This window comes from Acomys minous (genome assembly GCF_964271855.1).
Source record: "Acomys minous genome assembly, chromosome: 1".
NCBI lineage: Eukaryota > Metazoa > Chordata > Mammalia > Rodentia > Muridae > Acomys > Acomys minous.
Window position 1 is genome coordinate 109,233,783 of NC_140483.1, and position 55,069 is coordinate 109,288,851.

The following is a 55,069-nucleotide window of genomic DNA, read 5'->3' on the forward strand; positions in this document are numbered from 1 at the left end:
CCTCCTGGAGGTCTTCCCCTCAAAGAATCACCCAGGTGGAAACTGGTCCAGTGCACACCCAAAGCAGAGTAAAGAGGTTAGAAATGCCCCCAGGTGAGGGGGCTGCTCTCTCATCATCTAGAAGCCTGCCTGCTTTTCTGGTCCCCTGCCCCCTCTCACCACACATGGCCACAGGGGATTTTTTTTTTTTTAATGTCAGGGAGGCCAGGGCACTGACCTGTGTTGTGCACACTGTTTGTACTGTTGCCCTGGACACTGGGATGACAACTGAGCCCCTGTCTTTTGCAATTAGCTTTACCTGCTGAGTAATGGGCTGGCAGAGGCCCCTGTTGGCATCCTTCCTGGGCCTCTGGAACCACAGGCAACATTTTCTTTCTTAAAAAAAAAACTGTGGCATTTGCTGGGAACATGAAGGACTTTCTGTCCTTCTAGACGTGTGTAGGAAAGATGAAAGCCCATCCCACTGTCTTGGATGGAGGATCATATGAGCTGAAGCTCTCCAAGAGCAGCGCTCCTGCAAACTGTATACATCAGCCTTAACTAAGCAGTATTTGTCTTCGCCTGCAACAGCCCACAGAACCCCGAGTGGAGGCACAGGCCGACATGTGGCTTCAACGTGAGGATTCAGGTCCATCCCGACATGCATCCTCAGGCTGTGAGTGTCGGGGCCTATTCACGCAGTTCATGGGCTAGGAATACAGGTTTTCACACTCCTCCTTGGGCTGGGGGAGCAGGAGTAAGTAGGCAGAATAGGCAGCACCCTTCCTCGTCTCCTAAGCCCCAGCTCTAGCCACTTCCTGAGGAAGAGCACGTCGCAGATGGGGAAGTGGAGTTCCATGATAGCATCCAGCTCCCAGCAGCTGCAGAACAGTCTGCCGGCAAGAGCCTGGCGAGGCCCTAGGGAACCAAAATGACCAGCAGCTTTGGCTTCCTCTGGTGTCCTTTACAAAGTGTCAAGAGGGCAGGCCTTTGGGGGTGAAAAGCGCCCTTTCACTCCTGACATATAAAAGGGGTTCTCTCTTCATGAGAGCCCCATCACCACCATACTATACCTGATATTCTGTAAGCAAGTGGGAATTTTCATGGTGTATGAGTGTCCGAGATCGTGGGCCTGTGGGGCTTGTGTGTGAGACTACATAGCCTGCTTTCCTGGTGAGGTCACTGTTTCTTGAGTGATTGTCTTGCTTTCCTTGGCCCGAGCGAACAGCAGGAATGCAATGCAGAAGTGCTTGCTTGTGAATACCAAGTCCCCGCCTGGTTATAACCAGCCAGGCAACCTACCAGCCAGGCAACCTTCCCACCAGACCTCACCCCTCAGTAGTACTTGGGGGTCCTGGACTCTGTCTTGAAGCCCACCGAGGCTGAGTGACCAGCGGTTGGCCTCCATCCTCTGGAGCACACAGGCGGGGCCTGTGATCTCCTGGGTCAATGTACTTTGTAGGTTTCAGGCGAGAGCTAATTTTGCTGGTAGGGAGTGCAGGCAAGAGGCCAAGGGCAGCAGTTGGCAGCAAGGCGAAGCTTTTGAATTCAAAAGAGTAGTCACCACCCACGGCTTGCTTGTGAGCCAGAGGTCACTGGCCTGTACTGACCTGGCACGCTGTGTGGCCACCTCGGGCTGCAGGATCAGCCCGAGTGCTATGGTAGGGTGGGTTCCGCAGGCCTGGAGCCCCTCCCTTAGCCCACCCACCATCTTCTAAGAAGCTTGGCCCCTGAGCTCAGGAAACGAATCTATTTTCAGTCCTCACGCCTTCCTTGCTGCCTGAATCACTGCTCTCCACCCAGCTCTGCTTCTTCTGAATGGGTGGATTATCACAACACCATATGTTAATGCAATTCACCATTTGCAAAGCCCGGTAAGGCCTGGGCTCTGCTGAGTTTTCACCAGCCTGTGAGGTAGATTGGTAGGTAGTGTAATTCACATACATAGACTATCTCAAAATATGCAAAACCGAGGCCTAAAGAGCCTCAAGCAGCAAGGGAACTCTCCACCTCAGTCCAACAAATGTGAGGTGGGGGGTCTCAGCTCCAGGTTTCTTACCCTGAGTCTGGCATTGTCAAGGGTCCATAGTTATTGGGGCAAATGCCAACAGTTTCCTGCCTTCTTTATAGAGGACATTTGCTTCTGAAGAGTGTTATGTCTTGAGTGCAAAGAATTTAAAATATTACTTTCTAGTCCCTAATTGAGTCTTGTCTCCATCCCTCCAATCACTTACTCTAGGGTTTACATAACCCATAACAATGTAAAGGGCAACCCTTTCTTGCCTCTGTCCATCTGCTTAGGTGGTCTATACTTCAGCCTACAAGACAGGCGCCTTCTAGTGTGTTGTCTCTAAGAGGGCAGCCCAGCACTTAAGAACTGGCAGAGCCTGGGCAAATTACTGGGGAGGACGAATACTGGTTATAACACACTATGTGGGTGCTGAGCCTTCAACCCCTCTAACACGTAGGCCGTTGTCCATGACTACTATCCCGAGAGAATTTGGTGAGAACCCCAAGGGAAGGGTTCAGTGACTGGGGACAACATAGAGGGAGGCTCAGGGGAGCCCTGGGCATTTTCAGCTAGTGTGGAAGTGCTCCAATAGTCTCACTTGAGTAGCCATACAAATACTAATCAGCTGCATATCGGCACAGGTAATTTGGTGTAATCATTTCTGCGACATGGAGGAAGGTAGGGCATTTTCTTTTCAGCCAATAAAGAAATATTCTACAGACACCCAAGTCCTCACTGTCAGGATTTCTGCCAGTTGGAATTGCAGGGCACGGTGTACTCAAGACAGGAGGCTTTGGGTAAGGGGGATGAAAGTCCTAGGTGGCCAGAGGGCACAGGGGTCTCAGGCCCTACAGGGGTCTCAGGCCCTACTAGAGGTCAAGGTGTAGGGTATAGGGAAAGCAGGAAGGGGAACAGAAAAGTGGTGTGCGCACACGTGTGTGTGTATGTGTGCTTGTGTGCACGTGTGTGTTCATGGAAAGTTGGTGAGCCGAGGAGACAACACTGAGAAACTGAGAACAAGCTTGCCCTCAATGATTAGATTTGGTCTGAACTAGTCCTGGGTGGTACCAGGACCCAAGCTGCATAGTCTGTGTTGCCTCTTGTCTTTACCTAAAGGGTGGCATCTGGGGAACATGTTTGTTTTTGGAGCATTGTCTGCAGAATCTAGTATGTTACAAATAACTGTGCCTTATTTAGTGAGAGCTGCTGCTGATTTCCTTACCCCCTGTGCCATCCCCCGCCCCTGCCAACCCTCTGCCAATCCTTCCACTTCTTGGCTGGGTGGAATGCTTAGCTTAATGGAGTGTGATGTAGGACATAGGATGACGCTGAGGTGGGCCTCTCCTAATAGCAAGCGCTGGAGATCAGGTGGTTGAATAAAACACCTAATTTGTTTCTCTGCGGGTAGACCAGCACTCCAGAGACACCTGCCCTACTGAAAAATGTAGGCGCCTACAGGTTGACGCGCAAGGCCTCAGCCACCTGGAGATGGGGGAATTTGCCTTACAGCAAATGTGCTCTCTGCTCTAGAGCTTGGCAGCAGTGACCCTTGCCTATAACCCCAGCTGTCTGGGAGTCCAGTGAAAGAGGACTGCAAGTTTGAGGTCAGTCAGGCAGCTCAGGGATTCAAAATCAACTTGTAAAATGGGATAGAGAGGGTTGGGGCCGTGGTCCAGCAATTCTTGCCTAGCACTGGATTAGAACTCTGGATTAAATCCCAGTACTGAAGAAAACCGGGATGGATGAGGCATGGTATGTGGTATCCCAGAAAGGGCACTTGCCTTGGGTCGGAGAAGTCTGAGATGTGGGGAGAGCCTTGGACAGAGAGCGGTAAGAACCCCTTAGCTTGGATCTTCTACAGACCCCCAACAAGAGCCAGGAATGCAGCTGGTATAGGCTTAGCCACCCTGTCCATAGTGGCGCCAAGTGTCAGGTTCTGTCTGCTGCCATGTCTCCACTTTCCTGCTCCTTCCTCATAGAGGGTATTGGGAGATATGAATTAGGACCCAGGTCCCATGTGACAAAACAAAAATCAAATGGCCAGGTGTGTGGGCTGGTCTTCAGAACAATCTTTCCCTTGTCCTTTGAGAGAAACCGGGGCACACTAGTTGGGGACTTCTTTTTTGGTGGAGGATGACATTCTGATGAGCGATTAGAAATGGAGTGCAAATTCCAATCCCCCAGAGCCTCCCGTTGCCTGTGTTCTTCCTTGTTTATCCCTCTGTTGCTGCCAATTTTGTGTCAGAGACGACCTGCCACATGCTTCCTTTTTAAAACTGGGCTTGGCTGTCTTGCTTTTCCTACCCACTGCCCATCTGTTGGCTCCAGGCAACCTTGGTGCTGGGTGGGGTGGGGTATCTCCAGAGCGAGAACCGAAATATGTGACTGGCCTCTGTCCCAACAGAGGCAATTTTATTCCCCTACATGTCCTGGAAACCCTGCCTCTGGTTCAAGCCGACTCCAGTCTTGCCTATTGCCAGACGGCAGGGCAGTCTGCAGTCAGCCTTGGCATCCTTCTGTGAATGGCTGTGCAGTGAGTCACGGAGGCAGTCTCCAGCAAGGGGTGTGAGGTGGTCACAGAAGGGCATTTTCCTAAGGTGGGGAGAAGCCAGCAGGCTGGGGATGGTTAGGGGACCCTGGAGTTTATGGTGGGTACTGAAAGGTCACAGCAGCAGGGAGAAAGGTAAGGTGTGGCATCATAGGCCATTCAGCCAGGCCCTTCAGTTGAGCCCTGGTGCTGACTGGTGGGCAGGGCCTGTAGTATCAGACCCAGACATTGCCTCAGGGTGGAAAGAACATGCTGGTTTCATATTTCCCTCCTATTTCAAGGGGCATGAGGCCCAGATGCATAACTCTTTCCCATTGTGCAAATCTTCTTTCATTGAGTGAGGGAACCCCAGACACATTCTTTAAGTGGTTTATTAATATCACAAATAAAGCACACTTTATTTTGATTTGAATTGGCCAAATGAAATGTTCTACACGAGGCAAACATTTCACCATGAAATATTAATTAAAGATAAACAAATGAGGCCCAGTGTCTACATAATTCTCCAGGTGCCACATACACATTTAAGACATCAATTTTAAGTTAAGTAAATTCAATCATTAGAGACTCTGTGACGTGTTTGTTCCCTAACTTGTTTCTGGATTACAGCTTAATATTGTGTATGACATTGGATGGTTCACTGGAACAAAGCACTTGATGCCTAAGTGTCCAGACTATGTCTGTCCATGAGGGTCAGATACTCAGGATCTGAAGAAGAGATCGAAGAGCAGGAATCAACACAGCAAAAGCCTGGATGTCTGCATGTGACCTACCTTTTCCTCTGAACAGTTCACCTAGAATGCCAGGAAGGGGAGATCAGAGTCCACAGAGCAGGAGGCAGAGGGAAGTCTGAACCCAAACTGTTCAAACTCTTTTCTGTGCCAAGTCACGGTGATCTTGGCACCATTTTAGGATAAATTTTACCATAGTGTTTCTGCTTTCATTAAGAATATTGGATTAAGTTAACCTTTTAAATTAGGAGACAAGTCTTCTGGGGCAGTATTTAAGCCACATGTGAGAGATAGATAAGGTCTGTGTTACGGACCACTCCACAGGCAGATAGACTCATCACTCTCCAAGCTGTGCTCCAGGCACCTCTCCAGGTCATTTGAGATGAAGGGTTTTTTGTTTTTTGTTTTTCCTGCTGGTTTTAGTCCTTCTGTGTTCCCTATTTTGTGTGAAGGAATAGATATAATATGGGCATTGAAGTCGGACAGCTAGAGTTAGGTGACTTCAATCTAATCACAGTTAAACTTTTTGAATTAGTATCAACGTATACAGTGGGCAAACTCACCTAAGTTAGCTGTTAGAATGAATAGAGTGATTCATGCCCAGCGCTCAACAATGTGCCTGGCACAGGGCAGGAAGGCATTTAACAAATGACAGCTACGATTACTGTTATTTCTTATATGATCATTTTAAATGGTAGCAAATACTAGTTTGAGCCACAGGAAATAGATTTTTCAGCTATTTTCAACTAAAAGAATGGCAATTTCTTCTGGTTTCATCTAATCAATCTCTCTCTCTCTCTCTCTCTCTCTCTCTCTCTCTCTCTCTCTCTCTCTCTCTCTGTGTGTGTGTGTGTGTGTGTGTTTTGTTCTTGAGACAGGGTCTTGCTAAGCTGCCCAGGCATGTCTCAAACTCATGATCCTCCTTCCTGAGCCTCTTGAGAAGGTGGGCCTCCTGGTCTCTGCTAACACATCCATTCTATCTTATACATAATGATGTAGTTCATTCCAAGCACTTCTTTGCTCCAACCTCATCAGATTCTTCCCTTTGTTTAAAAATGTCCTTAAGTAGTCAGTTGTCAGAGAGAAGCTCAGATCTGGTGGCAGTCCCACAACGTGCTGGCTAGTCACGTAACGTCCAGAGGCCCCCAGTTTCCCCACCTACAAGTGGAGACAACAGTGCCTTCTTAGCAGTAGCTTTGTAATGGTATAAGAAAAGACAACAATGTGAAAACACTGTCTGGGTTAGAGTCATTGTACAAAGCTGGTCAATCGCACCACCTCACAAAATACAACACATTAAAATTCACGTTGAAGTTTAAGTGTTTTTCTATAGGAAAAAAAAAACACACCTAAAAGAAGAGAACTCATGCAGTCATGCCCATGGTTAGCAAAGCAGAGTGATGATGGATGCTTTAAGTAGATATTAGAACAAAGTTAAGACAAAGTCGTTCGTATTTCATCAAGGCAAAGCAGACATGAAATGGGAAAAATAAGAACCGTTGTGTTCCAAGTACCTCAGACTCAAGCTTTTACAGTTACACCAGGAATCATACATTTTGGGAAAACTCATGAAAAAGACAGAGCAACTGCCTTCTGCTTTCCTTGGAGGGCTTTCAAATGGGCCAGGAAAGTTTGTTTGCTTTTGGTGTAGTTTTGCCTAGAGATAGGGAGATAACCTTTATAATCTCCCAACAAGACTTGAAGACCAATGGCTTCAGCAGGTCTGAGGACTGGCTGTCCTGCCTTCCGGGGGACCTTACTTTCCATGCCCCATGGCAGAGGGTAAGGGAGGGTGTTTCCACCAGCAACCAGCAGAGGGGAGGGTGGCTCAGTCCCAGCCCTCAGCTCTTCTCTCCTGTGAACCTTGGCTGATGCAAGGCGCCCAGGAAAGGTCACCTTTAGTCGGCCTCAAACGCGCTGTTGGTGGCTCCCACGTATTCAGACTTCTTCTTGTGCCGGCTCCACATTTTTCGCAGGATGCCAGAGACACCACAGGAAGCGCTGCCTGTTAATGGCAGGGAGGCTTCCGCTCCCTGTGGAAGAGTTGGGTACTCTTCCGCTGTCTTCTTGAGGTGCCTGGATCTAAATGAAAACCAAAGAGTAGGGTGGAGATAGAGTCGGGAGCCTGGTTGCTGCACTGAGCCAGACTTACGTTGTAACTTTGAGGAGAATCTCCAGCCAGATTCTCCTCCCCTCCTCCATCCTATGACTGTACTCCAGGTAGATGGAGGGTCACTGTAGACAGAGTGTCCCCTGGGGGTGGATCTCTGAGGGAGTGACTACCTGACTACCGTGAGCTCCTGGCTTCTTGTTTTCAGTCTTGCTTGCCTCACCAGTGAGAATAATTGAGATCACAGCCAGATTAAACTCTGTTCTTTATAATGCACTAGCCTGTGGTATTTTGTAAATAACAAAAGAAAATAGATTAAGATGTTGTTTCAGCCTGCTTCCCTTCATATATGCACCAACCAATCTCACCAAGGGTACTCTGTCCCAATCACTGAATTAGAAGTTTCTCAAAAAAAAAAAAAAGTTAGCAGTTTGCATTAAGCAATCTGTGCTGGCAAGGTTTATGTTAAATTGACACCAGTTAGAGTCACCAGAAAGGACGGAACCTTAACTGAGACTGTTTCCATAAGATCTGACTGTAGGGCATTTTCTTAATTAGTGATTGATAGGGGAAGGCCCAGCCTGTTGTGGGTGATGCCAGCCCTGGAGCAAATGCCCTGGGTTTTATAAAAAGTGATCTGAGCAAGCTGTAATGACCACGCCATTAGCCAGCACTCCTCCACAGCCTCTGCATCCGTTCCTGCCTCCAGCTGCTGCCCTCCCTCAGTTCCCGTCCTGACATCCGTTAAGTGGTGGACTACAACATGGAAGTGTAAACTGAACAAACTCTTTCCTCCCCAAGTTGCCTTTGGTCTCGGTGTTTCATCACAGCAACAGAAACCCTAAGACATCCTCCACACATGATCTGTACCTGCCCTTTTCCCCTCCATGTTCAGTCTTAGACAAGGCATCATGTCCTCCAGGCTGGTGGCTTTAAGCTCACTATCGTAGCCAAGATGACCTTGAAATCCTGGTTGTCTTGCCTCTGTCTCCCTGGTGCTAGAGTCATAGATTTGCACTACCATGCAGGGTTGTCCCTCTCTCCCTGTCTCCATCATTTTTCTTTTCCTTCCTCCTTCCTTTCTCTCTCTTCTTTTTCTTTTTGTGCATGTTTTGAAACATGACCTTGGCAGATAGCCTAGGTATGGCTTTGAACTCTTGCGGCTGCTTCCAGTGCTGGGGTTGACAGGCATGGATCATCACATCTGGCTCTATATATGACCTCACCTAATTTCCATAACACCCAATCAAGAGGGCTTCTTTTCATCATCTTGCTTGTGGACAAGGTCTCACTGAGTAGCTCAGGTTGACCTCGAACTCTTGGTTGGTCCTTTTTCTCTACCTCTCTGGTTACAGGTATGCAGCACCATGCACAACTATGGTTTTTTTTTCTTTAAGATTTATTTTATTATTTTAATTGTATGTAGGCATATTTGTATGTGTCTCTGTGTACATATGAGCGGAGATGTCCTCAGAGGCATCAGATCCCCCTTAGAGCTGAACCCCTAATTGGCTATAAATGGCTCTGGTGCTGTTAATCAAACCTGAGACCTCTGTAAGAGCAGTCCCTGATCTTAACCACTGATCCATCTCTGTACCCCCAACCTCTCTGTTTTTAAATAGGTCAGAATAATTTGCTCGAAGTCAGAGTCCATGCAACTGATAGGCTAGAAAGCTGATCCTGAGTCAAAAGCCTTTATTTTTCATCATCACCTTAAACCTCTGCCATGACCTGTAGTATGGAAGGCAGTTAGTGAGGCATAAAAGTCCATATTGAATTATAGGCTCTGACTGTCTTATTGCACTAAAGGCCTATGGGTACTCGGGGAATAACCTTCTTGTTACCCTAGGCTGGCTCATTATCAGATAGTTTTAACAGGGGCTGTGCTAACAGTTTGTTTTAAAACCCGTGCTTGCTTTGTTTGCTTGCTTGTTTGTTTGTTTATTTATTTTTGCAGCATTGGAGGAGCATTTTTTTGTTTTGCAGCATTGAAGATGAAAGCCAGAACCTCACAGAACCTTACACAGGCTAGGCAGGTGCTGGACCTTAAAGCTGTATACAAATCCAGCCTGAAAATTATTTGAAACATTTTTTACCTGTGTGTGAGGGTCCCTGAAAGAACTCATTAGGCATTTCTGCTACCATCTACAGAGGTTCTGGATATGGTTCCTGATTACATTAATCTAATCAAACAAAGCCCCAAGAGGTAGAAACCATGGGAAAAAAACAACAACAACTCCATCTTAATCCTAGCCAAGCAATGGATGTGCTGATAGCCCGGCACAGGATTACAGGCCTTGACACAAGGTAATTTATGGCTGGCATGGGTTTTGGTGGGCATATCAAGTGTGAGAAAAGCTGGCCACCTGTCTCTCTCCAGTGCATGGTGCAAGGGTGCAGAGCCAGGCAGGCAGCACAGCTGGAAAGCACAGTACTTACCTGTGGTGGAAAGTTTTGGTGTCTTTAAAAACTCAGTTACAAAGGCCAGGCAGTGGTGGCACACGCCTTTAATCCTAGCACTTGGGAGGCAGAGTCAGGTGGATCCCTGTGAGTTCGAGGCCAACCTGGTCTACAATGTGAGTCCAGGACAGGACAGTCAAGGCTACACAGGGAAACCCTGTCTTGAAAAACAAAACAAAACAAATCAAAACAAAAAACAACCCCTCCCCCCAAAAAACCTCAGTTGTGTTTTGTAAACATGCTTTTGTTTTAATCCCAGGTGTGGGATGTGGGGCTGATTCATATTGTCCACAGCAGCAAACTATTTGCCTCCTGTAAGTTCTGAAAGGGGCTCTTTGCCAGCTGTAGGTAGTTTAATTCTGGGGACTCTGAGGGAGAATAAATTCCAGAGCCTGGAGAGAGGCTCTAACAAAGAAGGCTGCTGATGCTCCCCATTCCTCTTCTCCGCACACTCCCCCCCCCGTCCCACCCCCCACCCCACCCCTGCTCCTGGTTGCTGTTGCTGCAGTTTGATGAGAAGAAGTCCGAGATAGCCTGAAACAAAGATTGGGCTTTCCCCAAGGAACACTAACCAGCCGGAAGAGGCTAAGAACTTCCCCTCTCCCCTCTAACCTTCTTTCTCTCCTACTAGGTGTTGGAAGGGATTATGGTGGATGAAGGGTAGAAGCAAGAAAGAGATATAAGAAACCATAACAAAATAGATTTTTTAAAAAAAGGTTCAACACTTACCCTCTTCCCAGAATAGTTCCATTTTCTGAGCCCTTGGCTGCCACCTCCACCACAGCTGGAGCTTTCACGGAGATCCTGGCCACTGGAGGAATCTGCATTTTAAGAAAGTGGGGAAAGAACTGAGGATGGTGTCACGTTCCCACTCTGGCACTCACTGGAGCTGTTTGTGACAGGGTTGTCTGAAGGTGTCATCCCGACCTGGTCAACAGCCTTCCAGTTAGCATCAGACATGCTGGAGGCCTTCTGAGGGTAGTGCCAGCCCTGCACGGTATCTGATGTTACAGGCCGGACATTGTCTGAGTTGCTGGGTTCAACAAGGTCTGTGAAACTGTTGTTCCTGGCATGCTACTTTAAGAACCAGTGGCTGCTGCCATAGTTTGAGCAGGACCCTGGACAATATGTGCAGTAAACTTCGAACCCCTACCCAGATCTAACCAGTGGACAGGACATTCTCCACAGTTGAGTGGAGAGTGGGGTCTGACTTTCACACAAACTCTGGTGCCTCATATTTGACCACGTCCCCTGGATGGGGAGGCCTGGTGGCACTCAGAGGAAGGATAGCAGGCTACCAAGAAGAGACTTGATACCCTATGAGCATATACAGGGGGAGGAAGTCCCCCTCAGTCACAGTTATAGGGGAGGGGAGTAAGGGGAAAATGGGAGGATACAAGGGATGGGATAACCATTGAGATGTAATATGAATAAATTAATAAAATACATATTAAAAAAAAAAAACAGTGGCCTAGAGACCTGTGAGAGAACCATTCAGTCTTCCAAGAGTGCCGGTATCATTCCCCCTGCGTCCACTGCATGTGTCTGATTGTCAATCCTGTAGAGTCTGTCTCCAACTGTGCTGCCACACCAGCGCCAGGCTTTCCATTTGCTCTCTTGTGCCTTTCAAAGCATGGTCTACTCAGAGACCTCATTTGTGCCCCGGCCTGCTGCCCTCTCCGTGTCCCGCTTGCACTCTAGAACCGTCAGGAGTGCCTAACCCAACCTATCAGTGTGGAAGTCTCAGGGAAGCTCTACATTGCCCTCCTTGAGGCTGTGCAAGGCTGACTGACTCGCAGCTCTGCCATTTATGACCGTGTGCGTCAGCGGATCCAGGTCTACTTCTGGTGGGGCTTCCCGACTTTTCTGCTGCTGACCCCACAGCTCTGCGTGTCTTTGTCTTTCTCTGGATCAGGGCCTCATTTCTAGCAGCCTTTCAGGGCTACTTTCACCAGGGCTTCCCTGAGGCTGCTGCCTGGATTCATCTTTATCTGTCCCGGTGTCCCCAGAGCACTGTATAGATTTATATGATAAATTGTGCCTTCTCACTTGTGGTTTTCTTTCTGTAGATTTTTTAGTTACTGTCTTGGTCCCTAGAAAGACTGCATGAGAAGTGGGAGAGTCTGGGACTGAGCCCTCATCAGCCCTGTCCTGAACTGAAAAGGCTAGCTGATGGCCTAATCAGGGCCATCAGGGTTGCTCTACCAATGAGCATACGCTATGCTTTGTTCTTCTGCTCCAAAGTGTCAAGTCACCACATTTCCCAAGGTCTGGAAAAATTCCAGGTCAAGGACACCATTGTTTGCCACCTCTCTCCTGGGGTGGAGAAGGTTGAGGGCAGAGTTACTGTGCCACCTTGTGGCCTCTTGCTAGCTCTTCCTCCCCATCCTGCAATGGCTCAGGTAACAGGGAGCCCACAGCTCTGGAAGAGAAGCCTGGTTCCCACCCCTTCCACTGTCTTCCTTAGTCACATCTCATCCATGTGAAGCACCAAATCAAATTTAGCTGGGCAGGCACTGGGTCTCTCTCCTGCCCCGGACAAAGAGCATTGGATGAGGCATAGGGCACAGAACCACCTTTTCCAGGACCATGGAAGCGCTGCTTGTGCCTCTTTGTCTTCAGCACCACCCCACAGCTCCCCAGCTTTCTCTGGTTCCTTCCTATAGCTGCTTATCTGCCTAGGGCACTATCTAAACCTCCCTTGAAGTCTGAAGTGGGACTCCCAGGCCACTAGACACTCTTTTCTCTTTAACCTTGACCTTCCCCTGCGTGTCTTCCCCCCCTCCCCCGGCTCCACAACTTTCAAACTGTCTTCCTTCCCTCAGCCAACTGCCTGGCCGTCTTATTTCCTGAATATGAGGCTGGAAAGGAGACTTCCTTGACAACCATTTCTCTCCCCCCCCCCGCCCCCCCGCCTTGTGTAGTTTTTCCAATACAATGACCTTACTAAAACCCTTGGATTAGGTTTTCTGCCCAGAACATAAAACTATCCATGTCTGTCTAATTTGTTCCACGATGATGCGATGCGGGGCTGGCCCAGATAGCTTCCGGCACCTCTTCTGGGTTTCATGTTGAAGAGCAGCTGCTGCAAGAGCCTAGGATATCTGAGATGACCTCACCTCCGTTCACCACTGACCCTCTTAGGCGAGAGAAGACCCCACACCCATCCCTAGAAGACTCCAAAGGAGAAGAGGAGATAAATCTCATGACCCCAGGCCCCCTTTAAGAAAGGACAAACTGTTCAACTTCATGGTGGGCAGAGGGTAGGCAAGTGTCTCCCACTGCAGGCCACCTTGCCCAGAGTTTCCTACTAGCCCACATGCCCTAATGGAGTGAGGAAGGAAGATAAAAGTTGAGCCATGTGCGACTAGTTGAGATCCATCTGTGAGGGCAACTCGGACCCTAGAGCCTACACCTGATGGTGCTGAGCCTGAATCATGGTTCAGTTGCTCCCCTCTTTACCCCCCCCCCACTACCTCTCTACTTTCAAGACTGGTATTGATGCCTAAAATACACCTTGCACTTCAGTCCTCCAAACCCAGTGAACCTGACCTGTAAGGGGTGCTCCCAATAGCACCCTGTCCTGAGATGTCTGGTTGTTAAGGATTGACTGTGCCGTACTCAAATGCATCTGTTAAGGCCCCAGAGTGATGGTGTTTAGAGATGGAGCCTCTGGGCAGCAGCTAGGTTAAATGAGGATATTGAAGGTGGAACATCTATGATGAGATTAGTGTCCCACAAGAAGAAAGTGATTTCAGCAACAGAAAGCACTTAACAAGAACAAATCCAAATGCGAGGCAAAGAGGAGATGCAGATTCTCCAGACGCCAAATCTGCTGTGAGATGATGTTTCAGTGCCCAGGCTGATTCAGGCGCCAGCGTTTGGGTCTTGTATGATGCTACAGCCCCTCTCAGTGCTGGAGAACTTTCCGTCACTTTACTCTGGAGCTGCACCTGGGAGTCAGTCAGGCACTGCTTCCTGGCCAGACCTACTGCTTCTTCCTCCATGCATGAGATGCTAGCAAGTCTGAGGGTCCTTTTGCTTGTGAACTGAATTTCCCTTGAGAAAGAGATGCAGGCAGCGATGTGCCCTGAGCTTACAGTGGTGTCAATGGCTAGTTCCAAGACCAAAGGACCACAGTGCTGCTTTCCTAACAATCCTTGGCCCAGGGCAAAGGACAGCTTCTCTTTCTGGCACCAGAAAGACGTATCAAGAGGTTTCATGCACAGCTGATACAATGAATCTGGTTTATTTTACTTACCAGTGATTTCCCATATGCTCGGTTCCCACACAGATTCGATGCTTTGGGTTCAGAAATCCCCACTGTGAAATTGAACAGAGGAGATGTTACTCAGTGGTACTCTGAGTTCCGCCTCCCTCTGCTTCTGAATCAATTATCTTGCTAGCCGCCCAGTCACAGAGCCACCCAGTATCTCAGGGCCTTGACACCAAGAGCAAAGGATTACAGTGCTGGCCAGACAATGCTAACTGCAAAGTGTGGTCACCCCTAGCCCTGCCACTCTTCCAGGAAGCTGAAACTAAGGTCAATGGAGGTCAACAACTATGACCAGCACACATGCCACTGAGGTGGGGATGTTCAGAGTGGAGGATGCAGCCCATGTGCAGGCAGGAGGCAGATACAGGAAATATATGTACTTTCAGCTCAGTTTTGCTGTGCCCTTCAAACTGCCAGAAAAAATAAGCCAATTAAAAATAGAGCAGTTAGCATTGCATCTGCATGCAGTAGGTACTCGTAGAGTGTGGCCTCAGGCACTCTCTCCTTTCCTAAGACCTCAGCTCACCGGAAGTTAGCTAAAGGAAAGAATTCCGTTATTTTGGCATTTCCATGCATACTTGGTTCATACCCATCCTCCTCTACTTCCCTCCCTAGTCCTCTCTCTCTCTTTCTTCTGGTCTCCTCCCCTCCCTCATTCCAGCCCTGTCTGCTTCCATCTCACATGTGTTTTTCTCACCCCCGCCCCCCCAACTTAGATCTCTCCTTCCTGTGTCTCATATTCTCTTTTCTAACATCATCACACACTTGCCTATATAAGAAATCTTAGGAGCTAAACGATGGCTTAGCTGGTGAAAAGCACCTGCAATGCAAACCTGATGACCAGAGTTAGGAAGCCAGGAACCCACACAATATGGCAGATCTGTACATTTTTTACTCAGCCTTAAATTGGCCTTAGATGCCCCTAAATCAAGCCAGCAGCCTTTAAATCATAGAATCTGAGCTTAAATGGTTGCACATGTCCCATGGCTTGCTGGCTAGTTGGGCTGGAAACAACTAACTAGTCAACTGGGAACCAATTGACTGGGCTGTAGCCAAGGAAGCTGTTTTCTGGCTTTGCCATGGATGCTGCTTTGGTCCTTGTAGATGCTGCCCGCTGTGGTGCTGGTTAGAGTAAAGAAGGTATCCCCGGAGTCACCTACCTCATGAATCATTTTTTTCTATGGTTCTACCTAAAGACTCATGCTGCTGAATTCAGCTGGTCTAGGAAAATTCCCTTGTAGCATCAAGATCAAACCACAAGTGGTGCCTTTGAATAAAAAGTAACAGCAGCTCATTTCCAAAGCATGCCAGGCATGTGCCGAGAATAAACTGCACAAAAATGGTTGCCCCTGGCACCTGTAGGTCCAAAAGTACTTGAAAATACTGCATTTGCAGAGCTGGGAAAGCAGTCCCATGGTAGACAGCTTGCCCAGCATAGGAAAGACCCTGGGTTCAATACCAAGTAATGTGACAACAATAATGGTAGCATTTGTATAGCACATGCATGTAACATGGTAGCACATGCATGTAATCCCAGCATTGGAAAATGGAGGTGGGAGGAGCAAGAGTACAAAGCATATGAGTCTCAGATCATGAGACCCTGCTTTAAAAAAAAACCTATACTGCACAAGTACATACTCAGCTGGTCACAGTGGTGCACGCCTGTTATCCCAGCACTCCATGGGCAGTGGCAGGTGGATCTCTGTGAATTCGAGACCAGCTTGGTCTACAAAGTGATTCCAGGATAGCCAGGGCCCTTACACAGAAAAACCCTGTCTCAAAAAAGCTAACGAAACAAAACAAAACAAAACAAAGCAAGTACATACTTATTTTCCATGTTGCCCTAGCCTAAACAGAAAGTATAACTGTGATTTTCATATCATTTATGGCATATGAGGTGTTTAAGTTATCATCTCTAGACATTTAAAGTAGGCAGAAAGACTGATGTATATGGGTTAGATGACATTTTACATAAGGGTGCTGAGCATTGTGAAGTCTGACATCTTAAGAGGATCCTGGAATCAACTGTGCCTGATCTGGAGATCGCTACATCTCATACTGTCACCATAAGGGGGAGCTGCCATGATGGCCTGGATGTTTTAGTTGGTGATACACAGCCATCAATCTGCAGGCAGATATAGTGGCTGGAATGTTATGTTCCCTATACTCCCAGGTATTTGAATCCTTGGTCCCCAGTTGGCATCCCTGTTTGGGTATGCTTACTAGATGTGGCTTTGCTGGAAGAAGTCTATATCAGTGAGGGCAGACTACTTGCGCCATTTCAAGCTTGCCCTCTCTGTTTCCTTTGTGCAGTTTGAGATGTGAGCTCCCGGCTGCTGTTCCAGCCGCCATGTTTGTGTCAGCTGCCCTGCTATCCTTGTCCTATGGTCACTAGCCCTCTGGAACTGGAAAGCCAAAGGAAGCCGTTCCTTGTGTAAATGACCTTGGTCACAGTGTCTTATCACAGCAATAGAAAGTAACTAAAATACCAGCTACAGATGCTCTCATGAGAGTATTAGACCTCCTGAAGGCCCGGGGAAGCTTGGTCAAGAGACAGCACATCCCAACTCAGGAGGAGGTGGATGGAGTTCTGCACTCCGAGAAGAACATTAGTGAGGGCTCTGGGAAACATAATGGAATGGACCGTCAGTGTTATGTAAGGTAGAAAAACCCTGAGCTGCAGGATTAGGTTGGCAAGGACACAATGCAATGACAAGAGTGTGTTCCAGGAGGTGGCCTTGGGATGTCATTATAGCTCGGAGGGCAGGTGAGCAGGGAAATAAAACAGTGTTAAAAACAAAAGATGACAGAGGAAGCTTCCTGTCTTTGGAGGGCATTCTGGAAGCTTTGGAGAGGGAAAGGGCCTGGAAGCTGAGGCCCTTAACCCACACTGTCTAAGTATGGGAGATGTCGGGGTCTGAGCCTGGGAACCTTGAGGTAGGTTACAAAGCAGTAAGGCATTAGTTTTCTGGGGGGTGACACTGACAGCTTAGTGTATAAAGTGAGTGGGGAGAATACAGAAATATTAGGGAAGAAATTGGAGACTCTCTGGACAGCTGGACGGTCATGCCTGGTAAAAGCTCACACCTTTTAGCATGTTTTGAGAAGCTAGTTCTGAGGTGTCCCAGTTCATCTCTAGGAAAAAGTCCTATGAACAGCTAATTTCCCAGGCCCAGGAGGTGGGCACCCTCCATTTCCAGCATCCAAGACCTTATGGTGAGAGTGTCTTACTTGGTTCTACCTACAGCTTCCCCGTAGTCTCCCGAGTTTCCTCACCCTTCCCCTACCTGGGAAGTCTGTGGCATCCAGGAGCCATATCCTACAGTTCAGAGAAAGAGCAAGGCCCTAGATCTGAGATCCCTGGAGACATGCAGCTTAGTGACAGGAGGAAGTAAGAGATGATCCCCATGGGCTGGTGCCTCGCCTTTCCTTGGAGAGTGCCAGGGCTTGGCTTTGGCTCAGCAACAACTCCTCCCACCCATCCTGGAATCTACCATATTGGAGGTGCTGAGGGAATTGAATCAATGCCCAGCGGAATCTATTTTTCCCCCACTCGAACCTGACTAGCACATCCCTGCACGAGTTGAGTGTCACGCGTCAGGCAGCCTCTCCATTTCATAACCTACTGCCCTTGTCTTGTCTTCAGAGTAAAAGACTGGCTTCAGCCATACAAGATGACACCAACTACTTACCAAGCTGTGAAAGCAGCCAAGCGCAGGAATGCACTCATAATTCTGGCTTTTAGAAGGCTGAAGCAGGAGGATCATGAGTTTGAGGTCAGCTCTGGCTACACTATGAGATGCTGTCTTTTGAAAACTATAAACATGACCTCTGAAACTAGACGGTTGGGAGAAGAGGCACTGACCATAACATCAGGAGCCTGGATATTGTACCTTGGCTTTGTGGCTGCTAAGAAATGTCACCCTGCATGGGTCAAACAATTTCTACAGCGTTGGTTTTTCTCTTGTGTGAACTGTCAGAAGGATGACTATAGTAAGTCAATGGAAGCATTAGAAAAGCCACGGTCTGCTTTGTAGCATGGTTGAGAATTATTTCAAGGTGTGTGTGTGTGTGTGTGTGTGTGTGTGTGTGTGTGTGTGTGTAAAACACAAATTAAAATGCCTTAGCCCCGGAATTTTAGTGTCCTTCCAACATATTTCCAGGTGCTGTTCCTGGGACTCCACTTTGAAAATCACTGCATTAACTTTTCTCTAAACCCCCATTACTCTGTCTGTTGACCTTGTGGCTGTAAGAGCAACACCATCTGGGAGCATGTCAGAACTGGAAACCTTGGGATCCATAGGTAGGATCCATAGGTGAATTTAGGAGGTCTAGGATCTTTCTGAATTAAAATTTGCATCCGGGAAAGCCCCCTAGCTGATTCTCATGTACACAACAATTCAAAAAGCACGGCTTCTAAATTCACTTTATGATTTTGGAGCAAAGAGGAATATTCTGCTTATTTTTCTCTTTGCACACACACGCATCCACCCACTCACCTATATATACATAGACACAGAGAGAAAATCTATCTCCTCTTAATTTGCAAGGCAGATTGTGACTTTTCTAATGCTTCCATCCTATTTACATGTATGCAATCAATGTAGCTTGGTTTCTATGTTCTCTTGTACCTTCAGTCATATGTGCAGGGTGAGACCAAAGAAACCTAGTTTAATCCCTAAGAAAAGCAACAACGAAACTTGGAAGAAAACACCAGCAAAGGAGGGGCATGGAGAGGGAAAAAATTTTCAAGAACACAGTTAGTTGAGACTGTATCAGTTCCTGTAAAACACAATGTTGCTAATGCCCAAAGCTTTAACAACATCTCTCTCTCCCTCTCCCTCTCCCTCTCCCTCCCTCCCTCCCTCCCCCCCCCCTCTCTCACCTACCCCCCCCCCACACATGCACACACTGTGTGTACAGGTCTAAGTTCATATTAGTGTATGTGGATGCATGAGTGGAGGCATGTGGAAGCCAGAATTTAATGCTGGGTGTCATTCCTTAGGTGCCATCCTCTTTGTTTTTGAGACAGTCTTTCACTAAGCTCTGAAGTGTGCCTGTTAGGCTGGCCAGGGGCTTCTCCTGTCTCTGGCTCCAGCACTGGGTTACAATCACACCAGTACACTAGCTTATTATATAAAGCACTGCAGATTGGACTCAGGCCCTAGTATTTGTGTCACAAATACTTTGTCAACTGGGCTATCCCCACAACTTGTGGATTTTTGTTTGTTTTTGAGCTTGGATGTCCTCCTGAAGCCCAGGCTGACCTTGAACTCATGACAATCCTATTGCCTCAGTCTCCCAAATGCTGAGATTACAAGTGTAAAGTCATCATTCTCAACTGTGTGTTTTTTTGGAATTAAAATATGAGTAACTTTACATTGTTGGCACAACAGGAAAAAAAGCATAAAGTATCAATTAAAAAGAAAATATTATTAGACATTTCAGTGGGCTAGAAGCTGACTCCTATTTCACTGCCTAGGGTGGAAGCCATTTAAAAAAAATAGTATTCAAGGTAACATTACTGTTTCCAGTTTTCAAATAAGTTTGCCCCAAAATCCTTTTTATAGGTTATTAAGTCATTCAAATTTTAAAATGGTACAATTTGGCTGGTTAGGTGTGGTGGCCCGTGCCTTTAATCCCAACAGTTGGGAGGCCCGAGACAGGCAAATCTCTGTGAATCCTAGGCCACTCTGTAGACTACTACTCAGTGAGTTCCCGGACAGCCAGGACCACACAAAAAACACCAAAAAACCCAAAACTAAACCAAAACAAAAGGTACAATTTTGTTGTTATGGCTGTGGTACTAGGGATAAATCTTTTTTTCCTTTGTTTTTTGTTTTTGTTTTTTGTTTTTGAAACCTGGATGCTCAATAATTAGCCTGCCAGAGAGGACCACAGGATAGGACACACACAAGCCTCTGCTGTGCTTTTACTGGCAAGTCACTGGCTCTCAGGGGTCCCCACAGCTGAGGAACCTGAAAGACTCACATACCAGGTCTGGCGGCAGTTTTGGTGGCATGCGTCCCTGGTGGCCTGGCGGTCTGCTGCCTGCCAGTCTGAAGCCGCCCAAACCTGCGGTCGCCTGTGTCCCTACGCTCACAGCGTTGAGGCAACAGCTCCAGGGGCCTTGGTGGTGGGTACAGGTCTGACTCGATCACCACCTGCAAGATGCGGGAAGCACAGTCAGTTATCCTCCCTCGAGTTCCCCCAGCTGCACCCACTTGACGTCCACTAAGGAAATGGCTACAATGAGGTGAGCCTGGGCAGGGTGGCGGGAAGTGAATTTTCACTGAGTGGTTGTCTGGAGATCTCAGGAAGTCAGAAGAGAGTGCTAAAGGCTGAGGTGGTTTCATTACAAGAACCTACTAGTGTTTAACGGCAAATAGCACATCACTAATGGGACCCCAGGACTCAGGGACCACTGAGGAAGAGGGGCAGAAAGATCGTAAGAGGCAGAGGTCAGGGACGGCTGGAGTGAGCAGTGCCTTTTGGATAGGATGCTAAGCTCAAAACAGCTGTGGTTGCTTGCACATGATCCAGCCAGCCCGCATTCCAGCATAGGAGGAGGAGGGGCGGGGGGATCATGAACACGCAGCCCTAGCTGAAGAGCTATGGACAGTTGATGGCTTCTTTTGGAGGGAGACTCCGTTTTCCTGGTAGGGCAATGCTTCAGTGGATGGCTGCATATCCATAAGCAAATAGACAGCACAAAGTTGACTTAGCCATCTGTCTTTAAAAAGGACACGAAGTTGCGAGGTGGGGTGAATCTGGGAGGAGCTAGTGGTAGTGAATATGATCAAAATACATGGTATGAAAAGAATTAATAAAAGATCATATTAACCCATGCAGAAAAGAGGACAGAAAGATTGTAAGAACCAGAGGTGATGGGTGACCTCAAGGAAACAGTGTTTTCCAGATGCAACCAGGAAGATGTACCTAAGAGTTTACAGAGAATGTGCAGCGTGCACAAGCTCAAGCCAGAGAACCACCCAGCATGGAGGATGGGCAGTAGGCATAAAGTCCCACACCTAGCCCAGAAGCTATTGACAACTGACAGCCACTAGGAGAGGGGAAAAAAAAAAATCAGTTTTCTTCAATGGAATGCACTGCATCAGTTACTTGCCAGCAGGCCCCATGCCCAGGAGTAGGAAAGCCAATACAAATCTGATTCTGTGTTTTGTTGTTGTTGTTGTTTATTTGTTTGAGAGAGAGAGAGAGAGAGAGAGAGAGAGAGAGAGAGAGAGAGAGAGGAGAGAGAGAGGGAGAGAGAGAGGGAGAGAGAGAGGGAGAGAGAGAGGGAGAGGGAAGGGAGTTGGGTCGGTTTGGAAGGATCTGGAGGGAAGGAAAAGATATGATCCAGGTATTGTATGAAATTTTTAAAAATTACTGTTCTACAAACCCTGCCTCTGCACTGAACATACACAGAGGTTGTTCTTTATCCCCTGGTGGATGGCACACAATAGTTTACATAGCACGCCCTTATCTTTAAGTAATTTGTGAGCTGGAGGTGACTTAAAGTAGGGAGGGTGTGTGAGGACTGTGTGCATAGGCTATGCCGTGTGCACAGGGGACGGGAGCATGTGGACGTTGGTATCTGTGGTTGTCTCAGAAGCAATCCCTGAGGGTACTGAGGGGCAGCTGTACATAAGTCAGTGGAATAATTTAAAATGTGAAAACAGGAGGCAAATAATAGCAGCCATTTTATCTCACTATGGGAGTCCTGAAGGGCATCTTGGCAGCCAGTGAGCAGATTCTGCATATTTTATCCATCTCGGGGACACAGGGTCATTCATTCAGATTGTCCTTACTCCAGGAGGCTCATTTATTAGCGGCTCCAGTATTCCAGAACACCACCCCTTCCCCGAGGCTCGATGTACCCCCAGTCACTTCCGGCTATGCACAGCTGTCTTCTGTGTCAGCTCCTGGGCTTCTGTGAGTCGGACAGCGAGGCAGATAGGCTGAGCCCTTATAATCTAGCTTTTGGCAGACCCCCTTCCGTTGACCACACAGAGCCATAGTGTTGGTTGTGGGGGATGCCGGAGCGGGAAAAAAATAAATGGGCTTTTAAAAACATGATAACAGGGTGGTATTTCAAGTCAGCGGAGGAAACTGTGACTTTAGTGATGTTGTTGGAATAAATATCAGGCCACTGGGGGAAAGCATCTCTATTTGGTTTGGGTGATGGGGCAGCTCAAAGCCGTGTGTTCAACATCAAACACTAAAACAGGATGTAGCTTAATATAACATGTAGCATTACATATAGTGAATTATCCCTACGTTCATAAATCTCTTTAACAAGCAGTACACTGAAACAAGCAAATATTGAAAAAGCAATAGCAAAATGGAGGGAAAATATGAGCACAGCCCATAAAATACGCTGAATGTTAGTGACGGCATATTAAAACAATAAAATCGCCCTCTCCTATCAGATTACTAATGAAGAACAAGACAGCTCCGTTTGGGGTCAAGCTGAAGTTCCAGCTCCAGAGTTTTGAATTTTTAGATAGCGTCTCATGTAGTCTAGGCTAGCCTCCTACTCAACAGGCAGCTGAGGATATCTTTGATCTTCTAACATTCTGGTTTCCAGCTGTTGAATGCTGAGATTACAGATATGTACCAAGGTGGGGGATCGAACCCAGGGCTGTGTGCATGCTAGGCAAACATCCTACCAACTGAGCCATGTTCTAAGACCTGAAGCCCCAGTTTTGACATATAGTGGTTGAATGGAGTGGGGGTTTTCATGCCCACTCTTGCTGGACTGGCGGAGTGGGAGTTTTCATGCTCACTCTTGTTGGACTGGCACAATCAATGCCTGTTATTAGCAAACATCGTTGCTGTCTTCAGGCCACACATTTACCTGCCACATTTGCAAGTGTTTTAAAGTGTTCTCGATCTTTGTGTCTCCCACGGAGGAAAGAGAGAGAAGCTGCCACTCTTTCAGTTCACCACAAATAGCCCTTTAGTTAGAAATTGAATATGACAAATTTGATTTTTGGATGGGGTAGTAATTCGCTCTCATCAGATCCGTTTAGGACCCAGTCACATATCTGGGGGAAAGCTGGGGCACTTAGGATTCATTGGTGGCCTGACAATCCTTGACCTTTCTTGCTCTGGATGTTGGGGAAATGGTAATTTGCTGGGTTCTCTGCAAGCTTTTTGAGGTAGGCTGAGGAAAGTTCCTGTCTCCACAGAGTAGTGTGTGTGTGCACGTGTGTGTGCGCGCGCGCGCGCGCGCGCGCGCGCGCGTGCGCATGCGCACATGCGTAATACTTTCCAGGTCACCACTTAGGGCCACATACCTTCTTAGTACCCCAACAGTACCTCAAAGTGGGACAATAGCCAGCTGTTGAGAGTCTGGCTTATTTTTCTGTCTGTAGAACATAACTGCTGATAGCTGTAGAGCAAAGGGGTCTGTGAGCATGCCCTTAACATCTGAGTACAGAGCTAAGACTGGAGAGGTGGGGTGGGAGTGCGAGATGTTAATAGGGTAGAGGAGGGGAAAGCAAGGATTTACGGATATGACTTTCCTGTTCTGGGCCATGCCCTGACTCCTGAGGTCTCACTCTAACACACTGCCAGGGAGTCCATGCCCTGACTCCTTAAATCCGTACTTCTGTGTGTTTACAAACTTGGAATCAGATGAGGAGTTAGACAGCTGAGACCTCGATAGTGGGGCACAAGCGTGACTTGGGACGGAAGGAATGTGGAAATGTTCAGGCGGATTTGCTACGTACAGGGAAACTGAGGTTAAGGGGAGCTTTGTGTGTTTCTTAAGGTCACAGAACTGTCCTTAGGGAGCCAATGGGAACCACAGCCTCCCGAGTGAAAGCTCTCTTAAAGCTCCAGAGAAGCACCAGCACTCAGCGGCCAATGTTCAAGGGCAGTTGAATACTTAGTACCTAAAGCAGGAGACTCCACACAGGTGTCCCCAAACAAGCATCAAATCTGGGGACAAAGTGATATTTACAATCCTGTTTCTCTGTCTTTCCTCTCTCCAGCTTCCCTGCGTGTTATCAAAGGACCCCATTATCCTGGGCTGCTTGACAGACCCATTCCCTGTGTGGGCGCACTCGGATGAGATATTTCTATGACATCCACAGGCATTGGAATGGTTAGGACATCAATAAAACAGACTGAGAATCAACGAGAAGTGAAAATGAAGAGAAAAGGAGGAAGAGAGGGGAAAGGGAGGGAGGGAGAGGGCTGGAAGGAGGGAGGGATGGGGGAGGGAGGGAGAGAGAAGTGCATGTGTCTTAGGAAGAAAATAAAACTCACGCTGAGTCCAAGAGGAAGTGAATTGGGCACCGAGGGTGACTCAGAGAGGAAAGTGGTATTCATAGGGGAAGAAAATACATTTTTACCCATGTGGCAGCCCAAGGAGTGACAGGAAATGCAAATGAACATTTGGGGCCAAAGAACATTGTAAACGTGCAAAGAACGAAGGGTTTTCCTGTGGTGCTGTCAAGCTACCAAACTGGAGAAGAGGACAGAACCCCTGTCTCCCCAAGGCTGGGATCTGAGGCTTGTGCAGCTCTGCCCAGCTACCCCTGAGCTTTCTAGACTGAGGAGCTGGGAAGCTATTGGCTAAGGCCTAAACACCTGCAGTAAAGTTTGCTAACTGCATTTCCTGTGAACAATCCTTGCAGCCTTCCTTAGGAAGGAGGTGTTTAACTCTCAGGGGCTAAAGCAAGGTCAGGATCTCATGACTCACAAGACTTTTCTTTCCTAACGGCGCTCCCAAAAGCGGCGTGTATCTTTATAAAAGATACACGAGTGACATAAAAGCAGGCAAAGGATATGAATGAAAAACACACAAGGAAAGATGTTGAGTGGTAAACAAATCTATGAAAGAAATAAAGAACTACATTAAAATGGAGGAAACACAAATCAAACAATAAGGGTTTCCACCTATCAGCCTGTGAACGTTTAACTATGGGAAGATCCTGCAGTATTGGGAATCATTCTGGGAAAATGACTTTGTAGGTTGTAGGACTTTGGTGATGACTACAAAAGGTTTCTAATCCTCCTAACTGATCTTTTCACATCTACAAATTTACACTCAAAGATGTATACTAAAAAATATGTAAGGACATAATATTTTCAAGAGCATTTTCTTAATAGAAAAAGTAGAGAAACGCATGTATTCATGACTTTGGATAATGAATCTAAAATCTCCAGATTTGACTTGGATAAATAATTCATGGTAATTCATACATTGGGATACTATTTTGCCATTATGGCATATATATATTATATATATATATAATATATATGTGTGTGTGTGTGTGTGTGTGTGTGTGTATCTCACATAGGAATAAGATATTTACATATTCATTGGCATGGAAAGATGTTCAAAATCTATTGTTGAATGAATAAAATCAATTTACAATAATAGTCCATTTTCAGACAATAAGCATAATTATCCTGTAATATATGAAATTTCTCACTTAAAAACATATGAATGGCTGGGTATGGTGACATACACCATTAATCTCAGCACTTGGAAGGAAGAGGTAGGTGGATTTTCCTCTCGCCAGCTTCTATTATGCTGGAATGCTTTACAGACCCACTCCTTCACGTGAGCACTTTCTTTTGAGCCACTTCTACGATACCCATGTGCATCAGCTTAAATGTTGCAAGTTCAAAGCCAGTCTGGTCTATATAGAGAGTTTCAGGCCAGCCAAAGCTACACAGTGAGACCCCCATCTCAATAAACAAAACCCAAATTTAAAAACAGAACAAAACAAAAACAGGGCAACATTTACCAAATGCTTAATACATGACAGTTTCTGAACCAGACACTTGCCACGTGTTAAGTCATTTGTTCGTCCTTGAGACACTTTTAACCCTATCTTGAAGCTAAGGAAGCAGAATTGCAGGGTGGTCAGGCAACTGACTCAAATAAAAAGAAGTTGATGGAGCCAGGACCTACACCCAGGCAACTGGACTGTAAAACCTCTGCCTCTTCTATTCTGTTCTACAGCTTCTCAGAATTCTGTGATACTACATTGAGTGTCCTTGCAGGGTTTGAGATTTTGTGATGGATACAGGCTGCCTTGGGAACTGAAGTGTCACAAAGCTGTAGGCAATGCTCTTATTATTGTTACTGCCTGGCTACTCTGCCCCGTTCAGGGTGATCAATGTGCTTGTGTTCTTAAAAAAAAAAAAAAAAAGTTTTTGGGAGCAACAAATCAATCCCCTTTAACTAAAGAAAAATGCATATTTTTTAAGACAGAAAAAGGTTTTTAAAAAATTACGATGCTTAAATGCATAATAGGGCTGTGTAAAAACCGTGATAGCAGCCACTCGATGCTTTCCTTCTGAAACACAGTGCAGATGTCCTGGTCACTCTGACATGACGAAGTGCACACACCAAGTGAGAGATGCTATCAAGTGAGAGATGCATCGCATCATTAGCTTCTAAGGTGTGCAAGCAGCTTTAAGGTCCTGCACTACAAGTACCAAAATACAATTTAAAAATGGAAGCCCACATTGATGCTACTGCAGGAAAAGGACAATGGAAGGGGAGGGAATCCTCTGAATTCTTCAGAATTCTTGGAATTACCAGACAAACCTGTAAACAAAAGCCATTTTCATTAAAAAAAAAAAAAGCTATTTCTACACTCCCAGCATTTTGGAGATTGAGACAAGAGCATTTCAAGTTTCAGGCCAGCCTGAGCTGCATGATGGGCTTGGGGACAGCCTGAGCTACACAAGGACTATCTCAAGCTAGCAAACAGCAACAAGATTAGTCTAAGCCTCAGTACACCCGTCACAATGTGTTTGACATCCAGGTATGCAGATGCCTGAGGGATGGAGAGGTGGGTGGATGGACGATCTGTTCTTATTCTTTTACCTGTTGATTCTACTAGGGGGCCTCTGTGACAAGGAACTGGCCTCTGTGACAAGGAGTTGCCTGAGGACCTCACTGCTACCTGAGATGGCGAGAAGACACAGTGCTATATGTAATGTTACAAATGCCTAGCTCAGGACGCTACATGCTGGTCATGAACGCTGTGAGCATGCAGAGTGAGGTCTCCTCTGCGCCTGGGGAAAATGAAAAAGCAAGGGAGTCTCTTGGGGACTGTTTGGGGTATGGTTGATATTTGCCAGTTATTTTGGCTCAGTGAACAAACCACCTCAGGAGACACTGAAAACACGCCCTGCTTTCTCACCCTTGAGGTCAGGAGAGGGGGAGGGGGTCAAGAAGCCACCATTATTTTCGTACTGAAATCAGTCAAAGAGGATCAAAACTAACTAAACACGTTTCCTTACATTCTTGGTCAAGAGATGTTGAGAACTTTTGACTCTTCTCCTGGATGGACTGGACACTGAAAGAGAGAAAGAAACGGTTTTAGAAAACGCCCACAAGGCTACAGTGCAGACCTAAGAGTGTTTGTTCCAGTTGTGGGACTCCTGGGGAGGGAGGGGGAACGGAGCAGGGCTCCACTGCAATTTTAAACATCACTTGGCTCTGCTACAGCATGATTTCCATAATATCATTCACAATAGCTAAAGGTTGCCGAGACCCGGTGCCGTTTAGACGACCAGCTAGACAAATGTGGTATACCCACACACCGGAACACCGCTCAGCCTTAAAAAAGCAGAGAGAGCATGAATGAACCTAGAACATGAGATGAGACACAAAGCAAGAACTGCTCCATGCGCTCAGGTCTGCCTATATGTGGTTTCTAGAGCAGTTGACTGCACAGAGAAGCAAAGTAGAATGATCATTTCCAGGGGCTGGGAGGCTGGGAGGCTGGGAGAGGGGGAGGCTGGGAGGCTGGGAGGCTGGGAGGCTGGGAGGCTGGGAGGCTGGGAGGCTGGGAGAGTGGGCCAGTATTGTCAATTGGCATAGTGTTTCAAGTTAGGCTAGTGAAAAAGTCAGAAGATTGACGGTGGTGTTCAGCACGCTGAGCATATGCGTCACTGATCTGTATACAGGGTGTGGTAAAACGGTAGTTTTTAATACGTGTGTGAGCATGTGCGTGTGCGTGCACGTATTTACCATATCTTAAAAATAACTTAGTAGCAAGAGTGTCTGCCTGCCATGCATGCAGTTTTGAGTTTGACCCCTGGTACATAAAACCTGGTGTGCTGGGTCACGCCTGTAATTTCGGAACATGGGAAGTAGACACAGGAGGAGGATCAGGAGTTCAAATCATCCTTGGCTGTAAAGTGAGTTCTAGGCAGGCTGGTCTAACAGAGGAAACCCTATCTTGGGGGTGGGGGTGGGACCTTAAGTAAGTCAATTAAAAAGGTACAGTGCTTTGCTGGGCCTATGTGTGCCTCGTACTGTTGTAATAGCCACCGTTCCCAGCTCTGGTAATTAGCTTTCTTCTTTTTCATTTCTATGAAGTTGAGTATTTGCAGTTCCTTACATCAGAAGAGCACACACACATCCTATCTTCAGTCATCTACCTTCTATATTGCTATGATGTAATGGGACCAAAATCCTACTATGTCTCCATCCCGATTAGAACTGAACAGATGTCTCCCTTTTTAAACTATTGTTATTATTGGTTTTTGTTTTGTTTTGTTTTTGAGACAGGGTTTCTCTTTGTAGCCTTGGTTGTCTTGGAACTCACTCTAGACAGACTGGTCTCAAACTCACAGAGATGCACCTGTCTCTGCCTCCCAAGTGCTGGGTTAAAGGCGTGCGCTGCCGCCGCCACCACCACCGCCCAACCTGAAGTGACTGCTTAACACTTTCTAATGAGTGAAGTAGGGGCGCCATCCCTGTTATCCATGGCAAAGCCCTTGCACCTGTGAAGGTTGGAGTTCAACATGCTGACAGACAACTGGGGACTCCAACTTCCTGCAGTTGGCTGTGGATCTGAAATTGACAGGTTGGGCGGTTTTCTTACTCTGTCAAAGCCTCACTTTCTTTATGTGTGAGACAGAGATAATAGTGGCACTTACGGAGGAGGGCTATGTCAAGGAGGAAACGAACCAGCCTTCACAAAGCCCTTGCGCAGATCCTGGCAAAGAGCGGAAGACCAGGAAATAGTGGGGTCCGTAGGACTTTTCTGTCAGACAAGGGCAGGAGGAAGATACAGGTCACGGTGAGGGCTACCTATGGAAGGCTATTGCTTCCGGTTCAGCCAGCGCTGGCTCCTGCTGTTCTCTGGCTCCCCACCTCTTCTCTGCAGTGCTTTCATTCTGGTGCAACTTGTGAGTGAAACATGGCTTTTATCTTCAGAAGTCACTGTGAGCTGTGTCTACAACACACATTTCCTGAAAGGTCTCTTTCCCTCTGGAAGAGGGCACACACAGCCTCAACGGTAGACTTGGCCTATGGTCTATATTTTAAAGATACATTAGAAATTCCGTAGTATCTTTTATTGCCAAACGTTACAAGGTAGTGAGATAGCTACAGTTGAACGGTGTAGCTATCAGTCTGATCCCAACACACATACATTGGAAAGAGTAGTAGACGGATAATGGCTCCAATTGAGCCTAAGGGTGATGGCCTGGCCACCTCTAAGTTGACATGCTTCATGGATCTCACGGCATTGCAAGTTTTCAGGGACACAACATTCACTCAGTTCATGTAAGAATGGTGGCCACACTGTGTGTGTATGTGTGCGTGTGGTGTGGTGTATGTACTTGTTAGGGTGTGTGCATGTGTACATGTTTAGGTGCATGTGCCATTAGCGTGTATGTATGTCTGTGTTGTGGAATATGTACTTTTTAGTGTATATTGTGTGGCATATGTATTTGTTAGTGTGTGTATGTACACATACACATGTATTTGTATATGTGTACATGTATGTGCCATGTAGTGTATGTACTAGTTAGTGTGTGTGTCATGGTATATGTATTTGTGTTTATGTTGTGTGTGTACTTATTTGTGTATGTGTGTGTAGGTGTGTATGGGGGTTGTGAGTGAGTGTAGGCCAGAGGCTGACACTGAATGATTTTCCTTCGTTGCTTTCTATATTATTATTATTATTATTATTATTATTATTATTATTATTATTATTATTATTAATTTTGAGACAGGCTTCCCATTGAACTCATCAGCTGATAGCTTATTAATTTGGCTAGACTGGCTGTCATTGAGCTTCAAGATTCACTGGTCTCTGACCTCCTCATGATGGGGTTATGGCCAGATGCCAGCCACTTGCTTCTTGCTTCTTGCTTCAGCCACTTGATTCTGGGCATCTAAGCTCAGCTCCTGTGTTTGTGAGGAAGGCACTTTACTTACCCAGCCCCCACATTCTTTATGAGGTAGGGTATTATTATGTAGCCCAGGCTGGCTTGGGACCCATGATTCTCCCACCCCAACCTCCCAAGTGCTGAGACCACAGATGTGCACCACACACCAGGTTTAGGGCTTTCACTTCTAACCACTAGGCTATCTGGGCTATATTGACTCTATTGCTGAGCCTGTTCTGGGGAGACAGATTGCTCCTTGGTGCCCGTGGCTCATGAATAGCCTCTGGGAAACGGCCCACTCAGGGGACTCAGACTTAGTTAGACAAAGTCAAGTCAACATGTGTTCTGCAGTTCTACAGGTGACCTGTGATAAGGGTTATTTGTTGCTTTCATATGCAGTGACTCAGAATCGTGCACCTCTTCCTCTCCATGGGAGCCCTCTGCTCCAGAGCTCTTGGAGGCTCCAGGGTGAAGCAAAGCATGGAAAGAGTTGTACACCACCCACTGTGGCCTCTACGAAAGCTGCAAACAATCCTTTTTAGAGAGTAACTCCTCAGCAGTGATGTGTCTGTGAAAACTTAGCTTAATGTACACCGATGAATAAAGCGAGCAAGAAAAGAACATAGGACCAAATTTATCTTTAAACATATTCACGGCCACACCTGCAGGATGAAAACATAAACCACTTTGTAGGTGACGTGTTTAATGGCATGTGATTGTGCCAGCTCCGTTACAGTTGTTCTACGTATCAATCCGTTTATTCTCCACGATGATACTGGAAGCTAAGTTCTGTTTATCTCTTTTACAGAGGTGGGAACTCATGCCCAGAGAAGTTAAGCAGCTGCTCCAAGGTCACACAGTACAGAAATGGCAGAAGTGTCAAACTACTTCGTCAAGGACTTTTTCCTCCCTTACTTTTAAAATGACAAGAAATAGACATACGTTGTTTTTGTTTCCTTTTGGGACAGTGTATTGCTCCAGCTAGCTAGCCTTGGACCCGAGATCCTCCAGCCCTAGCTTTCTTGGATTACAGTCAAGAGCTACCCTTCTTAGTGAAAATGGACATACTAATATTTTTGCTTCCCCAAGATTAACAGTGAGGCTCTAGGCTCCCTTTTCACCTTCTCTAACTCTCCAGGGCCACTGAGTTCACTGATTTTTATAACATATGGGCCTTTCTAGTCTTATTTTCATATTTTGCCCAAAAAAACTTATCCATAAACACCATGCAGAATTATTATAGTTCCAAGTATGCTGTCACGCACATATAAAATTTCAGCTTGCTTTTTCTCAACATCCATCTGCAGGTCTTGTGTGGCAGCTCAGTGGTACAGTACTTACTTTTCCTTGCATGGGCTCGTGGCTCACCACCCTTGCCCCCCACCCCCTACAAAAAAAAAAACTCCACAAAAACAACAGTAGAGATAAAATAAATGGGAAAGGTCATTTCTGCGCACACAGAACTACTTCATCCCTCTTCAGAAGGGCTGGCTCTCAGACTCTCCAGAGGGAATTTCAACTCCTACACATGGGCACGCTCCCAACGCCTCGCCTTTCCTCCCTCGCCCTATGTAAGAGATGTTGAGAACTCAATTTGTGTTCAGCTGTCTGCCTGTGTTCAGGCTGAGTCTCACCCTTTCCCCCTGAGCAAGGCCCGCCTTGTGACTGGCATGGGAATGGGAGGAAGAAGAGAATTGTTCGACTGTGGGCTCCCAGCATCAGCAAGCATCCAAACCATTTCAGGCGAGAGTCACAGCGAAGCCAGTGGTGTGGCGAGACAGGGGGCTGCAGGGACAGGACTGTGTCAGTGTAGAGGGCTCTGTATTGGGTCTCCAGCACCCCTCTCAAATGCGGTCTAACAGAGCCAGGGCTCTACGCCGATTGCCAGGACTCAGAGCTTATAAAGTCAAGGTTTTCACGTGCTACCTTTTGGTGGTACCAGGTGAGATAAGCCTGGGCTTCTATGGAGAAGTCAGCCTGGGGTCAAGGCCCAGTTTTAGTGCCGTTCTGGGTGTCTGGCCGGCTGAGAGGCATTCTCCTCCCAAGTCAGACTGAGTTGGCTTTGGAGCAGCTTATCCTCCTTTCAGAACCTGCTTTCTCACTGGAGACAATAAAATGCCTATCGGCTGCCCTGGACATTTTGTTTCCATCTCTGTCTCTTTAACAATCGCTTGCTGTCCCTGTCATTGAGCCTGCCGGGCTGTCCGGTTTTGAATTAAGGGGAACAGAAAGGCTATGCTGCCGTCGTCCCCGCCTTAATAGATCGCTCCCCTATGATTGATGTTTATCCTTGTGCCCCCCTCTTCAGAAAGGGGTGTGTGGGGGCGAATCAAATGCCATCCAAACGAGAAGCCAGCAGACCTCGGGACCCGAGGGTACCATCCACCAGTGTACATTAAAGATCCAACAGCACCCGGTCACCTCCCGCATAAGATGCCACAGTAGGGGACGCCAAGGGCGATTGTTACTCACCCTTCGAAGGAATCACCGTGGTGAAAACTTCAATATTCTCATCACTGCAGCTGTAGATCTGATGCATGGTGTCAGCCTCCTGCCCTGCAGGGTGTCCGAGAGCCGGTGGCCTCTCTCTGGAGCCCTAGTCCCAGGGTTTCTTAAGCCAGTCTGGCTCTGGGATCATTGTGCAGGTCCACAAAAGGCAGGCTGCCCGTGCCTCTCATGACAGTCTCACCGCAACATTTCCTAATCCCATCTGTCCTTTTTTTTTTTTTTTTTAAATGAATCCTATTATTGCAAACCTTTGATTGAACACGGAGCCTTCCGTCTCCCCGCAGCTAGGAGGTACTTAACATTTTTATTTTGCAGTGTCTGCTGCAGTGAATTTGGAAGTCTTTTGTGAAGTGACGAAGTGAAATCGCCTACTCGGTTAGCGCACAGCTTGGCTGGAGGATCTCACTGAGGAGGAAACGTCAGTTTTGCTATCAGTCATGCCCGGGTCTCATTCCAAAAAGGAAGGGCTTTTTTTTTCCCCCCCTCCAGGGGAACTGGATCTTCATTTGTCATGTGTTAACTCGGCCCCCTTTAAAGTTTCTATTTTAAACGAAAGGATTGTTTTTCCACCATGTATTTGCTTCAATCCACTATGACAACAAGGCTTAAATTGCAGGAGGTGAGCAGTTAGTGTATCTTTGCACAGCCCTACAGGTGTGGGCAGCCGTGCAACAGGCAGTGAACACACCCAAGAGCCCAATTATACAATAGTTACATTTTATTATCTTCTATATTTGAATGTATTTGTTACCTTATCTTTCTATGGTATATAGCCTATGGATATGTTATATTTCCCCCATATATTCTCTCCCTATGCATACCACAAACAAATGTCATGGTTGATATACATTTCATAAACATATGTAAGCCTATAATTTTATTCAATCCCAGTACCTTTTTTTTTTTAACTCTGCAACAGCTTTATTTCATAATACTGATGGGATATAATGATATTAACAACGACAACTGTCTATTAAATAGTTACAAACCAGGCAGCTAGCTATATGATGTTGTTGAGTATCAATAACTAACCAATGTCACTAGCTATTTATTATTTTACCAGGGTGTACTTGAGAAACTGAGGTATAAAAACTCTAGTTTTTCTGGTGATTAAAATAGCTAATTTGTGTCAAAAATAGGATTTAATCTCTAGATTAACTGAAAAGTTAATGTACTGATTGCTTAAATTCTGTCCGTCTGTCTGTCTTTCTGTCTCTGTCTTCCCCCCCCCCCCCCCCCCGCCCCACCTTGAGATGTGTGTGCTTCTCAAGCTATAGACCAGGTTGGCCCTGAATTCATAGCCTTCTCAGTGTAGAGATTACAGGTATGCACAACCACGCTTATTAAAGTTTATTAATGTATAAATGTATTTTATTAATGTATTTAATGTGTATGAGTGTTTTACCTGCGTAGAACAACAGATTCCCTGAACTGGAGTTACCAGATGGTTTTGAGTTGTCATGTGGGTGCTGGGTGTCAATCCCTGATCTTTTAGAAGAGCAATTGGTGCTCTTAACCACAGAACCATCTCTCCAGCTCCTTTGTGTTCTATTAATTAGTCTTAACTTGCCGTTCTTTGACTTTGGGTGACCCTAGCTCATCACAATTTAGACATGGAGTTGTGTCTGTGGATATTCCCATACTGGACAAATTTTTGCTCCCTAAGCAGTTTCCAGAACTTCAGCTCTTCCTGTGAGAATTGCACCTCTCATAGAGAGTGCCTGTGGGCAGCCATGTTTGCTCTATCTGGACTTACCTCTGTGGCCACATTTGATGGAGTAGTTACTTGCTGCCTCCTAAATCCTGAAATGGGGCTTTGGTCTGGGGCCAGAAGAAAGGTGTGAACTTCAATACCAGAGATATGATCTGGGTCTGTAAATCCCAATCCCAATGATAGAGGCTGGGGCAAAAGGATTATAGAGAGCTCTAGGCCAGAATGAGGTACATAACCAAACCTTGTCTCAAAGACAAAGGAAAACACAAGAAAAACTGGGATGGGGCCAGCAGGGTGATGCCAAGTGGAAAATGCTTGTTGTGCTTGGGACCTGAGTCCATTCCCCTGATGCTGCTCTGAAAGAAGAGAACTGACTCCCTGAGGTTGTCCTCTGGCCTCTAATATGCATGCATATAATCACACACACACACACACACACACACACACACACACACACCACCACCACCACCAGCAACTAATAATAGTAATGGCAGACCAGAAGGGGCCTGAGCCCTGAATGTAAATCCCAAGTGAAAGGTTTTAGTTGAGGTGTGCAAGTGATTACACCAAGACACACACTTGCACACACTCACTTGAGGGCTGGTGTAGGAGGCAGCTAGACATGAGGCAGTGTGTGTATATGTGTGTGTGTGTGTGTGTGTGTGTGTGTGTGTGTGTGTGTGTCGGGGATGAGGTTTGGGGTGGTTGAGGTAAAACATAAAAGAGCAGAGGTAAGATAGGAAGAAACTACTGCCCATTTCTTCTCCTGGCCTCAGTAAGGTACCCAGTCTTATGTGACAGCTTTCCTTTGATGTGAGCTTAGGGTTGCTTCAGTCACTATCAACCAAAAAGTTTACTGTTCTAAAGACTTGCTGGCATGTCTTGTGCATATATGTTATGGCCCTTTACCATGATTAGAGTTTCAGATTCTATCAAACTTAGAGGGGAATCTACTGTGATAGACTGAAAGACGCAGAATGACTGTAACTTAGAGGGGAGTCTACTGTGATAGACTGAAAGACGCAGAATGACTTTAACAAACTTGAATGGTTGACTGGAATCTGCGAGATGAAATTTAGCAAAAAGAATCAAACGTCTGGCCTCGTGTTTGTACAAATAGTTGATTCTGACTTGGCAGCAATTTATTAATAAGAAATCTGAACTTTTAATAAACGACCAGCTTAATAAGCAACAGGGTTAAAGCACAGGCAATGAAGTACACAGATAAAGACCCGAGGACCCATCATTAGTTAAAATTAAGAACTTGAGGCTGGAGAGATTGCTCAGTGGTTAGCGACTGAGAGTGTTTCCTGCTCTTGCACAGGACTAGAGTTCGGCTACCAGCCCACATCAGGTGCTTCCCAGCTGCCTGTAACTCTAGCTCCAGGGGACCTGATGTCTTCTTTTGACCTCTGAAGGCATCTGCATGCATATATGCATACATACATATGCACACACACACATAAAATTAATCTTTAAGAAATAAAGAACTCTTAGGGGGGCAGAATTATACAGGATCCAAGAAAACTGGATTAGGTTTTATCCAAGAAAAGCCAAACTTAATCGATTAGAATATATTGTGTTATAGCTAATTAGTGAGCCTGAAATATATAGCTAAATGGGCTGATATAGAAAAACATACTCGGAAAGCACACTAAAAACAAAAACAAAAACAAAACCCACTCTTTTCCTTGTTTGAAATATTTTTAACTAATAAAGGTAACGTGTGACTGCTATATTAAATTCAAACAGTGCAGACGGGTCTACTGAAAAGTCAAAACCTGCTTCCTGTGACATGGTTTCACTTCCTAATAATGTTCTCTGTGTATAGTGGTGGGCATATCCTCATATTTTTATGTTTATTTATGAGTCTATACTATGAATTTTTAAAAAAACAGAAATTAAGTTATACTACATGCAAAAATGTCAACATAGACAACTCCCATTCTTTGAGTAGAAGACCTAGGAACTCTAAGAATTTATGCATCCCCTTTCCATGGCTTATTTCTTTTAAAAAATTAAGAACAGTGCTGCGATGGGTTAGGGAGATGGCTCAGTTGTTAACGTTCTTGCTGTACAACCACAAAGACCCAAGTTTGATCCCCCGTGTTCGTATAGAAACCCAGCAGTGGCAAAGACCTGATCCTGCCAGCCAGTCTAGCCTCATTGGGCAAGAGGGAGAGCCTGTCCCGAAGGAAGCAGGTGGCATTGCAGAAGCTGATGCCAGAGGTTGTCTACTGGCTTGCACAGGTATCCACATGCACATACACACTTTCATTAAAAAGGAAACGATTACACTTGTGTATGCATCTTTATAGATGCCCCTTTTTGGCCTCTGTGCTTAGAGCCCAGAATCTTGATCATATTAGGCAGTTAGAATCTTCCTGAGCTTGGTATTCTACAGTCCTTGGAGAGGTGAATGGCTGAGCCATTCTAGAAACACAAAGTGCATAATCAATATAAACGGTAAGTGTACATCACACCTATGAGTATTAGTGTCAACTGCTGCCCAGGATGAAGCTACTTATAGTTAGACCCACTCTGGCCTGAGTAACGTTCTCTTTCCTTACTTAGGCCTGGGAATCAGCACTGAGGTTGCCTACTTGATTACACAGGGGTGCTCATTTACTGACTTTTTTTTTTTAAATCTCTGTAGTCAAGGGCAGTCATATCAGGGGAAGATGTTTTTTCCTTCACGTTTGGCAAGATGCTTGCTACCTATTGGGGAATGGGAGACACTGTGTGGTGTAGTCTCCACTGACCTCTCTTTAACCCAAGAGCTCCACAGATCTAGCTCACCCACCCAAAGTGCTATGAGAAACCTTCTCTGATGAAACTTCATTTAGGATGAACCCTAGGCTGGGCTGAGCCTGGAGCACTTCCTAAAACCCAGATTCTGGTTCCAATGGCCTAAGGTGAGTGGGTGCTGGTCTCAGGGCACATCTTAGAATCACCTAAGGAGATATTTGTTTGTTTGTTGAGGCAGAGTCTAGTTGGCCTGGAACTCACTGGATAGACCAGGTAACCTTCACACTCACAGAAACCTACCTGCCTCTGCTTCCTGAAGGCTGACTGAAGGTGTGCACCCCAGCACACCCAGCATTACAACAGTTCGGAACCCAAGTGCACTAAAATTGAGAGGACCTCAGATGTTCTTCCTAACTGCGGTATTTAAAAACCAATTATAAAGAGACATATGCAAAAATAAATCCAATTAGCTATGACCAAGGGATATCTTTAAAAACATTCTGGCCACTGAAATATGCTAGGGTTAAGAGGCCTGGATGTGCCACAGTGGTTTTCAAATTCTCCCCACACGGAAACAGCAACATCTCTGGGGACCTTGTTAGACATGCAAATATCTCAGGTCCTTCCTGTCTGCCAAGCAGAAACTCTGATTTGGGTGGAGGCTAATGGTCTGCTTGAATAAGCTCTGCAGGGGACACTCTTCCTTTCAAAGTCTGAAAGCCTCTGGTACCACAGAGGGAAGCACAGCATTGCTGGCAGAGCCCTTCTCCAAGATTTGGCTCTGTGGTCCAACAGTCTCTGGCTGGAAGTACCTTTTGGCACATTTCCAGGTGCCTGGAAACCTTTCTTTATATATATATATATATATATATATATATATATATATATATATATATATATATATATATATAAATTTATTCATATTACATTTCAATTGTTATCCCATCCCTTGTATCCTCCCATTCCTCCCTCCCTCCTGTTTCCCCTTACTCCTTTCCCCTATTACTGTGACTGAGGGGGACCTCATCACCCTGTATATGCTCATAGGGTATCCTGCTATCCTTTCTTGGTAGCCTGCTATCCTTCCTCTGAGTGCCACCCATCCAGGGGACATGGTCAAATATGAGGCACCAGAGTTCTTGTGAAAGTCAGACCCCACTCTCCACTCAGCTGTGGAGAATGTCCTGTCCATTGGCTAGATCTGGGTAGGGGTTCGAAGTTTACTGCACGTATTGTCCTTGGCTGGTGCCATAGTTTGTGCCGGACCCCTCGGCCCAGATTCACCCATTATAATGTTCTTCTTGTAGGTTTCTAGGACCCTCTGGATCCTTCTATTTCCCCATTCTCCCATGCTTCTCTCACCTAGAGTCCTAGTAGGATGTCTTTCCCTCTGTCCCACCTTTCTGATACCAAAGTTCTGCAGGGATATGTGGCTTTAGAAGCAGAGGGTGCTGACTCTGTGGCTGAGCAGGGATGGCAGCTCTCGGCCTGAAAGGTGGCCTGACTGTTACTGCCTGGCTTGGCCTGGATCTACTTATCTACTTATCTCATGCAGGCATGGTGATATGCTGGGGACCAGACCCACCATTGCAGAGAGGGAGAGAGAGAGAGAGAAAGAGGAGAGAGAGAGAGAGAGAGAGAGAGAGAGAGAGAGAGAGAGAGAGAGAGAGAGAGAGAGAGAGAGAGTGCCAGCCTGAGGAGTTGGGTGAGTCACGTCGGTGCTATGGGGCCCTCAGAAGCTTCTGCATGTGATGTTGACTGGCTAACTTTGTGAAACTTGAAATGCATTTATAATGCTAGCAGGTGCGATATTGTCTGCTCAGTTCCTCTGCAAGAAAGAGAAATGGTTCCAGGCTTTGACTTAGGCAAAGTGATGCTCTTTTGGGTGTGAAGAAGACATGACCACACACAGCAGGAGCTTGCAGAGCAGCATGGTCAGACAAAGGATACTCAGCCCAATTTCACTTTACAAGGAATTAACAAATTGGGTTTTTAAAAATCATGAATATGCCCCCCCAACATTGCATAGGACATCTACACTCAAAATTATTTACTGTCTGCTGAAACTTAAATTTTACTAGTTATTTTAAAAATTATTCTTGAACAATTTCATAAAAGCATGTGTGATGTATCTTGTTTACAGCCAACCCTGTTCCTCCCTCCCACTCCTCCATTTCCCCTCCCACTTTCATGTCCTGTTCTATTCTTTTACTTTATATACTGTAGAGCCCTCTGTGTCCAGCCACTGATGTCTGCATGCCCATAGGTGTATATGGATAGTCACTGGGCATGGGCAACCTACCGGTGCCACATATCCCCCTAAGAGCTCCCCTTTGCCAGTTGCTCTTTAGATAAGGGTGGTGGATCCCCCTCTCCCACCCATGCTAGGGTGTTTGACTGGCTTGACCTTGTGACCCAAAGCTGCTGTGAGTTGATGTCATATCCCGAGGACAGCGTTCCTTCCCAATTCTGGCTCTTTCTTTCTGCCCCATTTCCTGCAATGTTCCCCGAGCCTTGAGGAGCAGGGAGAAGAGTTGATATTGATGTCCAATTTAGGACAATAGCTGTCTCAATAGCCATCCACCCTCAGCACTTTCACCAGAGTCTCTTTATTGACATCTGTTGCCCATGGCAAAAGGAAGCTCCTCTGATCACGGCTGAGCCCAGCACTTATCTGGAAAACCAAAGACAAATATTTAGAAGACAGTTTGGTAACATTCAAAAAACAGACAATAGTAGCATCTCTTCTGGGCCTGTGCATTCTCCAGCTATGGGCTTCTGACCAAGTTTACAGTACCAGGCATGGGTTTCTTCTAGCGGAGAAGTTCAAAATTGCTACGCTAGGTAGGTAAGCCAGTTAAAGCGGGTGCTCTGCTTGCTGTCTTCTCTCTGACTTTTTAAAAAGAATGGATTATTGCTGCAATTATTTCTATTCTTTTGAGATGGTCCTTCACTGTGTTGCCTAGGCTGCTCTCAAACTCCTGAACTCGGGTGATCTTTCTGCTTCAGCCTCCTAAGGAGCTGGGACGACAGCTGTACATCACGTTGCCTGCTGAAAGGAGCACGAATGCTACCGTAGTGTCCAGGCTGTCCTGCAGTAGACAGACCTTCACAGCCACGCCTCACCACTTTGTAAGGATAGTTGCTTTCAATTTGTTTTTTGCTTTTTTTTTCATTGAAATAAGACTTGTGTAACTTAAAGAGACCATTTTGATGTATGTATTTGATGGAAATTAGCACATCACAATATTGTGCTACTCTCTGCTACCTAATTCCAAAACATTATATCATGTGTGATGGTACATTTTCATTGTCAGCTTGACTAGGCTTGGAGTCATCTAGGAGACATGCTTCTGGGGTATGTGTGAGGATGGTTGCAGAGAAGTGTAACTCAGGAGGGAAGATCTGTCTTGAGTGTGGGTAGCATTCCCCGCCCTCACCCTCCCCACCCCACCCCCGGAAGAGGGTCCTAGATTGAATAAAAAGGAAAAGGAGGAAACCAACCAAGCATCAGCTTTTGCATCTTCCTGCTTTCACCAATAGCGACCAGCACCTCATTCTCCCGCTGAATGCCTTCTCCACTATGAAGGACCGTGTCCGCTCAGACCGTAAGCCAAACTCTTCCTCCCTTAAGTTGTTTATTGTCAAGTATTTTGATACAACTGTAAGTAATACATCACCTGAAAAGGAAACCTTACACTCACATAAAACTATCACTGCCCCTTCCTCACCACGGCCTCTAGCAAGCACAAGTCTGCATTCTGTTCTTAAGGCTTTACTTCCTGGGGTACCTGGAATAATACAAATGGATCTACTTGTGTCTAGCTTCTTTTACATAGCATAATATTGTGAAATTCCTTCATGTTTCTCTCATTCATACTTTTCAACAAATATTTACTGAAGATGTACTATGCATCAGGCCCTGGGGATGACATGATGGAAGTTTGTGGATCTTACGTGCTGTTGAGTGAGACAAATGATAAGATAAGCAATATGTGAGGCATATTAGATAGTGACGCATAGAAAAAGAGAAAGAAAATACAGCGAACAGAGAATATGAAGGGTTGGAGTGAGATATTGACATTTTTAAACAGAGGCCAAGAGAAAACTTTATTTAAAAAGTGACCTTGGGTTGGGGAGATGGCTCAGTGGGTAACAGTGCATGCCATACAAGCATGAGAAATGGAGTTTGAATCCCTAGCACCGAATAAAAACCAGGCATGACAGCGCGTGCCTCTAGCATCAGCATTGGAGGCAGACACAGGTGGATTCTGGGAACACATTGGTTAGCCAGTACAGCAGGGTTGATGAACTTCATTCAGGTTCAGTGAGAGACTCTGTCTCAAGGGAGTAAGGTGGGGATCAATACAGGAAGATACTGGATATCCTTCATTGGTTTTCATATGCCTGTGCATGAGCACAGACACGCACCTGAACACACATGCACACACATACCCCTCTCTTTCTTTCACACATGCACACATGCACATGTGCACACACACTCACACACACACACACACACACACACACACACACACACACTTCTATCAGCTCTAAAACAAGTGATCTTGAGGCAGAATGATCGCTTAATTGCCCAGCTCAAGAACCTCTGTTCAGTGACATCTGTCAAAGGCAGAGGACTCTTTTGGCTGTTGTCCTCGTGAGCAACTGACAGAACCCTGGAGGAGGACTTCCCAGCTCCAGAATGACAAAATGTACATTTCTGTTTTTGAAAACATCCAGGCTATGGGATTCCGTGACAACAAATGCCCCTTGGTAGAAAGGCAAGAATTGCCTTGGTTTGGAGCTTAGGGTTTCCTAAAGATGAATGGACTTCACCTTTGAGGATCATGCCTCATTGTTAAATTCTGAGACCACACATGAACAGCGATCACTCTTGAAATAAAATGCTCCATGAGTCTGCCAACTTAAAAACTTCCCAATAGCCCACAAAGTTCCCAACCATCTCTAAGAGGTGGAAGTACAACTGCTGAAGAGATGGCTCAGAGGTTAAGGGCACTGACTCCAGAGGTCCTGAGTTCAATTCCCAGCATCCACATGGTGGCTCACAACCATCTGTAATGTGATCTGATGCCCTCTTCTGGTCTGCAGGTGTACGTGCTAGAAGAGCACTGTATACATATTAATAACTAAATAAATCTTTGAAAAAAAAAAGACTATCTGTTCAGTGTATCTTGGCATATATATATATATCAAAAAATAAGAGCCAAAAATAAAACAAGCAAAAAATTGCCTTAACAAACAGCTCAAGTGAAAGAGGGAAGGAACATCTGGGGAAGAGCATCTACTTGGGAGGGGAAATCCCAACTTAAAATGTTGTAATACACACACTTAAATAGTTAAAAGTAACAGGTGGAGTGGACCTTAATGTTTGTATGTGGTATATCATGTATGTATGTAAGTGAAGAAGGGTTAAGCCTTTTTTTTTAAGGATCCCAAGTGTGGGATTGGAACAGACTTGTGAGAGAACAGATGATGTTAATCCACTAGAAGACCAACCACCTCGTGCAGGAGCTTGATTGTTGCCAGCTGAAAAGATCCCATGAACAGACTCTGGGAGGAGGTATATAAATGAGCCCAGACCTGGAGGCAGGGCTTTTTGGAGACTTCAGATAGTTTTGGCTGTTCATCGCTCCACTTTGAGATGCTCCTAGAGAGAACTGCTTGAGGGAAGGCTTTGTGGCTCTGGCTCCTGCTGACGTTCCAGCTTCTGGTTACTCCAGGTTCCAGCAGAAGAAATCCTGCTGATTATGCCAGGAGAATTGTTCCTCAGAACTGATATCCTTATGGTTTTGTTATTGTGTTCCTTAATCTTCTTTTCCTTTTGTTTTGGTTAGTCGGCTTATAAGTGACGTACGCTCGTTTAATAAGTTGTAATAAGATATATTGGTTAAGAAAATTGAACCTACATGTAAGTGTGCATGGGGATACATATGTATACCTTTAATAATATTTTATGTTATCCAGTATGTATCTCCTTTATATTTAAACCAGTTTGTGTTGAATTTTCTGTGACCTTCAACTTAAGGGCTCTTAAATTGATGCAGTACAAGTAAGTCTACCTTGCTTTAATTTATATATATACACACACACACATATATATGTACACACACACACACACACACACACACACACACACACACACACACACACGTCATACTATTTTACCAGGTTGGTCTTCAGCTCACAATTGCAGATGATCTGAGCAGCTGGGATGGATAGTCGGTGTGCACAATCAAGCCTCGCTTCTGTCTCATGTTCTTCACGGGCTTTGCTTAGACTGCATCACAGCCTAGTTACTGGAAATTAAGATATTACTACGGCCATTTCCAGTACTAAATCACACGCGCATTCTATCAGTGTGATAAATTCTTAGAAGTCAGGTTGGAGCTCTTCAGATGATATCTAAGGATACGTTCTGAACTGTGAAGGTGAAAGTGGTTGCCTCTAGGACAGCGAGTTTGGTGAATTAAGGCTGAATGCTGCTTCTTGGCTTGTTTCTCTGGCTTGCTCAGCTACTGTTGCTTTGCTTTTGTTTTTCTATATCTATTATCATTTATCAGTTGTACAAAATGATGGGTTTCATGCATGCATATACTATACTTTGATCATCTTCAATACCTGATTATCATACACTGCCACTGTTCCCACATCTGTCACCATGCCCTCCTATTGCTCTCATGTATGACCTCTATATCTTTTTTTTCTTCATTATTACTAGATGTATAAGACATATAAACATATAAATACAACCTGCTGAGCTCATTTAGTGTTGCTTTTAACACTATAATATATATTAGGGCTGACCACTTGGTATTGGATAACCAATTTGGGGGACTCATCCCTGGGGAAACTGATCTTCTCTCAGCAGGCATTAATTGCTTGCACCTCTTCATTTATGAGTGGAGGCTTGTGAAATACCCCACATCATCCACGCTGTGGCATCGATTGGTACTGTCATCGTTCAGGTTTTGTTTAGGCGCCCATGGTGTTGAGATTTCAATATAGAAGACACAGTCTCAGAGCAGATACCTTGGTTCCACTTTCAGGATGTTATCTGACCCTTAGATGTAGGAGTTGTGTAAGTTGGGGTTGGCGTACCTCTCCGTGGTCAGCTGTTTTCTGCATTTTGACCAATTGTGTGTTTCTGTGGTGGTCTCTACCTGTTGCAAAAAGAAGCTTTCTTTGATGGTGGGGGAGAGCCACCTTCATCTCTGTGTATAAATATTTAGAATGCAATTAAAATACATACTGACTTAGGAAGCTGTCAGTAGTAGCTTCTTCTCCAGAGTCCACGATCTCAGCAGCCATGGGTGGTTGGTTAGGCCTGCAGTTCTATCATCCTTTTGGGTAGGCCTTAAGTCTAATCAGACTTGTCCCCAAGAATAAGTCTCACTATTGTACTTTTGGGGATAGCTTATTGTACTGTTGGATGTCATAGGCATTATAGTTACTTTCCCCCCTTGGAAGCTTGTATAGCACCTTCCAGTAATATAAAAGCTAGTCCTAAGGGAGGCGGCTTCCAAGTCAGTTCCAGCAAATACCTCCAAGTCCTGTATCTATTTGTCTTCTTGCCCTGGGGAAAGCCATGTGGTGAGTTGAGGTGAGTGGGTTCTGGGCAAACAATGTTCAGTGGAACTGATTTTCTACCTGTGAAATGTGTTGCAAAATTTCTTTTTGTTAGTGGTGACTTCTTTGTCTTATTATTAAAAAAAATAATTATACTAAATAATGAATGCTCTCATTTTTCGGTTATCTCTATTTTTTTGTTTTTTATTATTTTTCTTTTTACATATACATTTATATTATTAGTCATATATACAATAAACTACCTATAGCAAGAAGAACAATGAAACAATCAGGAATTATATAAATATTACATTCATAGGGATTTTTTGGTTTGTTTTTCTTTTTTGCTATTTGTGTTTGGCAACCTTGAAGAAAACTTATTTTCTATCTCGGTGAGTCTAAAATTCTGAATGTAAATCAATATCTATCATATCTGATCTCTATCAACTTAAAACGTTTAACTAGACCTAAAAACATCTTAACCCCTAAAGAACTAAGCTGAATTGTAAAACTTAATTATCTGGTCTTCAACCCCATCAGAGACCTGAGAAGGAATAAAATTTATTACTGTTATCTCCATTATATATATATATATATTATTTTTTATACTAATTCAAAATGTATACAAAGTGGAGATCATAGCATCCTGAGCCCCTAGGACCTGTCACTCAGTTTTAACAATGATCAATTTTTGTTTTCTTTTATACTGCTACTTTTTTTTCTCACCAAAATTTTATTTTGAAGCCAGTTTTAAGTCGGTTATTTTTTTTGTCTCTGGCAGTCCTGCAGGTTGAAGCCTGGTGCATGCCCGGTGACTGCCCCACCAGTATATGCAACTTCTACAAATATTTGAGTGTATTATCAGAAAAGTAGCCTTTTTCTGTTTCCTAGAAATACCAGAAATATAAGTCAGGCCATCAAGCCCAGTGTCAAGGCAAATGCTTAGGCATTTAATCCGATGGCTTGTTCGTGACATGAGCAACCAGTATTACTATTAGCTCCTGATTTATGAAGCCACATGTTCAGTTGTATGACGGATGTCATTAACATCGGCGTGGCAGGTTCATTCATCTGTCTCTGCCCAGAGCTCTTCAGTCATGAATGCACTCAACAGATGGGGAATTTCATGGTCCCAAATGGAATTGTTTACCCTCTCATTGTTCCCTTGTCAGCAATCAGACTAAACCCATTACCCACCAATAAAAAGATCCGCCTGCTGCCAGTTCAGCTGTGGAAGGAGCGAAGCTATGTTGAAGGGATTTAGAGTTTTAGAAGAGATAAAAGATGCAATAAGAAGCCACATAAAAATTAAGACCCCAGAGGGGGGAAATTGAGTCTCTCATTTTAAACCCACAGGATTAAGGGATTAGGAAAAGAAGAGCTAGTAAGTCTCCTTTTTCTTTAACATAAGTACTCTAGAGCCCCTTTTAATTATAAACATTGCATAGCTTCCACTGTGTGCTGACGGCTTTATTATGTCAGCTTAAAGTTCATAAAACACTCAAAATGTTTTCGTTTTTCTTTTGTAGGTGTTGTTCCTTTGGCTGGTTGGTTCGGTTTTCCCACAGGGCTTCTCTGTGTAGCCTTGGCTGTTCTGTGTGCTGGGAAAGGCAAAGTTTGCTTTGCTTTGGTGTGTCTGCTGTCAGCAAATACATGGCTTTAGGAACTGAGTTCTAAAGAGCAGTCTCCAGGCAGCAGAAGAAAATTCCAGGGTAAAGGACTTCGCTTACCAATACTACAAGGTGAGCAAACCACTGTCTGCTCGTGGGTAAGAGCAAAAGACAGCCATGTAACCTGGCCTCGGGACCTGTAGAGCCAAGAGGAAAGAGAGACAATGTGACTGATGGCTATTTATAGCTGAATACTTTCAAGGGTCTGCATGGCAAGTGGTGAACAAAAGTGTTGGGGAAAAAATACTGATAACATCCAAACAGAAGGCGTCTTATAATGGAATAATCAATAAGAGAAATATCAAATAGTTTCTACCCAGTATTAAGTTTAATTTCTAATGCACTGAAGTTTGCTATCCATTAATATTCACATGGATTAATTGGTCTACTGTAGTTTTCCTGTCCCTCTTTTTTTTTTTAAGTCTTCAAACAAGTATTGCACTTTAACCTGTACACTTCCACAAAGCACTCGTGACAATCTGCAGACTAGTTTCAACAGACAAATAACACCTCTAAGCAGACATGACTGTCCTAAATAGTTTATTGGGCATGAATCTTAGAAACACTACGTGTCTTAGCGGTGATGGTGGTGGGGCTGGAGAGTATTGCCCTTTCTCCGGGCTGCATGGCCAGAGCCACCAATAGTGTAGTGGAAGTTGTGGCCCCTTTCCAAGTCCATGGCTCTTGCGCGCAGCGCAGTAGATGTCAGCCCACGCATCTCTCTGTGTTTGTGGACTGGTTTGGTGATCCACTGGGTGTCAGGATTTCTTCTGATAGCTTTATGGGACGGATCGGTGAGGGTAACCTCAAACAATTTATATATGGAATCTTCACCAACCCAGTAGGAATGCAGGACTCTCAAAGCCCCACAACGGCATCCGGCTTTCTCTCTTCAGCAGCAGACTGAAGGAAGGCTTCGTGCAAGTTTTAGCTGGTTAACACCGTAGTGGACAGGTAAGTTGTACCCTTAGGAACTGGGAGCATTTGTGGCCACCCCGGCGGACACGAATCCTGTAAATGACATGGCCTTGCTTGGCCTTATATCCCTGCCTTCGTGCCTTTTCAGGCCAAGTGGGGCGGGGAGCCCTGTGCAGCACGAAGAGCTATCGGTATTGCCAGCCGCGGACCCCAAGAAGAAAGCGCACCACGTCGGACTGCTTCTTCTGGAATAGCTCCTGGATGTATTTTTATGCGCCCATTTTGGCTCACCTGATGGCTGCTGGCAGAGGGAAGGAAAATGTTCTATTTTTGAAGACTGTCAAGGAAAGTAAGGATGCTTTATTGGTCAGGTTTAATGAGGTGAAACAAAAAACAACAACCAAAATAAACAAAAAACCCAACCCTGTATTACATTAGCTACTGGGTCTCAGTAACCACCCATGACTTTTCCTCTATATAAGTACCAACAATTTAAATATATCCAAATCTGTAAATATGCTATATACTTCAATGCTTTTGTGAACCTTTGTTATGAAATAGTAATTTTCAAGAATAAAGCATTATAGAAATGCAGAAACAAACAGACAAACACTCAAACTGGGCTCGGAAGCAGGAGGAAACATCAGCTTCATAACAGGAAGGCTGCTGAGACGGACGCTCCTAGGGACTGTCTGGAGACTTTATGTCAATAACTTTGCTCTTTAGAGAGGGCTGCTCTCGCTCAGCTTGCAGGTTCTCTGTCCACCAACCTGGTAGATCTCAGGCTCCTGCAGGCTGATCTCCTAGCACCTGAAGTGGACCATGGAACCTTTGTTTTTAGGATGTGACTTCTAGAACACTCCTTACCTTTTGTTCTAATACGATATTATGGGAAAGAAGTGTTGGCTCCAGCACTCATCCATGCAGCTGAGGATCTGGGCACAAAGCCTTTCTCACTCAGGATGTGAGACTTTGGCCAACAAAAATAGCCTGTTTCATTCTTGTTCTATTTCTATTCTTCAAATACATATTGCCAGCTTACTGCTGTGGATACTGGCTATAACAGGAGAGGATGAAGATCTTCCATGATAAAGACATAAAGGTCCTTTACCCCTCGTTAACATATTAAAAAGAGAAATGGGGCAGATGATAAATGACAGACAGGCACACACACAGACAGGCACACAGATAGGCAACAGCCACACAGACAGACAGGCACATACACAGACAGGCACACACACAGACAGGCACACACACAGACAGGCAACAGCCACACAGACAGACAGGCACATGCACAGAAAAGCACAGAGATAGACAGGCACACAGAGAATGCTCAGAGGCCACTTCAAATCTGGGTTTCTTGATTTCTCTAGGGAGAGAAACAGCCCCTGAGAGACTTTTTTTCCTTTTCTGTTCCTTCCTTTATTCCTTTCTTCTTTTCTCCTCTTTTTTGCTGTTGACAGTGTGGATGATGAAATCCAGGAACTCACTAATGCTACTCAGATGCCACTGAGCTGTGTTCCCATCCCCTACTGAAAGATTTCGATGAAAGTATATTTTACGGTGACCATTCTGGATCCAGGGAAGGGAATGGCATGTAAAATGTTTAGAGATCGAGGCAAGAAAGTACTTAGAACAGTACTTGTGTAATCTAACCTCAGTGTAATCTCCTATTTTTCTCTTTGGGACTGTCTTTTCCAGCGTGGACTATTATAAAAAGTATCTATAGCCTAGGTTCTAACATTTATTTCTTACGGCTCTGGAGGCTGGGCGAGCCAACATGCATATTCTACCTGGAATAACCTCTTGAGAGGAAGGTGTCCTATTTCTTACTGTGTGTTTTTGTGTAGAGAGAAAGAGCTGTGGCCTCTTTCGCTTATTTTAAGGAGCCATAGCCTTATGACTTCAACTAAACTTAATCATCGCCCAAAGCTCTCAAGACACTTGGAGTCCTGGCTTCAGCACTGGGAAGATACAGATAAGTGGATGCATGGGCGATGTTGGTGGAAAACTAGGAAGAGTGAAACAAGAGGGATGGTTACGGATTGGCGGGGAAGAAAGGCGTAGAGGGAGGGACATCATCCTTCAAAAGGGTCTCTAGGAGCCTCTGTCTTACAGGGAGCCCTCCTTGCTGTTGGAGGCCATCAAGGTGGGACTTTGGGGACAGAGAAGTCACAGGGAGGCCCTGTCTGTTTAGTGCCTGGAACTAAGCTTAGGTATTCTGTGGTACTAAGAGTTTGCTCTTTTTTTTTTTTTGTGGGTGACAGGATTCCATCATCTCTCTCTGTCTTGGTAGCCCACGGCACAGCGCTCCTTCTCCTCCTTTCCTTTCATAGTTTTTAGTCCTTGCCACACAGCCGCAATTGTGAAAACTGATGACAATGACAAAGCAAGAGGGATGACTGGGCTTAAGGAACTCCCCTTCTAGAAAGCAGAGAGAACACTGCCTTCTCTATAAGATATTAAAAACATCAAATCTGTCCAAGAGCCAGCATCACGGTCCCATTCTTACACCTAACTGCTCAGTCCACACATTCCTGAAGGTCTCCATGGCAACTTAGCAATTACTTCTATGATTCAAGTGATGATACCTTTGTTTTTGATGGATGGGCAGCTCTTTAAGGGGCAGGACTTTATTTTACTAGTCTCTGTAGTCCCAGAACCTGGTATAAGCACTTTACACTGGGAGGTTACCCAAAGCAAGATCTGTATGTAGGGCCAAATCATTTGCCAGCAGTGTGACCTTCGTCAAATAATGTGACTTCCATGAGGCCCGGTTTTATCATCCGTAAGATGGTGACAACTTTAAGCTTTACAAAGCTGTTTTAATCAGCAAATGGTGCAACGTATGCAATATACATCTAGTGACCAACACAAGCATAAGATCAATATTGGGTCTATGGTTAACATTACTGAGCTAATGTCCTGGGGCCTGGTTTGGCAAGGCTGGTTTGGGGGGTAAACTCTGGCAAGGCATTTTACCTTTGGGAGCCTCTGTTTTTTAAAAACAACCATCTTCATTTGTAAAACCAGAAAAGGTATTAGTCTCTAAGATTTCACAAGTAATTCCCAAGGCCGTCTTTGATCACTGACCCTGCAAGCACAGCTTGTTAGCAACTCCCCAGGTGAATGTTTCAAATGAAGAGACTCTTCATCCAAAAGGATACTGAGGTGGCAAACCAACGTGGGACAAGATGTTCACCATCATGACGTGAATCAAATCGGTGACAATAGCTCCCTACAAATCTGCTAGAGTGACTGTGAGAAAACAACCGTGTAGGTCTCAGGGTGTAGCGTAGTTGGTGCAGGCTTTGTCTAGAATGCACGGAGCCCTAGGTTCAATCCCCGGTACCACATGAACACAGCTGTGAGGGTGCATTGCACACTGTGCTTGGTAGTGCAGCAGGCTTGAGGCCAGCTTGAACTATATGAGCTTCTGTTTCTAAATAGAAGAGTAGTTTGTCTTATAAATATTTGCCCTGTAACTATTGTCAATGCCATCAAGGGAGCATGTGCACATCCAGCTTCCAGAAGTTTCTGATTAGAGCAGCAACTTAGAGCCTTGGGGGCGGGGCTGGGTCTTGGGGGCGGGGGCGGGCCTTGGGGCGGGGGCGGGTCTTGGGGGCGGGGGCGGGGGCGGGTCTTGGGGACGGCTCTCTGTCTCTCTCAGTTCTCACAGCGCAGCAATCCTTGCACTTACATGCCCAGATGACTAGTAGAAAAAAGCATTTGGATATTGTTCTCAGCTAACAAAACCATGGCCCATGACTGTGATAACGCAGGCCTGTTGTCTAGGGAACCAATCCCAGGGGTCCAAGAAGGCAAAAATAACTAACAGATAAATAAATAAATAAATAAAAATAAGGCAAAAAAGGAAATAAATTGGTGGTTTTATAGTTTCATTTTCACTTCACTCAAGTTTTATAAGTTGATTTGAGTTAATCTGCCCTGTGCACTGTCAAGCTATCCAGTCATCTCTCCATCTCTATGCGTTCTGCAGATTCAAGTGAGCGTAGAACAAAGACATTCAGGGGACAATCGCACCTAAGACCACACGCACTATTGTTCTTGCTATGTAGTGTCTTGTGCCGCAGCAGGTCTCTGCCAGCATAAAGACATCACCAGATGTAGTCCTAGATCCTGCATCTCCACACACCTGCTTCTGCCATCTCAGCTCGGTGCCGCCTCCAGCGCACTGAATGCCAGCTGAAGGCAGCAGGGGTGGCAAGGGAGGTGTTTCCTATTCTGTGGCTTGTTCCAAGATGGCTGCCTGCAAACCAGGGAGCAGGTTAGAGGATGCCTTAGTATAACGGGCCTCGTAGTATGACACTGATGGAAAAAAAGATGTTGTCAGAAGTCCAAGGAACCCTTACTTTGCAGAGGACTCCAGATGCCTGGTATGAAAAAAATAGGTAAGACTTTATCACTAATCTTTGAGCAGGAAGTCAAATTAAATTGGCTTGAGAAGGCCCCAATCTCTCTCTCTCTCTCTCTCTCTCTCTCTCTCTCTCTCTCTCTCTCTCTCTCACACACACACACACACACACATACACACACACCTGTATTGGACATATACAGACTTTCCTCATGCTTGACATTCCCTAAACAACACAAAATAACTTTTTATACTGTATCAGACAATGTGAGTCATCTCCAGATGATCTAAATTATATGGGATTATAAGTAACATCTATATCATTTTATACAAAAGACTTGAGCATCTTAAGATTCTGGTACCCAAGGAATGTTCTGGAAACTCCCTGGATACCAAAGGTAAACCGTCCTGACTTAAAGCGCGCGTGCACGCACGCACGCACGCACGCACGCACACCCCCCCCAAACAAACAAACAAAAACAAAAACAACAAAAAAAAACCCCAACCAACCAAACAAACAAAAAGTGTGAATGAACCTCCCTTTATTTGCCATCATGCTAGGGTTCATGTTGAAGAGAGAGACAAGGAAGGGCATGAGAAGGCAACCCTAAGGTGAGGTACTGAGTACGTTTACAAACATGAGTCAAAAGCTCATGCTTAAAATGTAAGACTTCAACGCGGGGAAACTCAAGAGAGGGACTGGGAGCGTGAGACCTCCACAGATACTTCCATCTTCTGTGTCAGAACTCCACGGACACTCCCATCACCTGCCCCTGCTCTGCTGGGAGTGGAAGTTTAAGTCATCTCAGTATTACGGATGAATGATTAAAATTCCAAATTGTGAACCACTGTGTGCCTTTTAAAGCAGTGATCATGAAGCTTAAAGTGCTGCATCTCCTGGGAAAAGAGCTGAAAACTACCCATAACTCCCATGTGGGGACAAAAATGGAAAGAGAAGATGACACAACAACAGTCGTGTTTGGGTAAAGGGATTATATGCCAGTTTTCTTTTCTCTTGAGTATTTTAATTAGTTTCCAAGGTATAAAAATGTCTACAGATTGCAAAGTGATTAAACCACCCAGTTAAAAATTGAATATTTAAAGCCATAAAGAATGAAGGTTTGAAGTTAGCTGTCCTGGGTGTTCTCATGAGGGCTGCCCCATGGGACGACTTGGGCAGTCGTTGCAGTTTGAAGGGAGATTTCTTTTAAGCTGAGAGTGATTGGACTTGAAAAATCAGAGGAGCAATAGCAGAAGGAACCAGGCCCTCCCAAGCCAGCTGCCAGCAATTCAACCAAGGGCTTCAAGAACTAATTTCCGTCCCCACTCACTGTGGTTGTGCTCAGGAGACCTGCTTCCCCAGGCTATTGTAATGGGGATGGCCCTTGTCTGCCAATGGCTCCCCGGGGGCCAGGCACTTGATGGCAGCTGTCTGCTTGGGGTGACTGGCATCAGAAAATCACAGACTGTGCAATGTCGACCTGGTGGTGAACAGTTATCCTATGTGCACACCCCCTCCCCAGGGGTAGCGTGCCTCATTAGGGTACAGTTTCTAATGCAAACAACCATTAATCTTTTTTTTTTCCCCCTCAGGGTTAAAAGGCCAGAAAAGCAGTTTTTGTGCACACGCTTGCTTTCTGTTTTGAAACTGTATTTGTGTTTTACAAGAGCAGAATCACTTCATTGAATACTTAACAAACACCCTACAGCTGTGTCTAGAGTTATACAAACAATGCCAAACTCAACATAGCCCTTCCTGTTCATGGAGAAGGGACAAGAGAGCAAAACCAGTCTTCTGCTTATTGTGGCGTGTGACAATAAATCATGGTAACGCAGCCTAACTTAGAATGAATTAGCAATGTACGATTAAGTAAAAATGCTATCATACGTGGTAATTCTATGAATGTAGCATTATATAAACTCTTGGATGTCATTTGCTTAATTTCCCCTCCTTTGCCAAGAAAACCAAGTAAACCTGCAACTTTAGAAATGTTTTTAAAAGAAAATCAATAGAAAACTAGGATTTGGGTTTTTTTTTTTTTTTTTTTTGAGTTGGGGTTTCTCTGTGTCACCTTGGCTGCCCTAGACTTGCTTTGTAGACCAGGCTGGCCTCGAACTCACAGCGATCTGCCTGCCTCTGCCTCCCTGAGTACTGAGATAACAGATAACAGCCACCACACCTGGCTAACAAAACACTTCTTTTTCCATTTTTTTCAAATTGTAAAGAGCAAAATGATGGGGGAAAAAAAAAAAAAGACTTCCTAAATCTGTTTCTTAATGCATGGCCTTTAAATTTTTCCTTCGCAGCGTCATTGTCAATATGAACACCAGACATTTCTGGTGAGTCACATTTAGACATCTGGCTACTGTTAGGAAAAAGCATCAAATATATGAGGGATAAAGAATTCATTTTTATATCTCAAATTGTTTTTCATTAATTTTCTTGAATTCAAAATCTCACATTCAAGAGTAGGTAATGAATAAAATATATTCATAATATTTTCAAGCTAAAGAGGGCTTTGGCTAAGTAAAGTAATATTCAGATGACAGAGAGACAAAAATCCAGCACCCCAAAGTCTTCATGTTGCTCCCCATCTTGTGTTTTGAGAAAGTGTCTCTCATTAAACCTGGAGCTCACCAACAGGTGAGGTGGCTGGCCAGGGATCTTGGGACAGCCTGATGTTTCTGCACCCCTGGAGGTGGGGTGCCAGCTGTACCAGCTGTTAATGTGTGCGCTGTGGATTCAAGGTCAGGTCCTCAGGCCTGTGTGGCAAACACATTACTAACTTTTTCCTTGCTTGTCGTGTGTGTGTGTGTGTGTGTGTGTGTGTGTGTGTGTGTGTGTGTCCGCGCATAGTGCATGACCGTGTGCATGTGTAGAGGCCAGAGGTAGACGTTAAGTGTCTTCCTATTACTCTACATCTTATTTGTTGAGACAGGGCCTCTTGATGAATCTGGCCAGGATGGCCAGTGAGCCCTGGGGATCTGCTTGTCTCCGGCTGCCACCCCAGTGCCAAGTTTACAGTCGTATGAAGCTGTAGCTAGCATGTGCATGGATGTGGGGGAAGGATCTGGATTCAAGTCTTCACGTATGGATGGCAAGTGCTTTACCTGCAGAGCCATCTTCCCAGCCCTGCCTTCCCCCTTTCAGATTAGAAAACTGCTTTCTTTAAAAAACCTAGACAATATAAGTATATATAGAACACCAAGGGAGAGGACAGGCTAGGTGTGGCGTGCATTTAGATCTCAGTGCTGGGAAGACAGCGG

At 45.4% G+C, this 55,069-nt stretch overlaps 1 protein-coding gene, 1 long non-coding RNA gene and 1 pseudogene across 3 annotated transcripts; 1 reads left to right on the forward strand and 2 right to left on the reverse strand.

Moving 5' to 3' along the window:
• The first annotated feature begins 3,647 nt into the window (after positions 1-3,647).
• On the forward strand, positions 3,648-24,242 carry LOC311593679. Its single transcript, XR_014777802.1, has 3 exons — positions 3,648-3,820; positions 17,762-17,891; positions 24,117-24,242. It is a non-coding gene; the product is annotated as an uncharacterized lncRNA (long non-coding RNA).
• On the reverse strand, positions 4,894-33,182 carry VXN (vexin). Its single transcript, XM_084775094.1, has 6 exons — positions 32,752-33,182; positions 27,394-27,449; positions 20,111-20,279; positions 14,101-14,162; positions 10,569-10,660; positions 4,894-7,351 (listed from the first exon to the last, which is right to left on the reverse strand). Exons 1-6 carry the CDS (start codon positions 32,816-32,818, stop codon positions 7,168-7,170), a joined length of 630 nt encoding a protein of 209 aa, XP_084631220.1. The 5' UTR covers positions 32,819-33,182; the 3' UTR covers positions 4,894-7,167.
• A 13,595-nt stretch (positions 33,183-46,777) lies between these two features.
• On the reverse strand, positions 46,778-47,696 carry LOC311606610 (large ribosomal subunit protein eL15-like; annotated as a pseudogene). Its single transcript has one exon. The product of its transcript is annotated as a large ribosomal subunit protein eL15-like (transcript).
• Between the last annotated feature and the right edge of the window lie 7,373 nt (positions 47,697-55,069).

Excerpts from the sequence above, each read along its gene's own strand:
- VXN (XM_084775094.1), bottom strand. The coding sequence starts at position 32,818 with ATGCATCAGATCTACAGCTGCAGTGATGAGAATATTGAAGTTTTCACC. Across the intron at positions 20,280-27,393 it reads AACATCTCTTGACCAAGAAT|GTGGTGATCGAGTCAGACCT; the intron begins GTAAGGAAACGT and ends CGCATCTTGCAG. Across the intron at positions 10,661-14,100 it reads GAGCATATGGGAAATCACTG|ATTCCTCCAGTGGCCAGGAT; the intron begins GTAAGTAAAATA and ends CTTAAAATGCAG.